The sequence below is a fragment of the Leiobunum rupestre genome, chromosome 6, assembly GCF_980474605.1.
Source record: "Leiobunum rupestre chromosome 6, qqLeiRupe1.1.hap1, whole genome shotgun sequence".
In the NCBI taxonomy this organism is placed as follows: domain Eukaryota; kingdom Metazoa; phylum Arthropoda; class Arachnida; order Opiliones; family Sclerosomatidae; genus Leiobunum; species Leiobunum rupestre.
The window spans coordinates 36,036,179-36,106,245 of record NC_143389.1 but is presented as its reverse complement, the minus strand read 5'-3'; the positions used below and the strand labels follow the sequence as shown (position 1 = coordinate 36,106,245).

At 38.8% G+C, this 70,067-nt stretch overlaps 6 protein-coding genes and 2 long non-coding RNA genes across 17 annotated transcripts in view; 3 read left to right on the top strand and 5 right to left on the bottom strand.

Moving 5' to 3' along the window:
* Positions 1-18,170: 18,170 nt before the first annotated feature.
* On the bottom strand, positions 18,171-21,063 carry LOC149940773 (uncharacterized). Its single transcript, XM_090179362.1, has 2 exons — positions 20,261-21,063; positions 18,171-19,089 (listed from the first exon to the last, which is right to left on the bottom strand). The coding sequence occupies exons 1-2, from the start codon at positions 21,061-21,063 to the stop codon at positions 18,171-18,173; spliced, it is 1,722 nt and encodes a 573-aa protein (XP_090035488.1).
* Positions 21,064-23,915: 2,852 nt separating this feature from the next.
* On the bottom strand, positions 23,916-27,114 carry IntS14 (integrator complex subunit 14). 3 transcript variants are annotated; one of them, XM_090178228.1, is made up of 8 exons: positions 26,872-27,100; positions 26,618-26,788; positions 26,062-26,560; positions 25,837-25,984; positions 25,531-25,780; positions 25,397-25,462; positions 25,109-25,341; positions 23,916-24,033 (listed from the first exon to the last, which is right to left on the bottom strand). In XM_090178228.1, exons 1-7 carry the CDS (start codon positions 27,031-27,033, stop codon positions 25,117-25,119), a joined length of 1,521 nt encoding a protein of 506 aa, XP_090034354.1. In that variant the 5' UTR covers positions 27,034-27,100; the 3' UTR covers positions 23,916-24,033; positions 25,109-25,116. The 3 variants fall into 3 exon arrangements, with proteins under 3 accessions (XP_090034354.1, XP_090034356.1, XP_090034355.1); XM_090178229.1 differs by lacking the exon at positions 23,916-24,033 and adding an exon at positions 24,325-24,565 and having other exon boundaries at positions 26,872-27,102; XM_090178230.1 differs by lacking the exon at positions 25,397-25,462 and having other exon boundaries at positions 26,872-27,114.
* A 5,727-nt stretch (positions 27,115-32,841) lies between these two features.
* LOC149940771 (uncharacterized) lies at positions 32,842-34,082 on the bottom strand. 2 transcript variants are annotated; one of them, XR_016481349.1, is made up of 4 exons: positions 34,001-34,082; positions 33,776-33,935; positions 33,581-33,686; positions 32,842-33,469 (listed from the first exon to the last, which is right to left on the bottom strand). It is a non-coding gene; the product is annotated as an uncharacterized LOC149940771 (long non-coding RNA). The 2 variants fall into 2 exon arrangements; XR_016481350.1 differs by having other exon boundaries at positions 32,842-33,466.
* A 15,296-nt stretch (positions 34,083-49,378) lies between these two features.
* Positions 49,379-55,554, bottom strand: Dmtn (transmembrane and coiled-coil domain 2 protein Dmtn). Of its 7 annotated transcripts, none has more exons than XM_090178058.1 (14): positions 55,191-55,552; positions 54,628-54,698; positions 54,461-54,570; positions 54,181-54,388; positions 53,888-54,116; positions 53,781-53,825; positions 53,193-53,258; positions 52,273-52,355; positions 52,144-52,201; positions 51,794-52,067; positions 51,659-51,724; positions 50,605-50,760; positions 50,341-50,525; positions 49,379-49,863 (listed from the first exon to the last, which is right to left on the bottom strand). In XM_090178058.1, the coding sequence occupies exons 2-14, from the start codon at positions 54,683-54,685 to the stop codon at positions 49,740-49,742; spliced, it is 1,662 nt and encodes a 553-aa protein (XP_090034184.1). In that variant the 5' UTR covers positions 54,686-54,698; positions 55,191-55,552; the 3' UTR covers positions 49,379-49,739. The 7 variants fall into 7 exon arrangements, with proteins under 7 accessions (XP_090034184.1, XP_090034185.1, XP_090034186.1 ...); XM_090178059.1 differs by lacking the exon at positions 55,191-55,552 and adding an exon at positions 54,936-55,050; XM_090178060.1 differs by lacking the exon at positions 55,191-55,552 and adding an exon at positions 54,782-54,800.
* Positions 55,555-60,142: 4,588 nt separating this feature from the next.
* LOC149940769 (uncharacterized) lies at positions 60,143-62,610 on the top strand. The gene is made up of 8 exons (XM_090179361.1): positions 60,143-60,253; positions 60,322-60,580; positions 60,648-60,887; positions 61,124-61,231; positions 61,303-61,501; positions 61,563-61,696; positions 62,261-62,424; positions 62,485-62,610. The coding sequence occupies exons 1-8, from the start codon at positions 60,143-60,145 to the stop codon at positions 62,608-62,610; spliced, it is 1,341 nt and encodes a 446-aa protein (XP_090035487.1).
* Positions 62,611-64,178: 1,568 nt separating this feature from the next.
* On the top strand, positions 64,179-64,610 carry LOC149940768 (uncharacterized). Its single transcript, XR_016481418.1, has 3 exons — positions 64,179-64,241; positions 64,308-64,498; positions 64,563-64,610. It is a non-coding gene; the product is annotated as an uncharacterized LOC149940768 (long non-coding RNA).
* A 523-nt stretch (positions 64,611-65,133) lies between these two features.
* Positions 65,134-68,272, top strand: LOC149940767 (uncharacterized). Its single transcript, XM_090179359.1, has 3 exons — positions 65,134-65,214; positions 65,477-67,437; positions 68,258-68,272. Exons 1-3 carry the CDS (start codon positions 65,142-65,144, stop codon positions 68,270-68,272), a joined length of 2,049 nt encoding a protein of 682 aa, XP_090035485.1. The 5' UTR covers positions 65,134-65,141.
* Pnn (desmosome associated protein-like protein pinnin) overlaps positions 68,257-70,067 on the bottom strand; it is a 4,596-nt gene continuing 2,785 nt past the window's right edge. Inside the window, exons 5-9 of the mRNA XM_090178917.1 lie at positions 70,023-70,067; positions 69,788-69,863; positions 69,567-69,722; positions 69,357-69,495; positions 68,257-69,295 (exon numbers count right to left, since the gene is read on the bottom strand). The exon at positions 70,023-70,067 is cut by the window's right edge and continues 53 nt beyond it. Of these exons, the coding sequence (XP_090035043.1) occupies positions 68,769-69,295; positions 69,357-69,495; positions 69,567-69,722; positions 69,788-69,863; positions 70,023-70,067 (943 nt within the window). The 3' untranslated portion in view covers positions 68,257-68,768. The remainder of the gene's footprint in view (positions 69,296-69,356; positions 69,496-69,566; positions 69,723-69,787; positions 69,864-70,022) is intronic.

Genomic DNA, 70,067 nt, shown 5'->3' with positions numbered 1-70,067 from the left:
GTGCCCCAGATCCTCATCTCATCCAGAGGGGTTCCCGTTGAGGTATTAAAAGCAATAGCACGACGTCGAGGAGGCCTATAGTTTTTAAGTTTTTGCGTTCAAATGGGATGGTAACGAAACGTATTGTACGGAAGAAATTTGGCTGGCTGGAATGATGGAGCTACGGCTGAAAATTTTTCATTTTCATCCTAACGCTTTCCTTTCTAGCTTCTATACCGCCATCTATGGTTCAAACGTGGAGTTACTATTATATAATTCTTTGAGTACGTAAGACTAGAATATTACAACTACGTATATTAAAAATTATTTAAACCTAACCAATTTTCCACAAACATTGAGAATTTCAAATTTATATATAAATAGCGTGCTGCGCAATTTTTGTTTCAATGAAAGTTCTTGATACACAAAATCCCTCAAGTTAAATTAAATCTCTGGTTTTCTCCCCAATTTGTTGGTCTTTTATAACTTATTCCATGCATGTTGATATAAGAACACAGACTTCAGACCAACGGTTTTGAACTTAACCGGTCAAGAAATTGGCGAATAATGTGATAAGGAATGAAACCTACACTACAAATTAAATTACCCTGTACAGTGGCGCCAAACATTTCTAAAGCCAAAGGCAAGAGCGGCCAGAGCTGCAAACTTTGGTGTTCCACAACAAATACTTGACGTTATATTCCCTTTAACAAAACTTGGTTTTATCTAAACGTTGTTGACCTTTACTGTTGTTACTAGTACACACCCTTAAGACCAAGCTCTTTTAAATTAACAACTCAACAAATTGTCGAATAACGCGATAAGAACTAAAATTATCAAAACTTAGTTGTTTATCCCCAATTGGTTGGTCTTTTTAGGAGGGGTTTTACAATCGCCAAAGAATATAAAGCCCCAGGAATGGAAGGTGTAGCTCCGTCTAGTGGAACTTTTGCACCTCTCATTTTTAAAAAGAGACCGGGTTGCGGTAACCGTTTCCGGTTACTCTGATTTGCTTTGCGGGAGTTTCTAGCGCAGCCAAAACACGTGGACAATAATACCAATCCTTCCATTCCTGGGTCTTTATATTCTTTGCAATCACCGTGCCTGTGGGTCTGTCTGTGGGTGTATCTGTCTGGGCTGCGAACGCGTACGCATTTTCGGGGCAAAGTGTAATCACTGCGTACGCAGTTTTTTTGGGATTAGGGAAAAAGTTTTACCGAGAACCCCTGCTTTCGTCATCGGGCGTAGTATAACATTTCTTTTGCGTATTTTGAACAATCGTGACGTAGAGTGTTTGTGACGGCCCGAGAGCTAACATCTTAGCATCCAAATAGCAGGGTTTCAAATGTTCACGGTATACGTCTTGTTATCAATTTGCGCCGGGCGGTATTCGAACCCGAGTTACCTGCATGACAAACGGGCGTTCTACTGAATATTGAAGTAAAGGAACCATTAAGATAAGGCGAGTGAATTATTAAACGGAAGAATACAAACATCTGTAGATATTTATTTTATTGAGCTTTGTTTTTTAATTTTTGTGAACTTGTTAATTTTGTATTTTCTATTTCTCGTTTTTGTGGCTTTTTTAATTTAATAACGTTTTAGGTCTAAAGTTTATTTTTGTTTTATGGATATTGAAATTTGTTTAAGGCAATTACGCTTGTAATATTTATTTTAATTATAATAAAAAATATTCTACTGGTCGGGATAGGACCGGGATTACATTTTTAGGAGGAATACGGCGGTATATCGTTGAGTGCCGTGTCCAGTAGTTAATACGCCCACGGGCAAACTCTCCCGAGGAGAGGTATATTTTGGCAAGCTTGCCAACTTGTTTGTTGTTAATATTACACGCTTTAGACCAACCCTTTTTAAATTAACTTAAAGGGAATATAACCTCAGGTTTTTTGGTGTGGAACACCACCACTTTGACCATTTCACGCTCCCTCCAATGGCTTCAGATATTTGTGGCGCTGGTTAGTGATTTCCCGCCTAAATTGTTAACATAAAAAACATTAAAAAACCCTAAAAAAGACTTGAGGTTATATTCCCTTTAAGAAATTGGCGAATAAGAAACCAAAAATAACGTGTGTTCAACGCGCACCAAAACAAGAATCTAATTATTTATATATAGAGAGAATGACTGTGTTAATACAATTTTTAGCTCACAATCCGCCTCACGCTCAAACAGTAACACCAAATTTCCTGACTATTTCCTGTTTTCCTTGACCACTTTAAGAGATTTTCCCTGACTTTTTAGGGCAAAAGTTTTTGTAATATTTTACTTTTATCAGCAGTTAGTAAATTTAAATGGACATATTTCAGTAACAAGGTTATTGAAATGTTGAAAAAATTAAAAAAAAAGTTTCCAAGGAAATAGAACTCGTCATAGATCTAGAGTAAAATTACCTTCAAAAAGTATCAATAGAAAATTGAATTCCCTGAATTTTTACAAATTCTTAAAGTTCCCTGACTTCCGGACTTTTCCCTGAATTTTTACAAATTCTTAAAATTCCCTGACTTTTCCCTGAATTTTTACAAATTCTTAAAATTCCCTGACTTCTCCCTGCATTTTTACAAATTCTTAAAATTCCCGGACTTTTTAGGTTCATTTTTAAATTCCCTGAGTAAGCTCCTTCCTTCTAAAAACATCAAATCATAAATGAGATTCATCGGTTCACTAAAACCGACGTCTACCGACGCGATTAAAGCACCAACCGGTGACGTTTTTCCTCCCCCCTCTCTCGTACTAGGAATAAATTAGACCATGATTCCCGAGGATAGTCTTAAGATAATTATTATCCTTAAACATAATTAAATACATAATTGTTTATTTATTTATATATATGTACAAAAACAAAGACCACTAAGCCACAGTAGGCTTATACGCGGTCCGTAAAATGTCGAACAAAGCATGGGTAACTATTTAAAAAAAAAATATTTGACAAACAATTTAAGCGAATGAATATTAATTTTGGAACTACAATTATTAGATTGACAGATTCACGCTAAAACGAGTTTTCTGAAAACTGTCTTAGAAGGAGATTGCAGGACCTCAGTGGTAGAGCGTTACAATCATTGATTACTCTCAGGGCCGGATTAAGACCTTGTGGGGCCCTAGGCCCTAGCTAATTTTAGTGCCCCCTATCAGTGGCGAGCGAAGCGAGCTAGGGGTTCCCGAAATTTTTAATTGACAAAGGGATGGAAAATACAATATCAATGCAAACTTCGCGATTTTTTTAGGGATGTTAATAAATGATTGCTTTAATTGGTATCGAAAAATATGGACGCATTTACTAAAATTAATCCGGAAAAATATTTGTTAAAAGTAGATGATAAAATTTTTGTACTTTTAATTTTTTCGAAACATATTGGTGCCCTAGGCCAGGGCCTAGTCGGCTTGTTGGGTAGTTACTCTGCATGCGAAATGGCGTTGTCGCACCTGACCCCTTGTACGTGTTAAAACGCGCAATTTAACAGAAAATGTAAAATTAATATTTCAAAAAACCAATTTTATAAAATGGCCTTAAGCAGTCTTGTTTCTTCTCTGTAAATACTCTGTAAGAAGGAAAAGAAGCCGACGGCCGTTTTCGTTTATCGAATACCGTTGCCCCGCCATCTATACAGCCCGTGCTTTTGCAATCCGAAAACATTATTATAGATCACTATCCGCTCTTCTTCGCGATGGAGGCCGGAGTCAGTTAAAGTCTTTTGCCTGACTCTCGGAGAGCGGCACGCTTTTAGATCCAATAAAGAATCTCTTTTCACAGGCGTGTACGTGTACAACTAGAAAGAAAAGATCCGTGTCTCGGACTTATTTATTTCGGGGGGGGGGGGGGGCAACTACTTTACTACCCTCCTCTCTTCCTTTTTACAAAATAAAAAGTGAATCTCCGATCGTCAGCTCACAAAATACATTTTATATAGTTTATTCTATTATGTTCCATGGGCAACAAAAAAAAAGAACGGCGTTAAGTCTATCTTCAGGTCTATAAAGAATTTAATAAATGTAATCATGAACGTATTTAAGTTACTGAGAACATCTCGAACGAAACCTAAAATTTTACTAACTGTAAAGCGCCATCTACTATACGTTGGAAATAGCGTTTCCTTTTTCTTTCGAAAAAAGTGTATAAGTAGTGCTGGAAAATTTAACTATTCTTTAGATCATGCAACTTTAATAAAAATTAATTTAAATTAAATGATTTAATCGAATAATTTATAAATAGCAAAATGGTTGGTAGATAATTATTTATTTATTAATTATTGTGGCTTTACTCCTTGCTTCTTGCAAATGGGTCAACTTGTAGGTTCTCAGTAACCTTAAGAGGCTATAAGTAATATTTTAAGTAATATTTTTCACATTTTTTATTACTCGTTTAAACTCTTAAGTATCTCCAAACTTCAACTGTTTGATGGTTACGAAGAACGCATTTAAGAATAGGTGCTACCAGAAGTTTATAATATATATGTGAGAATAATCGATCTAGGCCATTAAAATTAAAAAAACAACGGAGATTCTGTTGGGCGCGAATATGTACTTAAAATTTACTGAGTCTACTACTTTGGCTTAAGAAAATAAAATCGTATTATAAAATCCATATTTTGAGAATTTCACACGTACTGTCACCTAAGCCCCGACTAAGCCTCTCGTAGTGATCGTTGAACAGAATTCTTGAGGCGCTTCAAAGCGGCTGACGTACTTCAGTAATCCTTCCGATTTAGGCCACGCCTATATACCGTTTCAAAATATCGGGTACAGTGAGTCCCCTTATATTCTTGGTCCATGCATGGGCGATACATTGATACGAACACTTCGTAAGATATATAGATTATATACTTCTGGTGCTACTTAAAATACGCGAGAATAAAAAGAACGGTTTACACTAACTTCCCACTACAAACACTACATTATCAAACAAAAATATTTGAAAAAAACTTAATTTTTAGCAAACAAAAAAATATCTTTATCTTGGCCCTCCACCCTCCATCCCGAAAGGGTTTGTTGTATTTAAAAAAAAATAAAGAAAATGGGGGATGCTGGTAGGGGGCAAATTGGGGTTCTCGATAATCGATTTCTGTTTCCCTCGACGGAGCAGCCGGCAGGGAACGAATGAAATTCGTTATTATTAAATTTGGCGCAATTCTATTGGAAAAATACGAGAAAGAAATTGAAAATTTTCTCTGGAGACCAATTGGAGGGGGCGGGAATCGAAAATATCGGGTCTGAATAATGAATGACGACACTCCCTAGAAGTTGCCAAACATGGAAGTATTTCGAAACTAAGTCTTCGACAATTGACAAAATCTATTAAGACTGTATCTAAGGTTTTGGAATTGTTCAAAATATGCAAAATGCTAAAAACAATTAATTACTAATAGCAAGAGTGAATGATTGGGGGGAATGACCATTTGGCATTTTGAGAAGGTTATTCGCTTCCTCCCAATTCCCCTCAGGCTCGAAGAGGGAGACGCCGCATAACGTGGAATGGAACAATGTGGAAAATATTGAATCACTGGAATAACGTAGGGCTGGAACGTTGTTCCGGTTCTACGTTATTCCAATTTTAACATATTCCACGTTATTCCAGTTTTAATATTTTCCACGTTATTCCGGTTTCACATTATTTCACGTTATTCCGGTTCCACGTTATTCCAGTTTTAACTTTTTTTCACGTTATTCCGGTTCCACGTTATTCCAGTTTTAACATTTTTCACGTTATTCCGGTTCCACGTTATTCCAGTTTTAACATTTCCAACGTTATTCCGGTTCCACGTTATTCCAGTTTTAACATTTTTCACGGAATTCCGGTTCCACGTTATTCCAGTTTTAACGTTCTCCACGTTATTCCAGTTTCAACATTCTCCACCTTATTCCAGTTTCAACATTTTCCACGTTATTCCAGTTTTAACATACTCCACATTATTCCAGTTTCAACATTATCCACGTTATTCCAGTTAAAACATTTTTCACGTTATTCCAGTTTTAATATTATCCACGTTATTCCAGTTTCAACATTATCCACGTTATTCCAGTTTCAACATTATCCACGTTATTCCAGTTTCAACATTCTACACATTATTCCAGTAATAAAATTCTCTACGTTATTCCAGTTTCAACATTTTCCACGTTATTCCAGTTTCAACATTTTTCACGTTATTCCAATATTAACATTCTCCACGTTATTCCAGTTTCAACATTCTCCACGTTATTCCAGTTTCAACATTTTCCACGTTATTCCAGTTTCAACATTCTCCGAGTTATTCCAGTTTCAACATTCTCCGAGTTATTCCAGTTTCAACATTCTCCGAGTTATTCCAGTTTCAACATTCTACACATTATTCCAGTTAAAACATTTTTCACGTTATTCCAGTTTTAATATTATCCACGTTATTCCAGTTTCAACATTATCCACCTTATTCCAGTTTCAACATTTTCCACGTTATTCCAGTTTTAACATTCTCCACATTATTCCAGTTTCAACATTATCCACATTATTCCAGTAATAAAATTCTCCACGTTATTCCAGTTTCAACATTCTCCGAGTTATTCCAGTTTCAACATTCTACACATTATTCCAGTTAAAACATTTTTCACGTTATTCCAGTTTTAATATTATCTACGTTATTCCAGTTTCAACATTGTCCACGTTATTCCAGTTTCAACATTATCCACGTTATTCCAGTTTCAACATTCTACACGTTATTCCAGTTTCAACATTTTTCACGTTATTCCAGTAATAAAATTATCCACGTTATTCCAGTTTCAACATTCTACACGTTATTCCAGTTTCAACATTTTACACGTTATTCCAGTTTCAACATTCTCCGAGTTATTCCAGTTTCAACATTCTCCGAGTTATTCCAGTTTCAACATTCTACACATTATTCCAGTTAAAACATTTTTCACGTTATTCCAGTTTTAATATTATCCACGTTATTCCAGTTTCAACATTATCCACCTTATTCCAGTTTCAACATTTTCCACGTTATTCCAGTTTTAACATTCTCCACATTATTCCAGTTTCAACATTATCCACATTATTCCAGTAATAAAATTCTCCACGTTATTCCAGTTTCAACATTCTCCGAGTTATTCCAGTTTCAACATTCTACACATTATTCCAGTTAAAACATTTTTCACGTTATTCCAGTTTTAATATTATCCACGTTATTCCAGTTTCAACATTGTCCACGTTATTCCAGTTTCAACATTATCCACGTTATTCCAGTTTCAACATTCTACACGTTATTCCAGTTTCAACATTTTTCACGTTATTCCAGTAATAAAATTATCCACGTTATTCCAGTTTCAACATTCTACACGTTATTCCAGTTTCAACATTTTACACGTTATTCCAGTATTAACATTCTCCACGTTATTCCAATATTAACATTCTCCGCGTTATTCCAGTTTCAACATTTTTCACGTTATTCCAGTAATAAAATTCTCCACGTTATTCCAGTTTCAACATTCTACACGTTATTCCAGTTTCAACATTTTACACGTTATTCCAGTATTAACATTCTCCACGTTATTCCAGTATTAAAATTCTCCGCGTTATTCCAGTTTCAACATTCTACACATTATTCCAGTAATAAAATTCTCCGCGTTATTCCAGTTTCAACATTCTCCACGTTATTCCAGTTTCAACATTTTCCACGTTATTCCAGTTTCAACATTCTCCGAGTTATTCCAGTTTCAACATTCTACACATTATTCCTGTTTCAACATTCTACACATTATTCCAGTTTCAACATTTTCCACGTTATTCCAGTTTCAACATTTTTCACGTTATTCCAATATTAACATTCTCCGCGTTATTCCAGTTTCAACATTTTTCACGTTATTCCAGTAATAAAATTCTCCGCGTTATTCCAGTTTCAACATTTTCCACGGTATTCCAGTTTCAACATTCTCCACGTTATTCCAGTGGCCCTATCTTTCCACATTATTCAGGCGATCCATCGAAGAGTAAGCTCCTTCCTCCTAAAAGTCAATCAAATCAGTTGGGTATCTCATTGGTTCCCTAAAACTGACGTCTTCCGTCACGATTGAAATTAGACTATAACACCCGAGTCATTCTCCAAAAGTACAACTAATTAAAATCTTGATTCAAGATTTTTAAGATTTCTTGGAACCGGAAGTAAGAACGAATGACGTCATAGTCTTCGTAAGATTACTTTGGAGGTAGTTTAAGATGCCAACGCCCTTAAACCATTCTCATTGAAAATTTGAAATTACAATTTAAAATACAAGATAATGAATTGCTCCTCTGGGTAAGATTAACATAATTTATACTAAGCAGAGGAATTATTTATTCAAATTAGCTGTATTTTTATCAAATAAAGTCGTTTAAAAATATCAAAGGCTTACCGTTTCAGATTATGAATGGATATGTTTTCCCGAAGTTTAAATAGATACATTATTGCTAGCTACTCTAATTAAATTCTAAAAATAGTTAATAAAATTTATTATTTTTAAGCTAAGACTTTACTACTCATTTTTGGTCTAATTAGTCCTGTTTATACACACATTCAGTATATTCTGCGACTAATGTACTAGATAAGGCATGGTTAGAACTGTGCCTAAAAACCTAGAGCTTTTTGTAAACGGAAACTAAGCTGACAAAATCACGTGGAATAAAATTTTCAATAGCAGTGATTTATTTTGCACCAGGGCTATTGATTTTTTGTTTTGTTTTTAAATAATATATTTATTTGATTTCAATCAGATTTTTTATTTTATTATATTTTAAATTAATTTATTTAATTTTTTAATATCTATCGGCTTCAAAAATAATTAATAGGATGGTACTTTTCAGTTTTCACCACAAAGGGAAGCCTAAACTGACGTCATAGGTATTCCTTTTTCATTTTGAATTAAATGAGACGCCGCGTGCATTGAATATTAAAACTAAAAAATAAATTTTTTTAATTAAATTTAATAACTATTTAGAATTCGGTTTGTTTTAAATTGGAATTGCAACGAAAATTATTCATTATTGTTTTCCTAAATATATTGTAGTAAAATAGGTGATTTAAACGACTGATTTCAATAAACTTAATTCAAACGTTCCTGATTTGCGTCAATAATGAAATTGTTATATCCCTCTGGTAACTACGGTAGTTCCTTAAGATACATTTTTAGCAAACTTAGATTAGAAGTAACTAAGAACTATGTACGACAACATTGACCACTGATGCCTTGATCTTAACTATGGGTTCTTGTAATTGTAGAACTTTTGCCAAAACGCGATAGTATTGTTTCGCGTCATCTCAAGTGTATTTTAGGTCGAACGTGATCCCCTATAGCTAGTTATTAAAAAAAACTAATTATATAATTATAGAAAAATATCGTGTAAGGGCTCATTTTGAAGCTTGTGCCCACCCAAATCAAAGCGAATTAAAGTCTCTAATTAATTTTGTAATATGACTTAATTTTCTTGATGATTAAACAATTTGAACTTTGACCTCGCCTAGATACCTCAATCGTAGTTCACAAATTCTGTCATTTTGGGAATCCTCACTATCAACTACATAGGAATCACTGAAAATCTCAAAGTTTATATTTAGAGGTATAGAGATATACCTTTTTGAACTTTACATTGGTCAAAAATCCTCTCCAGACGACGAATGATAATTTATTATAGTAAACTAACCTAACTTAATCTAATCTTAAAATAAAGTAGTTTAATTAGAAAAGGTCTAACAATAAATTCGCGGAAAAGAATGACTGAATTATTTGATCCTAATAACGTTAATTCGAACTACCAATGAACTGGAATACAAAGAATTCTAAATTCTTCTAGGGTTTAGCTTTTTTGCCCCTTATATGTTGCATTTTTTTACCTTTTTTGTTATTTTTTAGTATCCAGGTGGTAGGCCAACGTGTCGTGTTGTGCGGTTGGCCTACCACCAGGATATTTGCGCGGCGGGAAGTAAACTTAAAGGAAAACAGGCAGAAGAAAACCTAGGCCTTTAACTGACAAATCGATATTTAAATAGATTATAAATACTCCGTGTCTAGTTGAAATTATTTCAGTTCAATTCCATGTAACTATCTAGATAATAATAATAAATAATAATAATCCGCTTGGCTAATACCCAAGGCACCACCATAGGCGCAAGTCATCTATCGACTTGTAATGCCTTTAAACAGGTGGCCGGGTTACAATGCGTAGGAGGGTGGTGGCAAGCCCATCATGCCACACGAGCCAACAGCTCCCTACACTAACTGTTAGCGTTATCAGAAGTTTGGTCTGATAATTCAACCTCTAGGTAAACATCTCGCCCTGGGTATATGGTAAAAAAATGTATTTCTTTATGTAAGAATGCCATTGGAGAATGACAATGTTGAGACAATTTTTTTGCGTTGCTTCCAATAAGCCTTTCTATAAAGTAACATTGGCCTTCTGGTTTTGATGATTATGCCGCGTCACGGGTGACGTATCGATGACGTTTGACTACGAAAAGCGTTAGACATAACAGTAAATTCGACGAGGCACCCTGTTTTTAAGCATAAACTGAACGGAACTTCTACGATTTCGTGACGAATGCGCTACATAAAAACAAGTTCGGCAACCGTAGCTTATTTTATAGAAAGGCCTATCCCCTTCATGCTCAAAGAGTAAGCTACACCCCCTAAAATCAAATCAACCCGCCATCTCACTGGTTTCCTAAAACGTACGTCTTCCGCATCTCGTAGTATAATAAATACATTCTTGTGGTAACTTAAATTTTAAATTAAATTCAAAATTCCAAAAGTAAGTACTAGAATTTGACCTTTTCCAAGATTGCAATTGAGTATTTAAATAACGCCGCGGAAGTAAAGAAATGTGGATAGAAGTTCACCGCGTGTACTTGTAAGCGTAAGCTCGGAGGTCAACCACCGTTTCAAGTTCACCGCGTGTACTTGTAAGCGTAAGCTCGGAGGTCAACCACCGTTTCAAGTTCACCGCGTGTACTTGTAAGCGTAAGCTCGGAGGTCAACCTCCGTTTAAAGTTCACCGCGTGTACTTGTAAGCGTAAGCTCGGAGGTCAACCACCGTTTAATCACCAATAAATAACGCAAAAGCGGGAAGTGATAGGCAGACGGGCGTATCTCGCTTCATTCTCCATTGAATAAATGTTGCTCCGAGACAACGAAGGGCCAACTGGGCCCGTAAAAAGAGCCCAGAATGTTTCAGCTTTTTAAAGAATAATTAATTTCTATCGGTATGCGGCTTGGAGGAAAACTGCGGGGCGGGCCAACTGATGAGAGGGACGAGTCTCCCCCGTTGAGGATACGGGAACACCCTCGCAGCGGGGTCTGAGCCCCGAGGATCGTGCCTGCGGTGGACGTTGCGTTATTAACGCGGGGATCAATGAAGGCCCAGGGAGAGAGGGTCTGGCCGCGAACCCGGGATTTAATTAAAAGGCTATCACCCCTTCTACCAGATAAAAGCTAAGCGGAAGGACTTTACACGCGGATTAAAGGGGACGCGCACCCCACCCTGCCGATCCCATTCTTAGGCCCCCTCCCCCAATTCCGTCCTGCCGCATTAGCTCATGGACAGATACATATATTATTATTTTCCGTTTAAAAGTCGCGCGGCCCGACACTTCTTCTCGGTTCTTCCGCCGATCAATTTTCCCCGAGTAACGAGCGACCTCCCCAGATAACGACGCTTTTCGAAAACGATTTTAATAAATAAATTACCCGCGAAATTTTTGGCGTACGAAACGCGCTAGCTCCTTGGATTTTAGGTGTTGAAAAACCCCCTACGGATATTAAACCAATAGAGTTAGCTAGGGACCGAGAATACTAAAATATAACAAAAAAGGTAAAACACTTGTGCAAAAAAGCTAGACCCTAGAAGAATTTAGAATTCTTTGTATTCCAGTTCATTGGTAGTTTGAATTAACGTTATTAGGATCAAAGAATTAAGTCATTCTTTTCCGCGAATTTATTGTTGGACCTTTTTTAATTAAACTACTTTATTTTAAGATTATATTACGTTAGGTTAGTTTACTATAATACTAAGGCATTATCGTTCGTCTTTTCGTTTGAGAGGATTTTTGACCAATGTAAAGTTCAAAAAGGTATATCTCGATACCTCTAAATATTAACTTTGAGATTTTCAGTGATTCCTATGTAGTTGATAGTGAGGTTTCCAAAAATGACAGAATTTGTGACCTACGATCGAGGTATCTAGGCGAGGTCAAAGGTCAAATTGTTTAATCATCAAGAAAATAATGTAAATAAAGTCATATTACAAAATTAATTAGAGACTTTTATTCGTTTTTATTTGGGTGGGCACAAGCTTCAATTTTTCTATAGTTATGTAATTAGTTTTTTTTTAAACTAGCTAGGGGTTCACGGTTGACTTTTGAAAATATAGGTATCCTGTATCTCGTAAACCGCTTTTCCAATCACAATGAAAATCGCAGAATCGTCGTTTCTGACCAAAAAAAACATATACGCAAGTTTTGAGCGTTGGATTTGTCGTGGAATGACGCAACCGTTGATACGTTTGGCCACATGTCACTCAGAATAGCACGTATACTTATAAGGGAAATGATAGGATAGCGGTGGAATCCCCCAAAAGGTTTTTTCGGTCCGTGATTGAGCGATAAACCGATCCCGCCGATATCAGTATGTTTCCGATAATGACCGCATACTGACAATTGAATAGATAAATAAAGTAAAATTGTAGCTGTCCAAAACTTGTTACTTGAAAACTTAATTTCAATTATTATCTTATTAATTTCATCCAGAACTAAATATCGCTAAAACCCTAATCGCCACCTTAGTTACAAAACCAGGTAACTCGAATTAAACGTATGTGCTTTTTGAGGTTTTTCGAAAGAGCTAGCATTTCAACTTCCATTTATTGTAAAGATATGAAGAATAGAAGCAATATAATTTCAAAGTTGATCATTTTTAAAAACCATTGCTTTTTGCTTAGTACATTTTTTAAACTTAGAATAGGTTTCTTAATGAAATATCATCTTTTTGAACTAACCCGAGGTGTTTCTCCCCGATTTTTGTCAAACTCGGGGGTTAAGTAGCCCTTCACGTACCTTGAAAGCACCTAAAGGGAAAATGGCCATTAATTTTGACATGGCAACCAAAAATGTTTTTAACAAATGAAGTTTAAACTTTCTCTATACGTAAAATAGTATGGCAAAATAACGGATTGACATTTTTCAAAAATTAAAAAACTAAAATTTTGGCAAAACAATTGGGTAAAATTGATCAAATTGGGTAAAATCGATAAAAATGGGCAATATCAATAAAATTTCGGTCAAATCGTAAGGGTTTACAATCCATGATTTTGCCATGCTATTTTACGTAGAGAAAGTTTAAAACTTCAGTTGTGAAAAACATTTTTGGTTGCAATGGCAAAACGAATGGCCATTGAACCTTTTCCCTTTAGGAGCTTTCAAGGTACGTGAAGGGCTACTTAATCACCGAGTTTGACAAAAATCGGGGAGAAACACTTCGGGATGTCTCCTTGTAAGTTAGCGTAATATCGTCAGCGAATGGTGAAACCCTAGAAATAATTAGTCGATATGAATATACATTCTTCATAGACCTAGTTTAGCAAATGCTATTTTTATTTTAATAAGAGAAAACTAAGAGAAGTTAGAAAGAAATTATATTCAACGTGTAATTTAGGGAAGCCAAAGACTGTACATTAGAAATACTTGATAGCCGGGGTACGTATGCTTCTATTATCAGGAAGCGGTTGAATAAGGGTCACGGGGCTGCCTTCCGGCTCCCGAAAAAGCGCATCATTAGAAGCGACTACAGGGCGAGCGTTTTTTTAATGAAAGCCGAAATATTCCTTAATTTTAGAAAGAAAAAATGTTCGCCGAAAAGAGAAATAATTGCGTCGAATATGGTTTCCGGACTGCGCCGACTTTGGCTCGTTTCTCCGCTCGCTTTTACATGGCGTATAGAGGAGGTCTGCCTCCGAGTAATTATCGGGTTCAAAGGCTTCGGTGGCTTTTCTTATAGCGGAAGCCAAAAAAAAGGAAGAAACAAGAGACCGTCTCAGAACGGAAATATACGGAACGCACACTACACCACGAGGCTCGTGGTTTCACAATCACATTGGACGTCGGTGGAAAATTTAATAACAAACAATTTTCAGTTCGGTGTTATGGTTCTGTCATATTTTCCGTCGGGTGCGAAACCAGCTAACAGTAACTATTGTTTAGCCGAACACAGTGAGCTTTTATTATTCTTCAGTGCCGAAAAATTTAATTAAAAAAAAACAAACATCGAAAATTACAGACAACTCGGCTAAACTTTACGTTTTAAGTTTATCTGCCATTTTCCAAGATGGCGTCGAATTAAAAAAAAATTATATATTTAGGTCATATCCGATCTTCGGACAAATCGGTTAGATATTATGACAATTATCGTATCAAGAACGTTTTGAGTTTATCGGTCATTCCCCAAGTTGGCATCGCATTAAAGCAAAAAAAAAGGTTTTATCTGATACGCGGGTTATGACCAATCAAACCGAAATTTTCAGCCAAATCGGCTAGACATTGGCAGTTATCGCGTCTAAAACGTTTAGATTATTATATCAACATCATAGGTCAAAAACTGGTAAAAGTCAATGTTAGAGACGACAGAGCAAATACAGACTTTACAACACTTAAAGGGAATATAACCTCAGGCATTTGGTGTGGAACACCAACGTTTGCAGCTCTGGCCGCTCTTGCCTTTGGCTTTAAAAATGTTTGGCGCCACTGTACTGGGAAATTCGAAAAATTGAAGGGGTCTTTCATAAAGATTGCTTTGCAGGTTATATTCCATTTAAAGGTCCACATAATCATTTCAAAATTAACGCCTAACTTCAGGTAGCTCAAATTTCCAACGATTCCGCGTGACCCTTTAAGTACCATGTCCCCTCCACATGATTGTTTAAATACCGGGAATTTCAACAAATTATCCAACATCAGCGAGAACAATGTCGATTATATCAACTTCCCAAAAACGATAAAGGCTAGCCGCCGAAAGTAGCGGCTAATAAGAATAATAACGTTGCTAAGAGGACGTTAAAAGAAAAACAGCTCGACGGAGTGGGGTAAAAGAGGGGACACAAAGGAAAGAAGCGAAAGAAAAAACGGGGAGGGGGCTTAATTATTTTAGTCGAGAATTCGCCTTTAATACGCGTAACGGAGCCCCGATGAATGAGTCCAATTAAAGTACATATTCCCTGCCACACTAGAGAAAAGAAGATGACGCTCGACTCAACGACGTCCAGTCCTCGACGCGACGTATCAACAATGATAAAGAAATGTCATAACAGAACTGCCAGTTCGCGAATCGAAAGACCGGAGAACAGAGCGAGCCGAGATCTTCGTTAAACGAGAAGAAAAAAAAAGTGATAATAACTAACGAGTGCTTTTTCTCCCTATTAGTCTCTTTCTCGACGTTAATTTTTTATTCGACTTGGTTTCTTTGTCCGTTGAACCGAACTCGCGAAAGAAACTTGAAACGCGGAAGGAACCAATCTCATTAACAATGGCTGAGCGATTGCCAGCAGCCTTCGTTACCAAACAAAGCGGAAAGCGACTGATTACCAACCCAAAGAAACAAAAGTGGCGAATTAAATATCCAGTGGCGCCCCCTTTAACCGCGTTTGACCAAGAAATAGACGAGTATAACGGAAAAAGTCAGAACACGAAAACCACCCATACTAATTAGAACGAACGCTCGGATAATTTCGAGACTCTTAGACGCAAATATTAGTCTCTTGTCGCCTTTATCAAAACGCGTTCAAATTTACGGATACAATTTGCCTTTCGCTAATTTAAAACGTCGCTTGAAATTGATTTATCCTGGAAATTCTGTAGATTCGTTGGTGTCAGCTTCAATGGTTACGAAAGCGAGGTAATTGGGTGGTTCGCATTTTGGACAAACAAACTAGACTCGAATGTAGTTTTCGCACTCGGTTCTTTCAGAGCAGTACGGCTTGTAGGGCCACGAGGTCTGATATTTGAAAGATACTGAACTGCCGCGCAATATAAACGAACGATTTTAGGCCTAATATCTGATCATCTAACGTTTTTAAGCACGCTTTTTGCAGTTGGGTGGAAATGTTTCGCGATTCTCTCGATACGAGCGCTGGTGGCCGATGCAATTTGAAGAATGGTGTTTTTGCTTATGATTCGGGTCCAGTAAATTATTCGTCCAAGGTTTCGTGAATGAATCTAGCATACGGCGTCTTTCCTTGGCGTTTCAATTGACCTACTGTCACTGTAGGATTGGTACAAATGCCGGCCATGTTTTATAAGGGTGGATGAAAATGGATTACCGACTACGCTTAGAGGCGAGTCGAGCCAGCGACTATCATAGCGGAGCTCTTAAAACAAACTAAATTGACGTAGAATGTAATTAAAAGTAATGACGACGAATTCCTTTATTAGTGTGGGGGGTAGAGAGGGCCTCTTTCCCCGACACGGCGACATTAACTAATTGGGAGTGTCTAATTTCCGACAAAATGATCATTCCTTTTCCGAGAGAAGCGTCGGATGGATGGGCCTTAAAATTAAAGTGCCATATAATAACGTCTTCCCCTCGCATCGGCCGGAAATGTATTTCGATTTTGGTCTTCTCCGCCGCCCCTTGATAAGTCTCGTGACAAACAAGGGCCCGACACTTTTCCCTAGTATGTGTGACAAAACCATTTAAAGATTACGGTGGCAAAAGCCCCGGAATTCGCGCGTTAAGCCTCAGTAACCCCGTTGTAGATAAATCGGATTAAAAGAATGAAGGAGAAGAGGAAGAATGGAAGTTTCGAGGGATGTGTGTATTGTTTAGCGCTAGTGGCAGTAATAGAAAAGGCCGAAAGATGACAACGGAAAGCAATTTCGCGCCCACTAGAGCAAAAAATTATCTAGCGAACTCTCCCTTCCTTCTCGCCGTCTTTGAGCTCTAAATAATAAAGGCCTAGACTCCATCTAGCCATCTCAATCCACGGAGGGACAGACACGGGAAATGACTAAAGATCCAATAAAGCTAATCATATGAATATAAATCAATTATAATTTCTCATTTCTTTTTAAAGCTTTCTGGCGAGATTATTTGAAAGGAATATTAAGATTACGATAATTCCCCAAAGATTTTAACGAGGAATAATTTTGTTTTTTACATTGGTGAAGAAGAGCTCTATGAATAACGCTAGAGCTGCGCGGAAATGGTATTTTCCGTTTACTGTAATAACCACAGCACTACCACGGTAATGAGTGGTTCTTAAGTTCTTTTATTGCAAAACAAAAGGTCGAAGACCCATCACGTTAAGACAGCGGAGAAAAATATATACAGTGGTAAAATATATACAGAAGTAGAGGAACTTTATACCACGGAGGGTAAAGGCAATACACATTAATTAATTATAGAGTCCTAGGAACACGGTAAGTTCCTTGCGGAACTGTTTGGGGTTCGGCAGTGACTTTAGAAAGTCCGGGAGGGAGGTCCAGTCACGTATTGAAGAAGGGAGGAAGGAGTGCCGTCGAACACAGAGATGCGGAAACCAGGGAGGATGAGGGCCGCGGATTTAGTACCTCGTGGTTTACGACGCCAAGACGAAATGGCAGACGTAAGAGGAGTGAGGGCGCTATTTGAGCGGTGAACAATACTGTTGACTAGTATGAGGCACTTGACGCGGCGGCGATTGCAGAGAGAGTCCCACCGGAAGTTTTTCATGACACGAGTCATGCTGGTACTCCAGGAAAAGCCGATGCTGGCAACAAAACGGACGGATTTTCGTTGAATGGTTTCAATGGAGTGCATGCCACTGGCGGTGTGAGGGGACCAGACCGCGGAGCAGTATTCCAAAATGGGGAGGACATATGTTTTGATAGCTAGGGTTTTTGTTTGGAAGGAGCAATGGGAGAGATGACGTCGGACGAAGTCGAGGGCGCGCGCGGCCCTGGAGGTGACAGTCGAGATGTGAGGTTTACAATCGAAGGTGCAAGTTAAGGTTACCCCAAGATATTTTTAAGCTCAGTATCGCCCAGAGTATAGCTGGGAGAGTGGGCTTGTTGGCCCGATCGATGGAGGGAGAGGATAGAGCATTTGGCGGTATTTAGGGGCAGTCTGTTTGTGTCACTCCAACATTTGATACGATTGAGATCATCTTATAGGGTGCTGACATCTATGGAGGTGTAGATGGTCCGAGAGAGTGCTACATCGTCGGTGAATATAGACACGGCTGGGAAATGATGTTATCCCCTATGTCGTTGATGAAAATGACGAACAAGAGGGGGCCAAGAACGGAGCCCTGGGGGACACCGGAGGCCGCTGGAAGCCAATCAGACGCAGTCCCTGGAATTACCACTTGAAAACGGCTATTTTCCAGGTAGGCGGACAGCCAAAGCAGGGTGTTGCCGCGGATTCCATAGGAGTGGAGCTTGGTTTTTAGAAGTTCATGGGAGACAGAGTCGAAGGCTTTACGGAAATCCAGGAAGATAATGTCGACTCGGCCAGTCTGTTCAAGACCGACGGACCAAGCCTCAATGCAGCAGAGAAGTTGAGTTTCCGTACTAAAGCCGCTACGAAAGCCGTGTTGGTACGGTTGTAGGATGTCATGGGCTGTAAGGTGGGAGGTTATAGCAGAGGCTACGATGTGTTCATCGGTCTTGAGCACTAGGGAGAGTAGCGCAATCGGGCGATATTCGGATGTATCAGTTTTATCTCCCCCTTTGGGAACTGGGGTCACATTAGCGGATCGCCAATCGTCCGAGATACTCCCCGAGTCATAAGAGAGTTGGAAGAGCTGCGTCAGGCGAGCAGCCAGAGCCACGGCACAGTTTTTCAAAACGTTGGCCGGAATATCATCAGGGCCCGCAGCTTTAGAGGGTTTGCCTTTCTGCAGCAGACTAATTAGCACGCCCAGTATCGTGTAAATAATTGGAGGCATCACCGGGGCTTGGGAGGGCATAAGAGGAACCGTTTTAAAGGTGTGAACTGGGAATGTGCGCTGGAATGTATTGGCCAGCAGCGTTGCTTTAGCCCCAGCGCCGGTGAGGACACCCTCCGGTCCATTTAGATCGGGGATACCAGGTGACTTGTTTTTCTGGGAGACAAGCTGGTAAAACTGTCGTCTGTTGGTCCGATGACAATGGAACGGTGACGGGAGAAGTTTTGCTGGTTACTTACGGACGGATATTTTCTAGAGTTCTTAAATTACCGTAATTTAGGAAATCAGTAAATTACTTGGTAATTTACCGTGTTGCGGTAAATTACCGTAATTTTCTTTTAAAAAAAAAAGGTTTCTTTTACGATTAAAACAAGGAATACAAAGAAGAAACGCTTAAGTTGGGTATTATACATTTTATAAATTACCACAATAGGTTATAAATGCCCAAAAATGTTCAATTATCTTCATTTTGAGATGCATTATCAGTATCATCATATGTAACATAATCACTCATAAGTATGCCATAAAAGCATTTTAGTTAATGAAACCTTGTTCACGGGATATGACGTAAATTACGTCACTTACAACTCCGTGACGAAATATGCGTCATCAACTTTACTGATGGGAAACGGACGTTAATGAGAATTCCTCGCGCGTTTCTGGCTTTGCCCATGTCAAGTTGAGCTCGTGCCTCGCGATCACATGATTTCATTTCCATGGTAACCTTTTCAATAGCGCAAGGATTATAAGCATTTTTGCTTTTTAGGGTCCGCTCAATGTATGTTCCGCGTGAAACAAGGTCTCATTGAATTTTTTTCAATGGAAATATTATACAGAGGCATACTTATGAGTAATTATGTTACATATGGTATCATCATATTCCTCGAGGTTCTCACTATCGTTTTCATCCTCGTCAGATTCATCGATAGTTAATTGAACCGGCATAAACAGGGCTAGACATAAGTATTCTTCCTATTAAACGTATCAAACTATTCTAACACGACCTTCGACTCCTTGGAAATTCGCAACTAAAACGAATCTAGGTGGCGCAGCGGTGCCTAGCTCTTCGAGTTAGTGCGTTACGCGGTTTACGCCTATGATCTATTGTTTGCTGGAGTGAAATTACATTATTAAACGATGCAAAAATACACTAAACCGCGAATAACGTTAGGTTTTGAGTTTTGTAATCTTGTGCGACGTATTTTACGTACATTTTAGCCCGAAAGATCAAAGAAAATTGAGAAACAGTGAAACACGAGTACGATGGTAAATTACCATTTTCGTAATTTACCTGAGAAAATTGTAAATTACTGTTACCAGGGTAATTTACCGCGTAAATTACCAGGGTAAATTACCGATTCGTATCTCTAATATTTTCGCGCCCTTTGTAGCGACGTTTCGTTAGACGCAAGAGTCGCCGGAGAGACTGACCGACCCACGGCAGGTTTCGCCGAGAGGACAGTTGTTTCGTGGGAACGTGAGCGAGGATCGCATTGTTTATGGCGGTCTTGATAGTGTCCCAGGCATCATGGACAGAGGAGGCTCGAGTCATAGACACTAGGGATATGTCTGCAGAGATGGCAGGGTAATCGGCCTTATTGAAGTTGTGAACAAGGCGCGGGGGCTTGCTTGGGGGCGCGCTCACATTACGAACAGTAAATGAAAGGAAATCATGATCGGCAATACCAGGGAGATGCTCAATGTGATCAATGAGATTTGCATCAGAGACCAGCACAAGGTCTAGGAGGTTACCTACCGAGGCATTTTCCCTGGTTGGTTCCTTGACAATCTGGGCGAGGTTAGCAGAGAGAGCGGTGAGGATTAAACTGGTAGCTTCAGAGGAGGAGCTCGTGAGGGTGCTCCGATTAATTGAAGGGAAGTTAAAATCGCCGATAAGCAGGATATTGAAGGAGATGGTGGCCAAACGGGTGACTAGATCGTTAAGGCGTTTCGTGTAGGTAGGTTTAGCAGATGGAGGGCGGTAGATGCAGCAAATGCAGAGGCAGGACGAGCCAATATTGATTCTCACTGCCTCGGCTTCCACTGCAGTCTCGAGATCCATGGGGTACGATTTGTAGGCTGAACTGACAGCAAGGCAGACACCCCCACCATGCCTGTTCCTGTCTTTTCGGTAGATAGTAAAATACGGGCCGAACATTTCTAAAGAGGAGATGGAGTCATCAGCCTTGGTTTCTGTAACTGCAAGCCTGGTTGCGCCTACGATCTAGCGTCTGCTACAAACGAATTAAAAAGTTATAAGAACGTTTTTTCTTAAAAATTATATTAAAAATACAATGCAAGTATAATTATTTTAATAAAAATAATAATAATCAGCTAGGCGACTTTTGAAGCCATTAATTCAGGTGGCCGGGTTACAATGCGTAGGAGGGTGGTGGCAAGCCTGCATGCCACGCGAGCCAACAGCCCCCTACACTAACTATTACAGTTAACCTTAACAAGTTTTTATGGAAGGGGAATCCGAAGAGCTCGGGGGAAAACCCCTTAAACCAGTGGGGAGAGAACTTGTAGACTCAACGCAGAAGGAGTTGTTCCGAGTTTTCACCCAGTGCCACAAGCTGGGATCGAACCTGGCTCCTCTTGCTGCGAGGCGTAAGTGCTAACCACTCCGCCACCCCACCAAATCCAATTTACGGATAACGATGAGGAAAAACTATTTTCTATCTAGGTTTCAATGGCGAACAAAAGGGGGCGTAGCGATAGTTTTCGATCACGAATAAAGGGACTTCATTAAGTCGCTATTTGTTTCGGAGAAAACCTGGTTTTATTTTTAGTTTAATTTTGAAATTTCCGGAACGTACGCTTGAGTTAGCGCCGTTTTAAAAACTGGTTAGTTTTTACCTATTTTCATAAGGAAATAGTTGGAAGGGGAAAACATCTGTCAAATAGAAGTAATAAAACAAACAAGTGGCGGCTTTACTGGGAATGGGAAACAATGTTAAATGGAAAGAAGAATGCTTGGGAATGGGAAACAATGTCAAATGGAAAGAAGAATGCTTGGGAATGGGAAACAATGTTAAATGGAAAGAAGAATGCTTGGGAATGGGAAACAATGTTAAATGGAAAGAAGAATGCTTGGGAATGGGAAAGAATGTTAAATGGAAAGAAGAATGCTTGGGAATGGGAAACAATGTTAAATGGAAAGAAGAATGCTTGGGAATGGGAAACAATGTTAAATGGAAAGAAGAATGCTTGGGAATGGGAAACAATGTTAAATGGAAAAAAGAATGCTTGGGAATGGGAAACAATGTTAAATGGAAAGAAGAATGCTTGGGAATGGGAAACAATGTTAAATGGAAAGAAGAATGCTTGGGAATGGGAAACAATGTTAAATGGAAAGAAGAATGCTTGGGAATGGGAAACAATGTTAAATGGAAAGAAGAATGCTTGGGAATGGGAAACAATGTTAAATGGAAAGAAGAATGCTTGGGAATGGGAAACAATGTTAAATGGAAAGAAGAATGCTTGGGAATGGGAAACAATGTTAAATGGAAAGAAGAATGCTTGGGAATGGGAAACAATGTTAAATGGAAAGAAGAATGCTTGGGAATGGGAAACAATGTTAAATGGAAAGAAGAATGCTTGGGAATGGGAAACAATGTTAAATGGAAAGAAGAATGCTTGGGAATGGGAAACAATGTTAAATGGAAAGAAGAATGCTTGGGAATGGGAAACAATGTTAAATGGAAAGAAGAATGCTTGGGAATGGGAAACAATGTTAAATGGAAAGAAGAATGCTTGGGAATGGGAAACATGTCAAATGGAAAATATCCAGACAAGGCAACTATCCAAGTAATTACCTCCTCAATTTAAGGATGGTCAATCGGTTTCACCGATATAATTGGTTTCCAGGGCTGCATTCAAATTAGATATGTAGGCAAAATTTCAAGGCGAATAATACTATAGCGTTTTGAAAATTTCAGTTTGTATATTTTCGGTTTTGGTGAAAGTAAATAGAGATATATTCAAAGACAGGGGTTAAAGATATGCAAAATAATTGAAGAAAATATAAAAGTAATCCACATTTTATTACAAATTTCCAAAACTGTTCTAAGTTATCACACATAGAAAAAGTGAAAAAAAAAATGTAGTTGGTGCCAATATACAAATATTACAAAACAACTGACTAAGTGTACTTTTGAAAGAACTATTTTCCAGAGATGTTTTACATTTGGTAATAGACTTTGAAACTAATATCTTGGCAACAGAGCAAGTATTTTGCACTATCATTATAAAACTTTCCTAAATATTTTCTAATTGTATTCGGTATTAGTAGAGATGGAAAAAACCATAACAAATGTTCACCATAAAATATTTCACAGTTTGGACCCTTTTTCCTTCACTTCCTTAAGAATGTCGTGAAAGCGGATGCAGCGTGACTATAACCAATAATTGTTACAGCCGCACCAAGCATCGTTGTCCCCAAACCAACCATTCCCATTAGGATGTTTGAAACTGGCTTTACAGATTGTGATTTAATAGACTTCTGTAAAGCAAAACAAAACATTAAAATCTTGCCAAAAGAAGAAGCAATGTGTAAAAGCACCCTTACCCATCCTCCTTGTTCTTCAATCCACGCACCAGCGTAATCCTCAATGGCATCACCAATAATAACCCCAAAGTTGTCTAGAAACTCAGGGCATGATGACTTTGGAAGAATGGATTTTGCCATCATCACTCCGAAGGCAAATAAAATGCCTATCCTTGTCCACGTTATGTCTTTGTTGTCACCATGTAGAACATCCATGGCAATGGTGGAGAAAGCATCCCCGATAGACAATTCACTATATTCCATTTCCCGAATTAGCTTTTCGAAGTGTGGAAGATTTGCGTCCAATAGGTTATTCACCAGCTCTAAAAGGGCTTGCGAGGCTTCAGTCTCTGTAGCATTATAAAATTTTCGGTGGTTGGCGCTGCTACTATCTCTCAGAAGTTTAAAATACAACACAAATTTCGCTAGCCTGACATTAAAAGTTTCTAACATATCACTTTCAACAAATGTAGTTTCATCTTTTCTGTTAGGTATTAGTTCTCCAGCATTGAATTTGACATTTTCATTACAAGTTGCACTGAGACCATGATTAATATCTGGACTCATTATCACCAGACCCTTATTGAATAAAAAGTGACTTAGTTCCTCTATTAAAAGCTTGACAAGCTTATAAAACCCCAACATCAACAATAACCAATAAAGCACCGAGTGGAAAGTTTGCAGTTTTGACATATATGGAAATCAAGATACCAATCGGAAATAAGACTTATCTTTTCAATTTCCCTCCCCTTAATTACGCAATATTTGTTCTGAGTAATAAGTGTAGAGGTAGTATTTAGGCTTAACACGAAACGAACAAACGGTCGAGTTTCGTTTTAAAATTTAAAAAAGAAATTAAATTTACCTTTAATTGAGGTTGAATTAAAGGCGAACTATTAAATTAAGTTTAGGTTCTAACAAAATGTAATTAAACGCCGACGACTAAACACGCGAAAAGTTTCAATAGAACCTTAAAAATTTCCCACTACGCGACCTTCCCAAGAATCCCAAGTCCGTTTCGCTGCTTGCAACGTCAACAAACGACGAGATAACATCTTTCTGGCGGAAAATATGCGAACTAGGATAACGCCCTCCAAGAATATGTATTTAACTAAAATGAATCGTAAAAATTCCTATTAATAATTGGACTTTCCCATAATGATATTTAAAATTATTTAATATAAGTATTTAATCATTTGAAACCCATTCCTGCACAAAAAAAACAATTTGATTTATGGATACAGTTAGGAAACCACGCATTCTCTGCAATAGTGAGCAAATACTTGTCTATTTCACGAATTTCCTAGAAATTTCTCTAACAAGTTTTATGACTCACAACAATAACAACGTCTTTAAGGGGGAACTGACACAATTTTTGGCCCCATACTTAATACCTCGTAAATTTTAGGACAAACACAAAAAAATACCATGTTTTTTTTAAATTAAAAAAACACTATCAGGGTTGAAAAATAAAACCCTTACAAAGTCATCACCATATATATACAGTATCATTTTGATAAGATAACGCATTTTTGCATGTTTATTCACAGTTTCAGAATGATGCAATTCTTTGTGAAAATTAATTTCATAGAAAAGATCACGTTGAAAGCTGATAAAATTATCAAAAATCATGGGAAACATCACCTATACCAACCAAATTAACTAATCATCATTGGTGAACTTTGTCCGTAATGGCAAAATCGGAGTGTTGTACTCTTTGGCAGTTGGATTTCTCAAAGCAGTTGCTGCGTGCGTTAATTGAAGAGCTGCATCGGGATGGGCGGTTCCTGGCAACAATGTGCACTCCCGTTCTAAAATTGTCGACATTCCACCAAGTAGGTCCAAAAAACCAAATGACAATGCAGCTCGCCTTAATCTATTAAGTTCCTAAATAAATAAAAAATATTAGATATAGACGTTAAAAAATTCAGATTATTAATACTTTATAGAAATGTTGAGTTTTTTCTGGTAATTTGCGAGCATGTCGAAGAATTTTTTGTATATCAGCCTATATAATAAATTAATAATGCATTTCTTTAGTAACAGTATTTTAAAATAATAAAGGTCAAAATATACCTGCAATCCAGATTGCCTTATCCAAACAACACAGTTTTGAGAATAACTGTGTTTCTCAGAAACTTTGATTGGAAATGTGTAAGTTGCCTCATGAGGAAGACCAAATTTAGCTAATAAATTAACGGGTCCCAAGTTATTAAACTTTCCCAACCATGGTATTGTATCAAATCCAGGCTCAAAAGTAGAAAGCATTAAATTGGACTTCTTTTTGCTGTCAGCCCACGAATATAGCATGCCGTACCATTCAGATCTAAAAAATAAAATACATTTAAAAATCACCAATATTTTTGATTTTTATGGACATACGTGAGTTGGCAGAGCGCAACCATTCCTTCAACTTTTAAACTACCATGTAGTAATACGCAGAAAGAAGGTTGCTTTCCTTCCTCAATTGGGCCACCATTTTCTTCGATTACATCTATTTCTGGTTTAACTACTGGATCTTTAGATTCATCTGAAATATTATTTTTTTCAAATAAAGAGTAAAATAAATAAATAAATAATTTAATCAGAAAAGTTGGGTTTTTATACCTTTTGAGGGTAATATTGGTAAAACTAAATGCCTTGACAGCGATGGTGGGCTTGAAACATCATTAATATCCAAAAACCCGCAAATACTGATATCATTCACTAGTTCAACTCTGAGAGTTTCAAAGTCACGCACTGAAATGTGAGATTCCGGCGGTGGTGAAAGCGACACATGCGACATCAGTTTCCCACAACGTAAAACCGCACGAAAAGATTTGTAGTGAGTCTCAGCGAGTTTCAAAAACATTTGTTGAGTGCTTTTCAAGTTCAAAGGCCCCTCAGGTAAAAATATTTGACCACCACCACCATTCAGATCAATTAGTTTTTGGAAAACAGGAATATTTTGACTGATCCCGGGATCAGAAGGGTTTCCCAGTATCATTACGTGTATTTTGCTCTGGAAAGGATAAGGAATGGCTAACGAGCCTTCTGGAGCTTTATTCAGGATATTCTTCAAAGATGTAGGTCCCATACCAATACTACCATCCGTAATCATTATAACCTACAAAAGATGTCATTATAAATAACATTATACAAATGAGTTTTACTTTGTTTTTACTTGGCAAGGCATGCCTGCGCCCCATTCCTCTAGGACAATATTTTTGACACCTTCCAAAGCTGGAAGAGGGCAAGTCTTGTCATAACATTCTAATTTTAACAAAGCGGCTTTCACACTTTCATAGTCTCTAGTAAATGAAACGACCGGTTCCCAAAGAGATGAAAACACAATCTAGAAAGTAGAAACGCATTTCAATACAGCTAAATGTGAACATTTAAAATGTAACTATTTTATTTTCCATCAAAACTTCTTACCAAATTGCAAAACTCCAATTTGCAGCTTGCATTCATATAATCTAAAAGTGTATTTATACCATGCACTGCTAAGTTCTTTATTTGAAACAATTCCGTTGTTTCTGGCATTGACACAGCCCGACACATTGACAGAGATACATCAAGTAATAAAATTGTCGGCATTTTAAAAATTAAAAGTTGCAGAACGAGATTGAGGACAGTATTTTAGTCGAATATTTTATGTCTAAAACTCTAAATCTTCCTAAAATATCATGCCACAGGGGGGATGTAACTAACTTTACATAGCCACGGCCAACTTTGACACTCGTGACATTATAGCAAAATAAGCAAACTCGAAACGAGCCGATAATTCCTCGACGACTCCGGACTAAATCTGGCTAGCACGGGACCATTTTCATTCAACAAGGAGAATTTATCAACTTTATTGTTCTAACGTGGCGGCATCTGTCTCTAGTGGTGGCAACTATATTGCAATTGAATTTTTTCGCGAATCTGATGCGAAATTGAAATGTATGATTACTCGTAACAAACAAACCTTTGAATTTGTTAAAAAATAATTTTATTCTGTCAACACGATCCTTTTTAACTCAAGTTACGGTAAGTTAGCTAATAATTATTTAATTTTAGCCATATAACTTTACAAAATATAGATGGCGCTACCACCTAATTATAAAGATGAATTTCGTAGTCTTATCAGAACAGGTCCCGCGTAACCATGGCAACCGAAATCGTAATTGTAATTCTAGCAGTATTATTCCCAATTCAATGCTCCGGACTCGTTTTGTGACTTTCGTCCTATGGCAAAGCGCGTTTTAGCGGGAGGCGTGACATTATGTTCCCTATCATCCATTGTTTCATCATGCTCAAGCCTACGCTCTCTCTCTCTGTACGTGTTTTGGCGGGGAAACATTGATGTTTGAATTAAGAAAAATTTAACAAGTTCGCCAAGAAGGCGATAATATTATTTCGGTGCCCATGTTATATTGAAACAGGGAACATCAAATGATCAATCAATAATGAGAACCATTTAATAGTCGGCCGCGTTTCTGATAGAGAAACGAATCGGTAATTGACCTTAGTAATTTACGCGGAAAATTACCCTGCTAACAGTATTTTATAATTTTTCCAGGTAAATTACGAAAATAGTAATTACCTTCATATTCGTGTATCACTGTTTCTTAAACCGTAACCGACGCAATATTTAGAAACACCAAACTGATTCTTTCTAAATTACCTTCAGGTTTTAAAATATTAAAAAACGAACACCTTTTGATAAATAAAATTCTAAATAATTAGTGAAATAAAAAAATTTATTGACCAGTTGAAAAGGTACTTTAGGTTTCCATTAGCGTTGGTCTCAATGTATTTTATTTTACGGTCGAAAAAAAATGCACTTGTCAAAGTTAGTGTAAACTTGGATTAATCAGCAAGTGATTAATCCAAGGTGTAAACCTAGCTTAACGGTAAATTACGTGGATAGTTACCGCGTAATTGACTGGTTTCCAAAGTTACGGTAATTTAAGAACTCTTAAGTTACTGAGCTATTAATAGGCTGTAGGTGCCACTCGTATCCCTTTCTATCTCCATAAGTTAATGATAAGGTATCATTAACTTATGCTATCTCTTATGAAAACTTTTTGTAGACCCGGAGAACATTTTGGCGTGTTCCTTTCTTCAGCATATATGGAGATGGAAAGGTTTTTGATTGGGTATAGACCTCTTTCAAAATAGAAACTTCCCAAGTATCGATAGATTCTCGAGCGAGAATAGAATTCCGTTGAGATAAATGTGTTTTTAAATAATAATTACGCTTCGTTCAACTTTTACAACGCAATTAAGCCGATATTTGGTCAAGCTTGGCGCTTCCCCTTTAATATCGAAGCAGTACGCGTCACATTTAACTTGTGACCAGAAGTAACAAATAAGTGTGACACTTTAGGAAATACCCAAGGTTCGTAAAAGAAAAGCACTATATGGGAAATACCAACCATTTTTTGGTTGGTATTTCCTAAAGTGGCGTAGAGAGGGTAGAGCAGGGGGGAAAGCCGCCACTGACGCCACTCAGTAGGGGGCGGAAAAACTGTTTGATGACCTTTCTGACAATGAACTAAGTTGTATTTTAGATATTTTTTAACGCAAAAAGGGCGCCAATCAAGAAATCTGTCCCGGGCGCCACAAACCCTCCCTACACCCAGTGGCGTACCTAGGCCCTTTAACGCCCGTGGCGGATCACGAGTTTTTCGCATCTTCAAATTTCCAAAAGAGACGAAACGCAATGTTAAGTATATAAATACATAAACTAATTTGGATAAATTATAACCCATTCATTCTGTCGAAATGAACGAAAAGCTAGTAAGAAAGGTCTCACTACGAGAAAGACAAAACGTTCACCATTACTAAAAACACGCAATTGTTTTCTTGAATGGAAAATGCCGTCCGGGGCAGACTACCCTAGATACGCCACTGCCTACACCACAGTACCATAAAATCTTCGACGCTTGGGACGGACCGAGAGCTGAGGTTTACGGTAAACGTCTCAACGTCCAAATGGCAAGGTTTCCACCAAATGTTCACGGTATACGACTTATCATCAATTAGCGATAGTATTGGGCGGAAATTGAACCCGAGCCCTCCTGCATGACATTCGAGTGTTCTACCACAGAACTACCGATACACGTTACGGTCCGTTGAAAATTATAAGCTGAGCTTAAGCGGAAAAGTATATTGATAGTTTTTAAAGTCTATATTTTTTACGTATGAAATTTTAAAGGTCAAATCTTGTTTTAGCACAGTCAGCAGAGATAAGATGGTTAAAGGGTAGAACCTATGGGTGGTCCGCTTAGTTAGTTTTTTGTATTTTATTTACCGGTTTTCTTATCGACTTAGATATAATTGTATTAATGTGGTGGCGTTGGTTTAACGTTTATTGATATACGAGCTGTCGTTTAGTCAAGTGGCTTTCTGTGCTTTGTTAATGGTAAGCTTTTTGCTTCTTGTTAATATATTTGGTGTGGATATTTGGATATCTATGATTCCAAATGCAGTCATTGATTTCCTGGGTGTGCGAGTCATTATATGGTATTGGAAATTGGACGGCATTGTTCTTTTTTACGCGGTATGTGTCACAACGTCAACAGGAAGTCTACGAGTCGTCCACTACCAGATGTCGAATATAGCTAGTCTACGGTATCTTCATCAAGGGCGAGTGTTGAAATAACATGAGCGTTAAAGATGCGGCAAGTATTTCGTAAGCGAGAAAAATACAAATACCCTCTGTAGATATTTCTTTCATTAAAATTTGCTTCGGATTATATTTAACTGATAAACTTGTGCATTGTTTTAGTACGTCTAAATCACTGTTGTAACTACTTAATTTCTAATATTCTGAATAAATTAAACTCGGTTGTTTCGACTCATTTATTTTAATTATAATTAAAATTTTATACCGAGCGGGATTGAACCGGGATTACGTTTTTAGTAAATATCTCTGAATTGCGGAGATATATCTTTAAGGATCATCTCGATAAATTAATACCACTATATAGGGACGATTCTTCCGAGGAGAGGTATATTTTGGCTTGCCAACTTGTTACTGAAGTGAAGAGGACGACCGATATAATACGGGAGAAAAAGGTCACCATCTATCTTCGTTAAATTAAATATAAATGGTTTTTAATTTGTCTTCATCTTAGCGGAAGTCAACCAAGTTGAAAATTCCTAAAATTTGCATAGCGAATGCACAGATTATATTTCAATCTAAATAAAATTTATCAAAGCGGAATAAAAATATGGTGTTTTTTTTTCTTAAAAACGTGTTTTTCATGAAAATAATGTTTGTTTTGTTTTTGGGTCTTAACACCCCGATATCACAAACATATGGCACATCACATGAAAGCTTAGGCTTATGGCTATCACTATATAGAGGAAACATTAAAATCAATTGGTTACTTCCTCACAAAAGATGCTTGTCACGAACAGACTTTGAAGATATTGCTTCATGATTGCGTAACTCACCTAAAACGTATTGGCCTTATTGTCAAAGCTGTAGTCTGTGACCAAGGAACAGGCAATCAAAATTTGTTCAAAAGTATGGGGATATCAGTGGAAAAGCCATTCATTGAAATTGATCCTCCACATCTCTTGAACAGTGTGAGGAACAATTTCAAACGGTATCCCATAATAGTGGAAGGCAATCTATTTTCTTGGGCAGTCCTAGAACATTTTTTCAAAATAGACCAAGAAATTGGTAAGTTTCAAAGCACACATATGCTGAAACGTAAACATATCAAGTTACCAGCATTTTCTAACATGAAAGTCAGTTTAGCTGCCCAAATTTGCAGTCAAAGTGTTTCTAATTCAAATGGCCTGTTCAATGGGATTAGGAGAGTTTTAACAATTGAAAGCACATACACAGCAGAGTTCCTCTTACACATGAACGGCCTTTTTGATTGCTGCAATAGCAGGACAGTAAACAATAAAACACACTGTAAGAGAGCAATGACTGATCAATCCATCCACATACCAAAGCTGAAAGAAAAATTGGAAAGGTTTAATACATGGTAGCTTCAGAACTGTAGGTATAAAACCTTACCTTGTATTGAAGGGTGGAAACTATCAATTCAGTCTTTGCTACTCCTATGGAATGATATAAAGGATAATTTTGCTTTTAAGTTCTTAGTAACTGGAAGAATTAGTCAAGATTTTTAGAAAACTACTTTGGTTCCATTCGCCAATAAGGAGACAATTGAGATCATCCAAATCCTCAACAATACCAGGCAGCGTACAGAGCTGCATCAGTCAATAGCCTCTTAAAACCATCAGATTCATATTGAATTGACAATTTGGATGACTTTACATTTTGCAGCCACTGCAGAACTATTAAGTTTTAAGAAATGTTAATGCTTATTAAATTAAAACGCGTATTCACCGGTCTTTATCCCTTGGAAACTTGAAAAAAAAAAGACAGACGCGTGGTTACCTTTTTATTCGATTTACAATTTTTAGCCGAACAAGACATTTCAAAATAAATTAAACTCGCAAAAATACCTAAAACACTTCCTTTTTTGCGTCTTCTCAAACTCTAATCAAAGATAATTTAAACTCGTACCCTAGATTCGAATACTGAGAGCTTTCACATTGACGATTTTGTTACGAAGCGTTTACCCTTTTCCGGCACGTGACCTCAGAAAAATCGGGCTCCATCGGTTGCAGCACGGCCAACTTCGATCACGCGCTATATAGCGCGGTAGCGCGTGATTGAAGTTGGCCGTGGTTGCGGTAAGCCGCAAACCATGGAGCGAATTTTTTCTGAGTTCCGGCGGGAAGTGGGTAAACGCTATCGGCAACGCGCGAGAGAGTGGTTTCGAATCTAGGGTACGAGTTTAAATTATCTTTGCTCTAATCTAGCGCGCGCCGGAGATACTACTAGCGCCATCAAACGCCCGGGAATTGTGGACATTCTCGGCGAATAAAATCGTACCAGAGAGGGTAAAGTCGCTTCGCTACTGAGAGGCGTCTCTCGTTCAAAAATCCGTATTTATTTTTTTCGGCGAAAATGCCCATAGGAATGCAAGCGTATCCGGAAGTCCTAGCGCGCGATTCAATATTCAGTTTAGTACGACGCAAAAATTGATTCGTTTTTAATTTACATTTTAAGTAGTTTTTAAATGTTTTAAATGTGCCTGGACCATTGTGTTCCGCCGTAAATTGTTCTAATACGAAAAATAAGAATTATCGATTATCATGTTTCAAGTTTCCAAGGGAAAAAGAACGGTGAATACGCGTTTTTTACATAGGTTTATTTTTACTTTAGTTCCCTATCATAGTTGGATAATGTAAAAAACGAGAATCTGACAAATAAAACAACGGAATACCTACACTTTAACCATAGGTTTTGCTCTAATCATTTCACTGACGAGTTTTATGAATATTAAAACTAAAAATAGTCTAATACCATCACGCTGTGCCAACAATATTTTATTAACACTACTCATTTTCCAGTACAGTTAGTGAAGTATAAAGAAAAACATCTAAGGGTTCTTAATGTGGTTTAAAAAATTTACTGACAATTAATATACTAAAATGTATAGCATATCCATACGCGACATATGAACATGGGTTGGAAGAAAGCGCGTTGGTCACAAACGCATCACAACCAATTTCAGAGGAAAACACATTGAATGTTCTAGATAATTACACTTTGTCCAGCAGTATTTCATGCGAAAATTCAGAAAATGGTAATTGAAATTTGAAACTGTCTATCTCAATAATAAATAATTTTAATAAATTACATTACTTTAGTTGTTAATCACAATGGTAAAAGAACTTTAGATTTAAACACGCAATTGTCATCATCTTCTAAACACATTCGAACAGAGCATATGCAATTCAATTGAGAGTCGAAATCTACTTAAACAAAATGTCCTTAGCTATATATCAGGATATCTAATCCATCGCTGTTTTTCCAACCACCAATGCTCCTCTTGCCTCAGCCAACTCAAAAAGAACAATCCAATTATTGATCCTACAAATGTGCTCTCCTTCTTCAAGTTTTTCAAAACAACAAAGAACTCTTCTTTTGTTAGCCTTATAGTACCTACTGACAATTTTTTAAAGTTTATTACAGAAACAAATGAGGTATTTGATACTATAGCTTTAAACTACTATCTCACATGCCAAATGTCAAAGAGCGTATGGAAAAATTTATTACACGTCGAATTGACAAGACTTGGTTTCAAGCATCAATAGATTCAACATGTCCGATTGTATTTCAAAACATGATAAGTTTCTTCGTTGAGTTTTGCATGCACAGTGCCCTGAAAAAACAAGATCTCGATCATGATTACAAAAAGACACAGAAAAGACTGGACAGGAAATTTATGAAGATACAGCACTAAACTCATACCTCATATTCGTCTTTTTTGAACTACTTCGAAGCTTTATCTTATATATTTATTTCTTATTTATTTTCATTAAGTTATTTGATCTTATTTCATTTCCAATATATTAATTTCTATTGTTATTGTTGTTAGGCCTTGGCTATTTATGTTTCCCATTATTTTAGGCTGTTAAAAAGAATTGACACTTCAATATTCAAATATAATATTTAAAAATAATTAGTTGTACTTACTTGCGTCATAAATTCACATGAAACAACCATTTCACATTTTATTTAAATTTTTTAGTATCAGAAATAAGAAAATAATCGGTGCCATATTGCGGATGTAACAAAAATCTTCTAAAAAAATTTAACCAAGCACCCTGGTAGTGGGATCCTGAACTTCATTTGTAATTTCTTCTATTCGCGCGTGCGTCAAAAACTGGTAACGAAATTTTAACATTGCGGGAATAGGAAGAGACGCCTCTCAGTAGCGAAGCGACTTTACCCTCTCTGATCGTACCACGGATTTTTTAAAGAGAGGCGCCTCTCTGTAGCGAAGCGACTTTACACTCTCTGCTACTAGGTTGGGAGATCTGGCAGGTTTGCCAGATAATCCTTTTCTGAGGCGCCCTGGTTCATGTAAAATTGGGCCAAACCTTCTGCCTCTATACACAAAAGTAAATAATCACATAATTAGTATTTTATAGAATGGTCTATTTTGCGCGTGCTTCCTAAAAAGCTACCTTTTTTTTCAAAACCACAAGAGTTACGTGATTTTGGAAATAAGGGAGTGTAAAATTAAAACTACAACGAAACTAAGCAAAAATCATTAACTATAGATTATAATAAACTCTCCTCCGTGGGAAATATCTAACTTCACGTTTTCCTCGCAACATCTTTTTAACTACCGAAACAAATGTTTAAATATAGCGCGTCGATCAGTATTAAATTTCTACCGACTAGGAAGCTATAGAGCGATCAATGTTTCCAAGACTAGCGAAGACTAAGGTCTGCGCGTTAGTTAATGCAATAATTTCACTTTGTACCTTTGGGCATGGCTGCCATTATGGGCTCATTTTTTACCTAGACGGTAAATCTCGACCAACATCGCTGTGGTTTTACTCTATCCGTTCTCGTGAAGAATTTCTTAAAGGGATGTTTAACATTTATTAATATAGGCGGAATAGGGAGTTACATACTTTGCCCCGAAGGAGGTTTACTATTAGCAGGGTTGTAGTAGTATTGAGGTGCAGCCTAATTTATAGGAGACAGCGGGAAATTGAAATTTTACAAGCCAACTGGGATCGCTTTAATTTCTGTTTCGTTTTTACACGTGTGAATTTTAAGAAAATATATTTTTTTATATTTATAATTAGCGAACATTAAATTTCAGTTTCTCAGATATTTATTTGAACTGAAATACAAATTTTGTACTAAAATTAATAAAGGAACAACACTGACCGTAGCGCTTTCAAGTGAACGCACTATCCCGCCACTAGAGGACGCAGTGCTTAAAATTGAGCAGGTTAGCGTTCCACGCGTCGATTGGATTATCTCTGAACAATCACTGATTGAGCGAACTAATCGGATTATCTTTTTCGCTGAACAATTCAATTTATTGCTCGTTTAGAGTTAATTTTCAAAAAAGAGCGCTCACAATTTTTCCCACCTCTGGTTGGTCGTTGACTCGATCCACAAAACGCTTAAAAGGATTTCGCGATTTATCCGGCGAAAGAAATCGACTCGTGATTAATAGAAAAATACCCGCACTTTTAAAAAAAATAATTGCTAATTATAAATAAAGGAATTTTTTATTCATATTTTTACCTATTTTCGTTCAATCAAAATGATGTTTGTTAGAAATAGAAACTATATTTCGCGCTAAGCCTTGGCATTGAAACCTAATCAAGCTTCAAAATGACAAAGCGTTGCCCTCAATATAATTTTTGAGCGGTGGCGCGTGACCAACGTGATGATAACTAAGCCCCTCCCATCCTAGCAACTGAGGCTACCTAATGCAGTTCGATTTTCATGGTTGAAATTAATACATTCATGGTATAATCTTTTAAACCAAAAGTTCTTACGACCGATACTAAATGGAGTTATACAATTGAAAAAAATTAGAGTTTCCGTTGCTAGTTTATCATGCAAGCAGGCACACTCGTTCTTTGTAACCTAAATAGGTTATTGATACTACATACAGGGTGTTTCAAAAGGTTATGCAAAAGGTTGCCGGTTTTTTCCCATTTTCCCACGATGAGTTTAAAGAGCGCCAGAGAGCTTCAAAGTGTGGACTACTAGCCCTGAAAGTAGGCTGCAACAAGCGCAAAACCAATGCGAACATTATGGTTTGGGTTAGTGTCATAGAAAAAAAAGGACTTTTTAAACAAATCGAGGTAACCAGCGTAAAAAAGTAAACTTAAACAGTATTTAATGTCCCTGGTCTTGGTTTGCGCTTGTTGCAGCCTACTTCCAGGGGCTAGTAGGCCACACTTTCTTAGTCTATGCTTTGAAGCTCTCTGGCGCTCTTTTAACTCATCGTAGGAAAATGGGGAAAAACAGGCATACTTCTCAACTCACCCCCTACAACTCAATAAAATTTTTGCATAACCGTTTGAAACAACACGTATATAATTAAAAACTTTCTTTAATCTCTCATTAATTAAATACGGTATTCCATTCATAATTTTGGCTCTCTAAATAGCTTTCAATATAACTTCCTTATTCCATTATTGCCCACTAGATGAAGATAAAAGACGGTTCTCACTCCACGCGAACATACGACACTAAAATTGTCGTAAAGAATCCTCTCTCCCCTCCCACCTCACTAAGCTCCGCCTAGTAAAATTAGCCCCTCCCAATATAGTTTCATAGTCCCCCTACCTACCTTGCTACGCCACTGATGCTCACCGACCATTAGCATAATGTTGGTAATCTATGATTGACCATTAGCATAATGTTGGTAATCTATCATTTACCAAATATCTTGGGATAACTACAAAATTGCCACATTAGAGATAACACAAAGATGATGCAACCTTGAATAGAGAATTAGATGCAGTTCGTACTTCATGGACCATATAACATAATTTCCCGCACAAGGCAAAGGCGCGTAAGGTTACAAGGTCTTGTTGGAAAAAATCTTACAGCGTATCATCAAAGTTGGCCGTGGTCTTACCTATACTTGTTATCATGGTAACTATGGAGTTATTTTGTTCGGAGTTCCGGTATTAAATGGGTATACGCTCGAGACAGTTATTTCGAATCTAGGGTACGAGGTTGATATTATCTTTGCTTAATTGGATCCTCAGTCACTATGTTTTTACCTCTCCGAGGGGACAAAGTCCCCTAGGAGGGGTTATACAACCACCGTGTCTGTCTGTGGGTCTGTGGGTCTGTAGGTCTGTAGGTCTGTAGGTCTGTAGGTCTGTAGGTCTGTAGGTCTGTAGGTCTGTAGGTCTGTAGGTCTGTAGGTCTGTAGGTCTGTAGGTCTGTAGGTCTGTAGGTCTGTAGGTCTGTAGGTCTGTAGGTCTGTAGGTCTGTAGGTCTGTAGGTCTGTAGGTCTGTAGGTCTGTAGGTCTGTAGGTCTGTAGGTCTGTAGGTCTGTAGGTCTGTAGGTCTGTAGGTCTGTAGGTCTGTAGGTCTGTAGGTCTGTAGGTCTGTAGGTCTGTAGGTCTGTAGGTCTGTAGGTCTGTAGGTCTGTAGGTCTGTAGGTCTGTAGGTCTGTAGGTCTGTAGGTCTGTAGGTCTGTAGGTCTGTAGGTCTGTAGGTCTGTAGGTCTGTAGGTCTGTAGGTCTGTAGGTCTGTAGGTCTGTAGGTCTGTAGGTCTGTAGGTCTGTAGGTCTGTAGGTCTGTAGGTCTGTAGGTCTGTAGGTCTGTAGGTCTGTAGGTCTGTAGGTCTGTGGGTCTGTGGGTCTGTGGGTCTGTGGGTCTGTCAGGCCTGCGAACGCGTTCGCATTTTCGGTGCAAAGTGTAATCACTGCGTACGCAGTTTCTCAAAGGGTTGGCAAAACCACCGTGTGACGGTGAGCGTTAACGGATGCATTTGCGGTTTGGTTTGGATGGTGTTTTTTCGCTCACCGTCGTGACGGTTTGGTGTATTACGTTTTTGTAATGTTTATGAGTAGGTTGTGAGTGTTGAATTTGTTGTGTTTGTGTTCTGATGGTTGTGCATGTTGAGTCTGTTGTGTTTATATGGGCGTTTTCTCTCCAACTTCTTCTTAATGACTTTGGGACGGACCGAGTGCTGAGTGTAATGCTACCTCTCAACGTCCAATGGCAGGGTTTCCACCAGTTGTACACGGTATTCGTCTTAGTATCAATTTGAACCCAAGACCTCCTGATTGACAGGCGGACGTTCTACCACAGAACCACCGACACTTGTTACGCCTTATTGAAAATTAGACCTTCAGCTTTATCGGAAGCGTATTTAATAGAGTACGAAATTTTGGTTTAATTGAAATAGAATTGAAATTGAAATTATTGCATCGAAGATATTCTAATTTAGCGTTTCTCTATTGATTAAAAACAAATGCGCCACCCAGGTTTCGAACCCAGACCATTTGGCTTGGCAGTCGAGCGCTCTACCACAGAACCACCGACAGCTGCTTAGATTCATTGAAATTAAGACAGGCATCGTAAGCATAATAGGTAATAAGGTCTTTTTTTATTAATGAATTTATGAAGGCCTAATCTGGTTTTTTTTAAAGGTTAAATCTTGTTTTAGCGCAGTCAGCCGAGATAAGAGGGTTAAAGGGTAGACCCTGTGGGTGGTCCACTTTGTTAGTTTTTTTTGTTATTTATTTACGGGTATTCTTAACGACCTATATATAGTTGTGTTAATTCAAAGACGATAATTTAACGTTAATTGCTTTAAGAGCTGGCGGTTAGTCAAGTGGCTCTCTGTGCTTTGTTGATGGTAAGGTTTTTGCTTCTTGTAAATATATTTGGTGTGGATATTTGGATATCTACGATTTCTAACGCAGTCAATGATTTCTTGGGTGTGCGAGTCATTATATGATATTGGAAATTGGACGGCATTGGTCTTTTTCATGCGGTATGTGTCACAACGTCAACTGGAAGTTGAAATAAAATGAGCGTTAAAGATGCGGCAAGTATTTCGTAAGCGAGAAAAATACAAATACCATCTGTAGATGTTTCTTTCATTAAAATTTGCTTAGTATTATATTCAACTGATAAACATGTACTGTAAAAATAGTTAAATTCAATTGCGCATTGTTTTAGTGAATCTAACTCGCTGTTGTAACTACTTAATTTATAATATTCTGAATAAATTAAACTCGATTGTTTCGTCTCAATTATTTAAATTAAAATTAAAATTTTATACCGGGCAGGGTTTGAACCGAGAATACGTTTTTCGTAAATAACTCTGAATTGCGGAGATATCTTTGGGGGTCGTGTCGAGAAATTAATACCACTAGGGACCATACTTCCGAGGAGAGGTATATTTTGGCTTGCCAACTTGTTTAGGATACTACAGGACACTTATCCAACAAGTTGGCAAGCCAAAATATACCTCTCCTCGGAAGAGTTTCTAATTTTCAGTGACGTGTACAATGTATCCGTGGTTCTGTGGTAGAATGCTCACCTGACGTGCAGGAGGGCTCAGGTTCGAATCCCGCAAATTGAAAAATATTAATACTACACCCAATGACAACAAAAAACGGGCCCTTTTGGAAAAAACTTTTCCCTAATTCTAAGAAACTGCGTACCCGAAAATGCGAACGCGTTCGCAGGCCTGACAGACAGATCCACAGACAGACAGACAGACACGGTGGTTGTATAACCCCTCCTAGGGTACAAAGTCCCCTCGGAGAGTTAAAAAATCCCATCACATGACCCGAATCTGATAGGATTGTAGTTCGTCATGTTGGAAAAGGGCCGTCGTTTTGTTATCTCGTGTAAATCGGAAACTACCTAATTGAATTTTACAAATGATGATTCATCCATCTGCTTCTACGTATAAAACCGATCTCCAGAAACTCTTAGATCTATGTTATTGTAAAAAAAGGACTTGATAAAATACAAGAATATCACCACGTAAAATGGATAATAAATATTTTTTCAATCGTTTCCTCATTAATTGTAAAATACCAGAAAACAGTAATCTTTATACTGATTTATACGCAATCGAAATAGTTTTAAAAAAAATTATTTATTTACTTAAACATGAAATATTTAGTATGGAAACGAATTCCTAGGGTCAAAGAAATAATTTAATTATCGAATTTTTATAGAAAATACATGCTTCTTGCCTTTTGTACATCATATTTAACTTGAGCATAGAAATCTCCCAAGGGGGGGGGGAGACGAACGCAGGTTCTCACTGTGTGGCTAAGAGTAACAAACGCAAAGAGAACGCAGCTAGCCTTTAAACACACTAACGCAGTGTTTAAAACAAATTTCATTGGAACGTTTTACGGGCAGGTTGTGGAAGACAATTTCCGAATTTTCCCCTTCCGACGGCAGCAGGCGCTAAAGGGCCTATCCAATGAAAAATGTACGCAAGAAAATGCACGACCTTTGACATGTTGCGTTCTCCTTGTGTGGGGTGCTGTGTTTGTTGCTCTTAGCTGTGTGGAGGCTACATATTCTTAGGCAAAAATTAACAGTTATTTAAAGTGGGGGGTATCACCTCTCGCGGTATTGGCGATGGGATAAGCTTTCTCCCACACTCGACAAAGGCATTGGTTTACAGACTGACCTTTTTATTCGTCAGGTAATACCCACTTATAACCAATAAGCTAATTAACTATGAAACGGAAAGCAACGAAACTTGATATTTGGGTATTTTAAACGTACGCGCTTCGTTTAATAACAAATTTAAGGCGGTAACGAATAATTTGCAACTTACTCTTTATTAAGAAAGATAGCTATCCGTACCCCTAAACAAGTTGGAAAGCTTGCCAAAATATACCTCTCCTCGGAAGAGTTTTTAATTTTCAGTGAAGCGTAACTGTGTCCGTGGTTCTGCGGTAGAACGCTCACCTGTCGTTCAAGAGGACTCGGGTTCGAATCCCGGCCGATTAAAAAATTATACTACACCCAATGACAAAAAGAGGGCGCTTTTGGAAAAACCTTTTCCCTGATTCTAAAAAACTGGGTACGCAGTGATTACCCTTTGCCCCGAAAATGCGAACGCAGGCCTGACAGACAGACCCACCCACAGACAGACACGGTGGTTGTATAACCCCTCTTAGGGTACAAAGTCCCCTCGGAGAGGTAAGAATATTAAACTAGTCAATTCTGCTAGTGTTTAAAGAGTTTAAAGGGCCACAAAATCGTTTGAATTTTGGAAATAGGGCTTGAAATATGCCAAATTATCATTCGTTCGATCAGCTATCATGAGGTACGGAAGGGAGGAGGCCAAATTTTAAAATGATTCTGTGGCCCTTTAAAAGGGCATTCATATTTGAACCCAAGATGAAATATAAAATTTCATGGTATAATGAACGTTTATGAATACTTCTTATCCATAAGCTTTTCTAGCAAATTGGGAGTTATTTGAATAACGAGAATAATGTAAGTCAAAGCCACGCCCATGTATGATAAAAAGAAGCTCTTAGTAATCAGAAAACATCCGCCCACGGTCATGCCTTTCGGGTTAGAATTCAACTGGTGCAGCAAAATGTTCAGTTCTCCAAATACGTTGCACGAGATATCAACGTAATGCATCGTTAGTTCTTCGACGAAGAGTTGGCTAACCGCAATTTTCTCGGGGATTTTTGACGATGAGAAAGAGACGACCGAAATCCAAATAAACGTCTGCCCGTAAATGACGAAATACATGGCGACTTTTAGAGGACCGATGTTAGCGCCGTCGTTGATAATTTCCGTCGTTCCTTGGCACAGCGCGATGAGAGAGACACCGTACCACATGAAGAACACCGAGGAGTATATTTGATCGCACATTCCGATTATGTGTTTGGCCGATTTGAATAGTTTTCGAACGTAAACGATGTCTTTTCTATTGAGATTGTGATCTAGGTGATTGGGATCGCGCGTCTCGGCAGTCTTAACCTTCTCTTCCACCATCTTGGCGGCTTTGTCCAGATAACAAGTGAAAGTTTCGCAATGAAAGACGTAAATGAGCGGAATTAAAGTACCACTTCCGACGGTTCCAGCGGTGTAGAACAGAGAATCCCATACGATCATTTTCCGTTTAAAAGTTTCACTGAGCAGAGACGCGTTTAATATTCCCAGTGACAAGGATTCCACCCAAGCATCATCAAATGATTCGTAGCGGTGGCTTTCAAATTCAGAAGTCAGGTAGATAATTAACACGGAGAAGATCAGGAAGCCGAATGAATAGAGGACGTACAAAGACGCCTTGGGCAATCCTTTTTTCCGATCTTCGTTGTCGTGAAACGTTTTTATATGATTTTTGAGGGCCTTATTTAGTCCATCCGAAATGCGCCTTTTGAAAAACCACAAAAAATAGGTTACGCAGGCCGAAAGGCAAGAAGCGTACTTTGTCGAGAATCTCAAGTCAATTTCCCGTATCCTGAAGAAGTGGTACGTCATTAGTGCCACGTAAAATGGTTGGTACGCGTAGCAGAACGTAGCCATCACCGATCCCATAATAAAATAGATGGCACGAGCTATTGCGTTGTTCGATAGTTGGTTAATAAAATAATACTTTCCGCCCGTTAAATAATTAAATCTCAACGGGCTGCGAATCATAGTTGCGCTGATTTTTAGTTACTTGCTGATAAACGATAGATAAACGTCCAAAGCGAATTGAAAATACAAATCGAATGGGACATTTTAATGGCCTGAAATACTTTTATAATCCGGAATCTAATATTTACACGGTGATAAAGTGTTGAAATTAACCTCTTGAATTGGATAATGCGGTAGCCTTTATATTTCTGCAGGTTTCGAGAGTTTGATACGAAACCATATGGTGTTTAGTAAAACAGGTTAAGCCACCCCTCGTAAAGGACAACTTAAAGGAGTATAGATTGTACGTTTTCTACTGCTGGTTTTCTCGGTTTTAATCAATCTACTAGTTTTCTACTTAAAAATTGAAACTATATCGAAATTGTTGTGTCAATTTGCGTACGTCATAGATTTCCAAACATTAAAGCTAAATTAGCCTTTACGAGGTATATCCGAGTCACGTGACGGACGTGCATGATATTCCTACTATGGTTTTCCCTGGAAGGTTGCGAATGGTGAGATCAAATGCTTGCAAACGTGCATTCTAAGCGCAAATTTACCAGTGGGATCGGGCACTTTATACAGTCAACGAATAGCGCTGTTGTCGCTATAAAGTTAACAAGATGGCACAGGCCATAATAGCAGCTTCACTTCTGCCCTTTATTATCGTAATTGTGGCCTCGGTGGTCGCTGAGAAATCAATGGCCCGAAGTTATGGACGCCCAAGGGCCCAAACGGGTTTTTCATACCCCATACAGGGACGTATCGTTCATATTTACCGGCTCAGTGGTCGCTGACAAATAAATTGAGTGTTTCGCTGGGACCTTTGCGTAAAATATTTATTCGGGGGCGAAAAAACCACTTTAATCAACAACAAAGGTTCGGTACCGGTATAATTAGATAGAGGAAACTAATACCGATCGAACACCGAAGAGAATTGACCGTTTCGCGGGGACTTTTACGCCAGTTTAATTCGGGGGGCCAAAAAACCCCCTTTTATCCATTAATTTTTCATCGAGTGCCGTTGATGAGCAATCGACTTTTCACGAAGTCTCTTTCGGAGCTAGCGTCGCTTTGTATTCACCACCACCAACACCAACGATAACGTCAAGAGTGAAAATAACAACCTCAATCCCTCTGGGTGGAATTTTTATACGCAGATACGTCACCTAAGCACTCGCACTCGAGCTCGATGCCCGAATACTTCTTTTCAGCGTCAGACAAAGATCGACTCGCGTACTTGATGACTTTTGTCTCGTTACCTATAAGCTGAGACATGACAGCTCCTAAGCCTAGGCTCGATGCGTCGCAATGTACAACAAATTTTATTTTTGTAATTTAATGTAATCGGGGGTACCTAAGATATGTGAGAGAGAACAAAGCATCTTTAAGCGCGTTAAACGCAATTTCTTGTTCGGGAGCCCATTTCATGTTCTGAAAAAGCGCAGTAAGTGTTACCGCAATCTTGGCAAAGACGTACTTTGATGAAACGTCTGTAATGTGACGCCATGCCCTGAACACGCCTTGGCTCTTTCACATTTTCAGGTTAGAGCAAGAATTTATTTATACTTAGGGAAAATGACTATGTTGAGTCGAATTTTAGCGTTTTCACCACTATCCACCACATAAGCTCCTCCCCTTAAGAGTCAATTAAATCGGTGCGATATCTCATTGGTTTTTAAAAACCTACGTCTTCTGACGTAGAAATGAATATAACGTAAATAAAACCGTCTCCTTGCCCCTTCCACACGTGCTGGGGGAAATCTAGAGTTTTTAGACTATGGTGTCCACAGATTGTCATTATCCTCTAGTAAAAATAAATACATTGTTGGTTAGGATAATTGGTATGCAATTGGTAACGATATGGCCTAAAATACGGTATTCGTGCGTGCAAAACTGCGTTTTTGACGCTTTAGCAGCAAGTCCAGCTTTCATTAGCCGATTGAAAACATCTTCTAAAGACTGTCGAGTGTTAGCGTCAGAGATTCGGCGTCGTGGTCTAGTTCTCCTTAATTAAATTATTAGGCGTATTTAAAGTGATAACTGTTTATTACGGTTAAATAAGTAAAGTATAAAGTACAATAAGGTTTCATAGGTTAACGCGGCGGCCGGCGTGGCCGTTCGTTACGGGAGTCGGGCGAGAGAGAGAGAGAGAGAGAGAGAGAGAGAGAGAGAGAGAGAGAGAGAGAGAGAGAGAGAGAGAGAGAGAGAGAGAGAGAGAGAGAGAGAGAGAGAGAGAGAGAGAGAGAGAGAGAGAGAGAGAGAGAGAGAGAGAGAGAGAGAGAGAGAGAGAGAGAGGTGAAGGGGTCGCGATCCCACAAAAAAGGGAAATTCATACAATGTCTACACATGCGCTATTGCCAACTCGTGGGGAGGAAAATTAAAGAGTAATATTTAAGGGGGTGCTAAACGTGGTTGCTTTCACGAGGCAACAATCAACTTAAATCAAGGACGTGAATATACTCTTTTCGCGGTATGTGATAGGCGTCTCGACGCGTCATACCGTTCATTTTACGATAATCTATTACTAAACGACGGGTTCTGTCCTTTTGGCGAACGAGTTGAGTTAGAGTAGCACGGGCACCACTGGAGGGTACTATGAGATATTGCGCTATATTGTGGAAGTCGGTTTTAAGTTCTACCCAAAGCGACGCAAGACCGAAAAAGCAGCGTTGTCAGGCCCCAAAACTGAAACTATGGTATAGAAGCTAAAAATTATTGAAATTTCTAGAAAACTATATTACACAAGTACGGACAACTTTTATCCATCGCAAGGCTGACCGAAGGGCTTCAAGCAGAATGCAATGTGGGATGGAATCAAATACTTCAGAAAAGTCTAGCATGACAACGCGAATATTAGACCGCAATTCTGTTAAAAACAAAAATTATATTTGTTTCGGTTTTGTTATTCTTTATAAAGGGTGTTTCTGAGACGTCTGGCACAAATTTACAAGCGTGTTCTTTGGGTAACAAGGAGTGAAAAAGGTCCTAAGAAACGTTTTCCGAAATTGAATCATATCCGAGTAATTGGCCTTCAAAAATCGGCTTCCAAAACGTCGAAAAACGCGCAAATGTGCAGCTTCTATTATTCCTTTCACTAAGCATTGGTTTCTTATCTTTTTCGATAAAAAACAAAACTAGTATCAAAAGTGCGTTATTAAATTGAAAGAAGTAAGCTACGTGTAGAAATACGTTTTAACAATAACAAGGTGTCTCTGTGTTTTTTCCCCGAATGCTAGTACAATGAATGTTGTTGGCTTGTGTAAAAAAATATTTTTTAGTCTACAACACATGTTTTAATAGTTTTTTGGACGGGTTCGAGGCTCGAATTTGCAATAAATTGTGGCGCCTCAATAATTAAATTCACATTTCGTATCTTAAACCTGCTATGCTATACCGTACTTCACGAATGCAGAATATGTCGATATGCATCTAATGTATGAACTCGCTCATGGAAATACGATGGAAGCGCGGCGCTTGTATCAGGAGCACTTTCCTCAAAGACAGCTTCCTAATCGACAAACGTTCACTGTGGTTGACAGACGTTTGAGTGAAACTGGAAAAATACAACCCACGGGACCTGCTACTGCAGAAGGAGACGTTCCAGAAGACGTGGAGGAACAAGTACTTACTATCTTCGAGGATGATCCTACAACAAGTACGAGGCAAGTTGGACGTCAATTGCGAGTCGACCATGTACTTGTCTGGCGTATCCTTCGAGGATTCCAGTACCACCCATTCCATTTACAAAAGGTTAAATCTTTAAATGAGGCAGATTATCACTGTCGAATTTTGTCCGGGGTTTCAGAGCAGACTAACGACGTCATGTGGTTAAGTACGCTCCTAGTTTCTGAAGAGGTTAATTTTTCCCTTGACAGAATCTTCAATTTACATAATCGTCATGAGTGGTAGCTAGGAGCAACAAACGCAATGATACCGCATCTAGCCTTTAAACACGTTAACGCAGGGATGTGTAAAAATTCCATTGGACGAACCTTTACATTTACAATTTCCGAATTTTACCCTTCGGATGACAGCAGGCGCTAAAGCGTCTAACCAATGAAAACTGTATACAACGAAATACACGACTTTTGACGGGTTGCGTTCTCCTTGTGTGGGGTGCTGTGTTTGTTGCTCTTTGGTGGCAGCAAGAAAATCCGCACGCGACTACCGTTAGGTCACATCAAATGCAGTTTAGTCTCAACGTCTGGCGCGGAATTGTTGGCGACCATTTAATTGGACCTTATTTTCTACCACCAAGACTAACTGGTGAGTGGTACTTAACCTTTCTACAAGACACTTTACCAGAGCTACTTGAAGACGTACCGCTAGCAGTAAGAATGTGGTTTATGCATGACGGAGCACCCCCTAATTTTAGCCGTTGGGTTAGAGCTCATCTTAATGCCGAGTTTCCTCAGAGGGGGATGGGTTGAGGCGGAACTGTTGCATGGCCAGCCAGGTCCCCTGATTTGCAACCATGTGATTTCTATCTTTGGGGCCATATCAAGGACTTGGTATACAAGACTGAAGTTCGAGACGTTGAAGACCTACGTCAACGCATGATTAACACAATCCAAAACACCCCCGAAATCTTTCGTCGTGTTCGAGAATCTTTTCAAAGACGCGTCCAAGCTTGCCGCAACGCCAATGTAAATACAATGATCAATGTAATGTTGTTAGGTAGAGGTCGGCGGAACGAATAAATTAACCGGCAAAATTTCGATTAACAATAAAAGGTTTGGTTAACTGTTTTTATGAACATTTTATACGAATAAACAACGATTTAACATGCAAAAATATCCGGTTTTTTCGTATATTTTTCGGATAATTTGCGGTTATGAATAAAAATAAATAATTGGATAATTTATTATTCAAACACCGATCTCTATTGTTAGGTAACCTCTGAGAAACCATAAAGCGAAGAAATGAATTGATCGCTGTGAAACTATTCGCGACCGAAACGGGTCTAGATGACGCAACAGTGCCGAACCGTATAAGGGGTCTAATTACGTCGAGCGTCTGCTTAAGTTTCCACCTTGCTAGCTTCCACAGTGGATTAAGTTTGACCTCTAACCATAGTTTCGCTCGACGACACTTTCGTAAACCAGATAGTTCTAGGAACCAAACAAGGCGACCCAAAACCAGCTTTTCATAGATCTTCGCAAGGTTTGGCATGAGCGATATCTCTGTAGGAATTGGCTTCTGTGGGGGATTGCGTGTTTCAGCACGTGGACATGATGCCCGACTCCCAGGGACTGTTATAAAGCTTCAATAGTGCTTTGCGAAACGTTGGCGTGGTGTTTTTTAATTATAAAATTTGAAACATTGCTCACACCGTGTTGTGGAGGTCAAAAGCACAACGCGAAGTTTTTCCTCCGAAAAGGGCACGTTGCACCGGGATGTAGGTCTCGCTAGTACGGGTCCAAGCACCGGAAATGGATGAAAGTCGGTGCCAGCGGAAAATTCCAAAGACTCTGCCACTTCTTACTGGACTGTGATCACTTGGGCTTCATATCAAAGTGTGATGAACCACCTGACCTGAGACCAAACCTGTGTTAGCCTGTCGCGATAGGCCATCCAACATTCCCTTTTCGTATCGATGGATCAACTTTTTATATATAGCCCTTTCCTTCTTATACACAACATGATCTAATGAAAGCTGGGCCTTGAGAAACACCAGCCTTACGAGTCGAGTGTCTCCGAATAAGATTGGGAGCTGGTCGCTAGTTCAACTGTTAAGACTGTCCAAGGAAGTTTTAGAGCCACGTCCGAACTAGCGTAAGTCAGGTCAATCTCGTCAAATGAATCTCCAGTCGGGCGGAGAGTAGTGTTCCCAGAGTTGAAAAGAACCATTGGGTCAGAAATTTATATACCGGTGCTCTAAGCGAATCAAAAAGCCTACTACACCGGTGGTCTCATAATAATTCCCTACGCCAGCGTCTACAGGCCCGGACAGGTGACAAAAACAGTCATAGATAGCAGAAGCCTACTACTGACGGTCGAACCATCGACGCAAGCCACTCATACCGACAAAAGACGCAGCAATGGGGCGACCAGTTCCCACTTCGCGCACAGTCGACACCCTACCTACGTAGGTAGAGAGTCACACAGTTCAGAAAGAGCTCCTAAAGGGGAACGACGGGCACACAGCGGTCCACGTAACCCGGCACAGCTGGCACCGGATATCCCGGTGTGCCCCAAGAAAAACATGGGAAACAGGACCACTGCGCCTCATACGGAGACCCGCCACCCCACAGCACGCTACCCAATCCTCCGAGGCGACCAGTTTGACTGAGCCGAAACTCAAGTCTCCAGGTGGAGATAGGACCATTTGATCAGAGCAAACGGGGCTCTCTGGTAAAGCCACAAGTTATTGCACACTCCGACCCGTTAAGGGCCAGTTGAAAAGAACCAACTGGTCTTGGATTTGCAGCTATGTCTGGATGATTCGACCTTGTGAGTTGGTGCGCTGGCTACCCCAAAGGGAGTTGTGAGCGTTGCCTAGGATAATGACTGAAGTGTCTACACCCAAAGATTGTTGAAACATTCCCTAGGGGCAGCCTGTCAAGGATCGTAGATGTTAAAAAAAGTAATCCATCCAGTAGGGAGGTGTAATTTCAAGATCAAGGATTCTACACCCACACACACCAGGGAAGGGAGGCAAATCTTTGGGATTTCAATCTGCTCTAAAAACTTCAAAAAAGCCCAAGTGTAAATAGATTATGTCTGTTGGGAGTTCCAGACTTGCCTAAAAAATCAATCAGTAGAGGCATCTGTGCTCAGTGGACCCTCATGTGTGCGTTGGGCTTTATTTTAAAAAGCAGAGCAAGAAGGTTAAGTTCTTGCAAGATTTCTTGACACACCCAATGCAACATCTATTGGAGGGGAGCACCAATTTTAAACAAATGACAATTTGAAATTTTGGAAATATTTTATTAATATTTTTCGTCTTTTTTGCAGTGACGTTGACATTATTTTTTATGTACAAATCGTTTTAGATGATGCACACTGGAATGTAAACAAACAGAACAAAATTCTGCCATCGAATATTTAAATACGTAGTTGAAGGCGCATTATCTAAATAATACTTATATGCAAAAAAACTTGGTCAAAGAATAGGGGGGTTCCTATAAAACTTGTGTATACTACAATCTAAAACTGTTTTATTTCTCATTGTAGTAACGACTTAGCATGTTGAGTGATAGTTTCTGGCTTTTGGGAATTAATACATTGCACACGCACACAATGAACTTTCAATGGCTAAATTTCCGACTGTTCTCCAACCAGCACCATTTAGAAAATACGTTTATTTAGTTCGTATTGGTAAATAGCGGTCTATCAATTGACTACCCCACGAAAAAACCTCCGGCCACTGACGACATACTATCACTATGATTGCAATTAACAATGAAGTAGTTAATATTCGAACCCTAGAAAAAATATATTTGTGCATATAAACAAGATTTAATCGTTACAGTTTGTTAGTGTAAAATCAAAGGGATAAATTTGAATTACCCAAGAATATAATTATTAAAAGGTGCGAGTCTTTAAACAATGCCTAGAAATTATTGAAAGTGAACTAGAGTTTAGAGATGAAGGTTTTCTTGATGGAGTTAAACCGAATATTTTTGAAGTTGGCTATTAAATTAAGTTTAAAATAATTTAAAAATTAGTTTAACTAATTATTTAGTAATTAGTCAAAAAATGAAACTGATTTTCTTTATTCAAATAGCTTAGGGAAAAAATTAGAATTCGAATAAGACCAAGTTAATTTTACAAGACTTGAGACTTGAATGAGACCAATTTTCAAGGACTCGCACACCCCTAATTATTAACCTACACCACAACTCCCGACTGCTAGTTTTTACATTGGGTCTGCTTAAATAATCTTTAATTGTATTACATACCTGCTTTGTAAAAAAGGCATTGCGATATTAGCCAAAGTGGCAACCAATAACAGCAGTAACTGAAGTACCATCAAAACTACGTTGATTAGTTTCAGAAGCAAAGCTCTGGCATGAGAATTATCCAGCGAATCTAGAGTAACAAGTTGTTGAAAATGCTGATGTTGCTGGTGTTCCATCCGAGAAACCTATAACGGAAAAATAAGCCTTGAAGCATTATTTAAATGAAATATGAGAAGTTATTTTGGAAAGAAATATAACACAAACCCTAGTCTGACAGCTTTCCAACACCTCTTGAACGTCTCTAAGACGTTCTTCACTTTGATATTGCACTTTTTCTTCCATATCGGAAATGCCTTGCTTTAAATTTTCTATTTCATTCTGATGCAATTCTATTAAATCGTTCATTTGCTCCTCCAATCTCTGCGAAAAAGTTAGTTCAAATTTAACCAAATAGAAATAAACCAAATCTTTGAAAAAAAATTTGCAAAATATCAACACACCAACGCATGTCCGATTTTTATTATTATTTTTGGATACTTAAGACGATACTGAACATTTCTGTGGCCAAATTATTTTGCGGAAATAAAAAATCGCGGAGATATTAATTTTGTAAAATTAACTATTTTTAGCGTTACCTTTAGCCAAAATTCAGCTCGCTTCATTGTTGAAGGTGAAGTGAGATACGCGATGGGCTTAAAAGAAATAAATATGCAATAAAAGTAAAGCATTGTCCAATTTTTATTTGCGGAAAATTTTAAACTAGTGTAAATTAAATGTTAGTAAAACTTTTTATATGGCCACGCCCATCTGAAAAATTTGATTAAACTGCCCGCATGCCCTCTGCAAATTTTGGTAAAGCACCTATCTCCGAACACAAGACGAGTGTAAAAAAGTATCATGGAAAATACCAAAATATAATCATAAACTTAGTATTGGGGACTGACATTCACTACGCTCTAAAGCTGGGGGCGCGCTGCATCACCCCAACCCCATTCTTGCTCATCATGATGGACCGTCTAGCCTCGCGACCTAGAGGACATAGTACCAAGAAAAAATAGAAATTACTTTGTCCCCGCCCAACATTGCACAAAACGGAAAATTTTGCGTACCCTACTATACCACAAACGGAAAACTAACGCTAGAAAATGTAAATTTTGGTTTCATTTTCAAAAATTAATATCTCCGCGAATTTTCATTTCCGCAAAATAATTTTCCACAGAAATGTTCAGTATCGTCTAAAGTACAAAAAAAAAAATTATAATAAAAAAATAGGACATGCGTTGGTGTGTTGATATTCACCCAAAAGATCTTATATTACCTCATACCTATACCTCTCTTCTTGTAAAGCTTGATTAAAATAGGAATACTCTTGTTGAATTTGGGTCTGGAATAATAAAAACAGCAAAAATTATAAAAATTTTTAGGAATAAAATTTATTCTAGTCAAATAATACCTTCACCGAATCTAATTCATCGGACAACCTGTGACACTCGTCCTTCAGCTCCTGTATGACTGGCTCCAAATCAAGCCACATTGTAGGACAATTTGGAGGGATTGAAGCTTCAGAAGCGGTTCCTGTGCTGGTTACTACCTGATTTCCAGTTGGTTGGTGGTGTCTAGGACTCGTTGTATGACCAACTGTAGCTGCAGCGCCAGCTATTTCTCGAGATCCTGAAGTAATACTCGAACTTTCATCTTCCGAGCCATATTTTGCATTTTGAAAGAGACTAAAGGATTAATTTAATTTCAAATTAACATTCATAAATAAATAAATAAATAAATAAATAAATGTATTTTGCCTACTTGTGGGTAAAAGTAGCACTTCCGTGTAAATTTCTTTCTCCCTCTTCATTCCCCTCTTCTGAAACAATTCATTAGTTTGGTACGCAAAATTACCCTTTTTAAATATTTTTTACAATAAAACGCACTCACTTCCAACACAACTAATGTTATCAGCACTGCCAAAACGATTTTTGATCAAGTGAGCGAATTCCCTAGGTTTGGACATCACAGTTCTACAAAAAAAATACAGCTTTCAAGCCCATGTAATTTAATTTAGCACATAAGAAACAATTTAAGTTTTCCCACCCACAAACAGAAACCAACTGCAAACATTACGCAACATTTACGTAATTGTACATTAAATAACTACAGTGATACAGTGAATTTAGTGTAACAAACTCCGTAAAACAAGTTAGTATTAGAATCATTAAAAAACTTTATCAATTTACCTATTTTCCTCATGCAGACTAATGCAATAACAAATTGTAAAATTACAATTAACATACAATTTAGAAATTGCTAATTTTGCGGATAATTCAATTCATGCGTATAAATCTAACTGTGCGGCATTACCAAAATAACACTAAACGAATGAAAGTACAACAATGAATAGGTTTCTAAATGAAATATCATAAACGCTATAGATTTTTTTTTGGCCAGAGTAAAGGTAAAAAAAGACTTAACAATTCGGAACTCAGCTTTTTGAAGGAAATGTATTACAATATAAACTTAATTTTTGAATTGAAGGACTGAGAACTAGCACTAAAATCCAAACGTCATGATGACTTGCGTTTTAGCCTCTTCATTAACAAAAATACCTCCTCTATGTATTTTATACCTTATGTAACGTTAAAATTTACTTAGCAACGTAAGTTACGTATTTCCTGTTTCCACAAATATAATAATGAGCTTAATTTCAAATTATTTCCCGGTGAAGCGTCTCGTTTTAAGTTTTTTAACAGGGTGACAGACATTTATACTCAATGACATACAGTGCACTTGTACAGAAAATAAAAGTAAAAACCACATTTACAAGCCTTTTTTCTTTTTATCTATTTTTCATAACTTACTCCGCAGCAGTATGCGTAGCTGCAGACAAGCCTGATAACCCTCCTTTAAGATTGCCTACCACACCGCTGCAATAGAATTATAGGACCAAAAAATATCTACTTTAAAATGGAATGATTCATAGCTTATTTTTCACTTTTATGTTTACGTTTAAACAAACCCTCGATAATTAATTTTTAAGCTATTATAATTTTTTTTTTCAGTTTCAGAGAAAGTCAGAAAAATGTACAAATCAATATAAAGCATTGCTATACCATCAGGTATGGTTATTTTAAGGTATACGATTGAAATACAAGATTTTGTGAGACTCATAAGCAGTCTCTAAAAGAATCCCTTTAGAAATTTTGTTAGAAAAAATTGACACATAAAAAATAAGAAATTATCGAGAGTTGTTAAAACAGTATGAACTAAAATTGACACTTTCGTTCCAGCCAATCGACTTAAGTATGAAATGTTAGTTTTTGAACTATTTTAAGGAGTAACTATGACTAAAAATACATTACATAAACAAGATCTAATTTGGGAAAATGTATTAGATAAAAGCACACAATCTTTAAACTAAGCACAACCAGAGAAAAAATGTTACTTACCCAGAAAGTCCACTAATACCTTCTTTAATATTGGTACCCACACCCCTATTAAATTAAAATTTTAGAATCCTATCTCTTAATGAATAGTAAATTAAGAATGAACCAACTTGAGTCCTTGTCCGACATCTCGGAGAACTCCTCTAGGTTGCCAATGACTGCTACTAACTCCATGCGTCTCTAAATCTCTAATACGTTTGTGGTAGTTGTCTAGCTTCTTTTGTAGTTGCGAAATTAACTGCGCAGATTTTTGGTTTTTCTTTTCAAAGACGCTTTTGATTCTTTGAACTTGTTGTTTGTCAGCATTCGATGCTAATTTCAAATACTCGTTTACATTTTCTGCAAAATAAAAACAAGTATACAGTTTTTGGAAATAAACTAATAATGCTATAGTGATAGGTACCATCTCGCAAGTTTTGTTCATCTTTAATTAGTTCTTTAGTTCTGTGTATTTTCTCTTGAATGTGCTCGATGGCTAATCTGGTTCTATGAGCTTCATTGGACATGTTGAAATCAACCTCATCACCTGACTCTTTGAGAGGCACATGAGAGTAAGAATGGTGTCCTTCTGCCGTGCTGCCATTCGAGAGAAAACTTGCCCCAACGCCATCCTAAAATATAGAAAATATTGAACATAAAAAATATCAGTTAAAATTACCAACTGCGATTAGTACTATACTAACCCAGTCAGTTAATTCTTCACTGCTAAAATACTCTTCTGCTGGGATTGAAACATTAGCGTGACTTTGAAGCACTGGTGTACCGGAAGAGGTTACCACTGAAGTGTTGGGTACTACAAGTAAAGAAGAACTTGAGGTCGGAGGTGTGGTCTGTTTAGGTGTTCTACTACCATCACTTCCAGAACCACCACTTTTCCGCAGAAGCAAAGGGCTTTTCTTTCGTTTCATGTTAAGTTTAGATCTACAATAAATGAAAAGAAAAAAATACTACTTGAAAAGAATGCTAAATAAAGGAATTCCGCCCTTCAATTCAAGTACCCTTACCAAAAAAGATACTATTATCTGCCTAAAAACAGTCATTAGTTTTAAAGGTTAAAACATTGGATAATTGCCAAACTTCATATATTGGCCTTAATTATTGTCTAACATTCTTTTAGAAGTCGGTTATTCACAGAAAAAAATATTAAAAAAATTATACCCAAGGGGCTATTTTATAATTTGACCAACACGGAAAAATGAGCAAATATTCTTGATTAACGACAGCGGGTTTTCTTAGTTTTTAAACCCTTTCAGAAGAGTGACAAGGCTTAAAACGAGCTGTACGTATGGGTTAAATAGAAGTGAAAGTTGGTACCGCGCATATACGTGTTTCTTTGGTATGGTACGAAATTAATATAAAAAAAAAACAGAAAATTCATGAAATCAAGGTGTAAAATAAAAAAAGTGTACTTACAAAATTGCAAAGAAGAAACATTATTAAATTGTGACGCAAATGAGTCAAACTCTAACAAAAACTACTACAGCAGACGAGAAAAAGTCATTTTTCAAAATTGAAAATGACATCATCCACCTGCATCAGTTCACTTGACTTTTATCTAATCGAACGATCCCCTAAGTTTATCAAAGCACGTGTCATTATGTTATAATAAAACGATACCTCAAATTTGGTTTTAATTGAATTTTCTTTCCACATAATTTAGGCTAGATCTCCTCAAACCTCCCCATAACAACAGATGCTCGTTCGATTCTTCGAAGTGAAGAATAGTATACGCAAGCCACTAGGGACGTTGCTGTAGCGAAAAGAGCCGTTTGCGCTGGTTTGCGCGACCTTGCGCTGCTGCCGGAGGCAAAAGTAAATTTCATTTCAGAACCAACATAGAACATTTAAAAATGAAGCAGCTCCAAATAAAAACCCTGATGACAATAATGGGAATAATCGTTTGTAGTCTTTATAGTGGAGCCGAAATGTTCCTCTCGTCAATTAGTCCAAGGTCCTTGATAATGGAATTGTGTCTTTGAGCATACTTTGAGTTAGATATATTTTCCTTCGCAATTGGGCCCGATCATTGTTTATACTTTATAGTTAGGGCTACTTTCAATATTATCACTTTTACATGTAGTATGCTTCTAAAATAGGAAATTTAAGGTTTTTTCAATTTGAAATTACGTTCACTATAAGCAAAAGTTAATTAATTGGATGGAAAAAATTTATTTGACGATGTTCAAAGAAAGAAAGAGAGGGCTAGAGTGAAATTTAAGTTTGTGGAAAAATAGGCCAGTGGAATACTGGAACAACTATTCTGGGAATTTAGGTTCCTTCTATATTTCATTCGCGGAGCCGATGACAGGAAAGAAAATACAATAAGAAGGAGGGATTAATTTCCGTGACGTTATAACGAGGAATAAAACTTGATTCGACCAAAGTTTAGCGACCCAATATCACCATGGAAACGAAACAAAGCGCTCCTACCAAAAGAGCGTGACGGAAAAATCCGACACTTTCATACCATAAACGGCGAGAAAGAGCGCCTGTAAAGAAACCTCCGAAACCGGAGACAGTTGTATCCAAGCCACGGTTCCCACCAGCTTGGATCATGTTAAGACGCTGAAGACATTGCAGCTAAACCCGAAAGGAAGAAAACCTGGCTAACCGAAAATATTCTGAGACAAAGATATCCCCGTTTGATGATTATCATTACCAGGTAAGAGAGCTTTTCCAATTACTAAAAGAGACCCTAACATTGTTTACTTTAAAAAGTACATTTTACATAATGTCACTTAATTATCGACTATAAGAGGTCTCAAAGAAGATGATAAACAATACGACTATTATAGAATCACTGTCCGATTGTTATTCGTTCTCTCTTTGCCGTGAGCGCGTTCAGTCACCCTACTAACAACACGAAAAAGGCTGGAAAAATTTCATGTAATAACGCTAATATATATCAATCTACATTAATGCACTGTCTCTATCAAAAATGGCCTTTACAATAGCCGGAAGCCACGCGTGTTATTGTGGTTGTCAGCGTAAACAATTCCCTAGAAATTCAACCTTCTAGAAGAATTCAACACGCTTTGCAGCCAAGTGTAACGCGTAGACAACTTCCAGGATTTCAAAAATATTGTCGAAATTTCTGTTATCTATTGTTAAGACTCGGAATTACCTAAAAAAATCGTAATATACGTAATGGATTGAATACCTCTAGCTAAATTGCAGGTTAATATGGCAAAAACCTAATTATATTTTATATGGGTATCACGACCCCTTTTCTTTTAATTTAGTTGGAATAGCGTTTTTATTTCTGCATGGCTAATCTAGCACGCGTGTCAAACGAAAATAAAAGCGATTTTTGGAAAACAACGCTCAAAAATCAACACGCAATATGTCATATACGGGACATTATACATCAGAAATTAGGTCATCGGAAATTCTGTATGTATAAGAACCATTAAAGTCTACTCGAGCCATTGCTTACTTTTTTACCATTAGATATTTTAAATCATCATCAAAGCCATCCGACGGCCAACATTTAAAACTCTTCTAGCTATGTAGCGTATTACGATCATGTTTTATCACAAATGTACAAGACCAAACCCCACCAGGAATAAGAATATAAAATCTTAGCCGGCAGATGGCTCTGACATCAGGGGCGTACTGAGCAGGATGACAAAATACCACAGGATCGCGACCTACTAAGAGATTGGTGGTTTTGTATAGTTGTGTCGGGGCCGCTAGCTAACAAATGGCCACCGGATTAAAACGTTGCCAGTCCGCCCCTGTCTGATGTCAGTTGAGAACGTGCATTTTTTAGCTTATGAGGTTTTTTTTGCGAATATAGAATACCCCACAGCGGTGGCTAAAGGGTGTCAGTTTGTCAAATCTTGAATGTAACCCCAAATGTATCCCCAACTATGGAGAGGGTTGGCGACCTCAGGCAATTGGGAGAGGAGTTCCCACTATACCGTAATTAGTCTCGTCGGCCTGATCTTTTTATACGCCTTCCCTTATCTTGTTCGCCATGCCAGCCAGCAGAGAGCGTACACTCCTTTGTCATTACGGGCAGGTCCCTATGCGGGTTTCGTCCTAGCGATAAACAATAAGCAAAAACACGCTACCTAATTTCCGGGATCGCTAAATTAAGCTACGCGATGTACAGGCTTAGAGCGATTCGGAAAAAGCTTTATATTACAAATAAAAAATGCTTCGGTTTTTAATTGTTTTCTTTGGCATAATAATGCAACATTAACATGGTTAAATAACGTACCTAACTACACCTTGCACTTTAAAAAATTGTTTGTGGGATAAATGAAAAGCTATTTAGAGAAAATAGGTCGAAAACGTTTTGTAAAAACCAACAATTAAACAAACATTTTGAGCTAAGCAGTTTTGTACCCAAAACGATTAGTTTGATTAACTAGTTGGATAGAAAATAATCTTCTGGAATACGTGTTGTTATTTACTTATGATACTAAATTCGCCGCAATATTGCAAAGCTTTCAATATGTTTCAATAGAAAAAAATGCATTTTGAAATATACAATATAAATTTAATATATTTTTGGCCTAAAAACGCCTGTAGAAGTGTTCTAGTAGCAATACACTGATGTCCAGGGAGAAGCTAATATTTAGTAAATATTTGAAATGCCGGTAGAATTAGCCACAACCAAAGTGGCTGTAAAACCACGAGTATCAATTATCAAAATGCCAAGTTGACATCGATATTTATACACATCGATAAAAGGAGGAAGGGCGCTAAATTCCTATTAAATAGGGAGGAGGGCCCGAAAATGTCTTAAAGAAAGTGGCCGAAACAATGACGAAACAAAGACTCGCCATTCGCGCTGCGTTCCCGTTTCTGTATACCGGAAAATCGATGAAATGTAAAGCTACCTATATAAAGAATAATATCATGAAGCCAGGGAGTGAAACAACGCGTCAGGTCCTTTGTTTCCCGCCTCCTCGCGACAGAATTCCGTACCAGGAAAACCAGCGTAAACTACGTAACGTACTCGAGAAAAGGCGAAAGAGAGGAGGGCTCCCCAATCACAATAAGTCGAGCTCCATCGATTTTTAAGCGTTGACTGGCGGCCCGCGCTTTCATTTATACCAATTGACCCGCTTTTTTAAAGTTAACCGAGAAATCCGACGCTCATAAGTTCTCACTTAATTAACATTCGGTACCACGTCCCAACCCTCCTTCGCGGAAACCAGTTTCGATCTAAAAGTAAACCAAGAAACACATTGACTGAAACAGGCGGCGGAGTCCAGGGGAGGGAGAGAATCGAATGGTACCGGCCTACGAGGCTATTTATCAAAAGACAATTTTTGCATTAGTGCACTGTTTACTTGGTCGATAAATAACAGCATCGCGCGTGCAACCGAAACGGGTGAAGGTCGTTCTGCATCGGAGGAAGGGTGATTTTATGTACTGAAAGAACGGAAGAGTTGTCTTAATCGAGATTACACCGAAAATGCCTTTGTAATTATATTAAAAGAAGAATAATAATGCCGCTTCTATATACGTGGGAAGGATGTGGGGAAATAACATATGGAGGCGGTAATACCCCCCCCCTTTAAATGTCTTTTTCGGTAATGACTGTTGTCGGGTAGGCCGGATCGGTCTTCTGGGCGTAGGCCCGCCGAGCCTCCAGACGATACAACGACAGACTCCTTAATTTCGGCGAAACCTAATTTTTAAAAACATGGTCCGTTAGCGGGTTTAATTTATTTTGGCACTCGTCGGACCACCCTTCGTTCCACTTTCCACGACTCTACAATCTACACTCAGGAGGCCCCATTTTTCTTTCGTTTTGACTAGGTTTTCCTCGACTATCATTACGTAAATCCTCGAGATTTGACGAAGAGCGTCCGCCGAAATTTTACTCGTTTATGGGTTGAAGGAAAAAAATTATCCGATGGAACCTATTTACCGCCTTTTTTCCGATGAGGTGTTTAATGATTGACCCATAGGCGTGGGAGATTTTTGGGGTTAATGGGGCCCTTTCGCTTTTGTATGTGTTGTGGTCGATATTAGGGAGAAGCCGAGACGCCATTTCCTTTTTTGGTCAGTTTTCAAGGCGTTGCGTGCGAATCCGCTAAACGGAACACACGCTTTGGAAATGACCACGCAGTCGGACCCATACCTGGACGCACGGACGGCGTCTCCTCTCTTAAAACGAGCAACGCGCCGGAAAATAAACTGCGGGGAACATAAGCGTTTTAATTTGAATTTGGTGGGATTGCCGGGAATTCGAATAAAATATCTCTAAACAGCGGAGGTCGTTAAATATTCTTACGAATCTATTAGAAGCGGCCCGTTGGCAATAACGTTGAATTAATAATGGCGCTTCCTCCTACGTAGATATGGAAGAACCATAAATGAAACTTACGAGCGACTCGGAAATCATGAACACTGAAGAAACCAACCAACGACCTTCATCACCTGGGGTCAACCAATTGATGGTGGGGTGCCAACAGGCCAACGAAATTGATGTTGGAAAAATATTGGCCAAAAAGGTTGGTGTTTTATAACGAAAGATAACCGAATCGAAGGAAGCTAATAAGGATGGTTCGTTTACGCGCAGCCCGAACTGGTAAACCAGAAAGACAAAACGGGAAAATGCGCTCTTCATTATTGCGCCGAGAACAAAATGACGACTTGCGCCTCCGCCTTATTGGAACTAAGCCCCGAACTAATCGCGTGTCAGGACGAAGAAGGGTACTCCACCCTTCACTTGGCCGTCATCAGTGGAAACAAAAAGATGGCCAAGTTCCTGCTGGCCCAAGGAGCGGATCCCAACTGTAAGGACAGCGAAAACCACAGCTGCGTTCATTGGGCAACCGGTAAGTGACTAGCGACTATAAAACATCTAGAGGCTAGGAAAATAAAACTGAAAACTCTCTCGGATAGTTTGCGGCGAAGTGGACTGCTTGGAAATGCTGCTGAATGGCGGAGCCGATCCTTCGACTCCCGACATCCACGGCGCTTTCCCCATCCATTACGCGGCCCAGATGTGCGGTCCGAATAGCGAAATGGGCAACGACGTTCGTGTTGGTCTCTTCGTCCTCCGCAAGCTCCTCGACAGTGGCGTGGACGTCAACTGTCGAGACCAAGATGGCAGACAGCCCCTCCTCTGGGCGGCGAGCACGGGTAACGTTCTCTCCTCGTTTCAATAATTAGGCACTTGAACCAAATTGCGAAAGGCCCGGATAGTAAATGTTTCTCGTTACCGTATATTCTTGTTTCGTTTGTAAACTCAAGTTGTTGTCAAGAGAAGTCGTATACGGAACGCACCCTCTTCCACGCCAGGCATATATAAGCACGATGTATAGTATACTTGAGGCTTATTCTTGGCTTTATGTGTGTATTTTGCCATCTACTTGAAGAAACGAGGGCTAGTAAAACGTACTGTACTTCAGGGAGCGGGGACGCCATCTTGGCTCTGGTCAACGCGGGAGCCAGCGTTTGTTCCGTAGATAAAGACGGGTTAACAGGTACGCGGTCGCGATAACGAACTTTCGGCATCGTAGCTATATTGATATCTAATTGTCACTCTATTAAAAAGCGTTACATTGCGGTGCGAGTCGAGGTCACGTTGAGTGCCTGGACACGCTGATCACGTTGTGCGGAGCCGAGGTAGACTTCATGGACAACAACGGTTGCACCGCGCTTTTCTATTCGGTGACACTGGGTCACGCCGACTGTTCTACATTGCTGCTGAAGTATGGAGCCAACCCCAATCGACAAGACCGAAAAGGCAGAACGTAAAAACCAAATTCCGTTTCTTTTACCGTAATTCGAAAGATTCTCACGACATCTTTGTAGGCCCGCACATTGTGGCGCCGCCAAAGGTCAATTGGAAACTATCAAAATACTCTCCCAATACGGAGCCAATATTTGGATGAGAAATATCCGAGGCGACTTGCCTTTGCACGAAGCGGTGCAGTCTGGAAGGAGAGGTACGTGCGTATTTTTACAATCCCAAAGTAAATAGCTTTAGCGATGTAGGACACTATTTACTTAAAAGGTACCGCAACCTCTTAACTAAAACGCCATTCGCGATCGAACCGCATTACGCGAGGGAAAATGAGGGGGAGACGATTTCTAACTTATAGGAAAATCGATCGAACGACCGGTTTTTGCAAACTTTGTTCGACAGTGATAAACACGAATATACGACCTAATGCATCCATTTCCTGGATAAAAAGAGTGTCGTCCTCGGAAAACAGGCCTGTCGTACCTATTGTTTCGACCGAGTTCAAAACGATGATAAATTATAGATGGTACTATTTTTCCAAGGAATAATTCCTATAATCAGGGGTACAACTACGCAGGCACGTTCGTTCATTTATAATGACAAAAATGTATCCCAAGCCATTAAAAGATTTTTTCTCGGCGTTCGATAATGTGTATGCGTGGATTCAAAAATACTCCTCTCTTAACGAAATCCTAAAAAAAGCGATCTAGCAATTATCCCAACCGAATGGAACAAGCGGGGACGTTGATATTGACGTGTCTTTTAGATTTGGTTAGATGGTTATTGGAGCAGCTTCCCGTAGCGGTGAACGCCGGTAACAGCAATGGTAGGACCGCTTTGCACATCGCGGCGGTAAACAACAACGTTGAAATGTGCAAAATATTGATGGACGTATCGGCCAATGTGAATCCTTTAATGCGGAATAGCAAGGTGAAGAATCGTATTCGTTCGGTTTTATGTTCTTGGAGTTAATAATTGTATACGATATAGAGTCAATTGATGTCACCGTTGGACGCGGCGTTGCAACGAGGCAACCAAGGTTGTGCCAAGTACCTTCAACTCCACGGAGCGCTTCCAGCTACTAAACTTTTGGAAAAACACGGAATTAATAGGTAAGAAAAATAGAGATAATAATTACGTTATTGACTTTCTAACGGTACTTTTTCTTGTTGGGGACGCAGAGCCTTCTTAGCCAGCGTAGAAACCAGAAACAGAATGCCGGTTCCCGAGATGAAAATCCGGTCTCCTTTCGATCACCACGACGGACTACGGAATAACGGCGTTACCCCGTACTCCGCGCAGCCCAACCGACACATCGAGAGCTCCGCCCAAACGGATCAACACAGGTACTCGCAAATTGACCAGGAAATCCAGGCCAATCAATCGGATTTCCCTCATCAATCAACGGGAGCGAGGTCTCCACCGACGCACCAAAACGTCGTCTCGGTCGAAGTGCATCGCAGCGTAGACAACGGCGAAATCACCGAAGCGCGAATCGAAAGGACGACCTACCGTGATCCCAATTTTCGGCAAACCTCTCCTCCTTTCGAAGAGGCCGCCAACGTGCCCAGACGGAACGAGACAGTCTCCGAGTCAGGTCGAGATCGAGGCTTGGCCACCGACTTGGACGGTCAGGATGACGCCCTGCTGGGAGACGAAAGGAAACGCGGACCCTTCCCGCTCAAACACAGCGCTCAGCAAACCAGTTTTATAAATATAAACGCGGAAATTGAGAAAGCGATGCCCGGAAAGACCAAAAGAAATGGGGCGCGTCATAAAGTCGAATTCGAGAGCGTCAAAGGAGACGGGAACGAGAGCGAAGGCGACATGCCCAACGACTCCTTAACCGACCACAACGAAGCGGACGGGATGTACCACAGAATGTCCGTCAGTGGCCACCAAAGAGGCAGACGAGCCAAAAGCGAGAACGCTCTGCGCCGAAGGGTCAACCGAGAACTAAGGCAATTCGGTCGAGAATATAAGCAGAGATCCTACAGCGAGCCCCGTTCCAAAGTTAACTACGTAAGAATAGGCAGTAACGGAGAAACCGAGCCGTACTACTTGAAAGACGATAGAGTCCTAACCATCGAAATTAACGAGAACGAAATGCCGCCAATCGTTCCCAACGTCACCCGACAGAAAAACCACAATCAGAATCAAATAGCAAAGCTCAAGAGTGGAAACATATCGGGTGCCGAAATGTCCATCATATCGCCCAACTCGAGCGTACGTAGCACCGAATCAAACACCACAGTCCAAAAAGATTCGGGATTCAGCGATTACATGGAAATGATTCGATCGGCTAGGCAAATTAAAGGCGGCGAAGCCTCTTCCGAAGGTTCCACCGAAACTCTGGTGCCTCAAAACCACGAACGCTTTTGGACCAGCGACAGCGCGGCCGACGTCGTCGACTTCTCCAGAAGACGAAGAACGAAGCGACGTCCTTTCAAATCGGAAGACCCTCTGGATCCGAAAAGCAAACTGAACGAAATCAACTCCGACATCGTCACCGAGTACAAGAACGCGGGACCCAGAGTGGCCGAAAGGCTGCAAAAGGAAAGAATTGGCGTCGCCAATTTGAACAACGTCAAGTCGAAAATCGACACTGGTTTCTACGGTCGAAGGGCCACTACCATCCCGAACCGCGAGAGAGCACGAGTTATTAAAGTTATTCGACCAGCTTCCGAGAGTCAGAAGTATACGAATACCGAAACTATCGCCCAAGAGGTTCAACAAAGTCTCCGAAAGTAAGATGATCCCGCCCCGATAGTAACTAATTTATTTTCTAATAAATTTCCTATATGTTCACTCAGATTCGAGCTAGAACGAAAGTTATTCCAGGAGCTTCAAGATCTAAAACGGCAACAGATACGGAGCGGCCGCGCTAACGAAACGTTCATGGTGAAACGACTTGTTGATAAATTTCGAAAGGAAGTCCTAGGGCCAGGAATGAAAGATTTCGACCCTCCCTACACATACAGAAACTTCGAAAGATACCTTTACGGTAAGTGAAAACTCTTGAATAGCGTCTCTATAAGAATTTTAAAATATTTTCATTCTCACAACAGATGTACTAAGGCAACTCTCAACATCAAATCACGGAAAGGTTCCCAAACTAAAAGTAAGCACTCCTTCGTGGGAAAAATTCAGAAATAATTAGATTTACGCTAATTAATCGTAAGAGCGCTGTAAATCCGGTTCCTTACTTACGAGCTTTAAAATCAGAAAAATGTACAAATCGCATATAGAGTAAATGAAAAATTCTTTTTGGAAAGATTTGGATAAGAGATGTTGAATATGAACGTAGTCTTCCAACAGTGACGACACAAGTGAATGCTTTGTCGGTATTTCCAGCAGGTTAGTTAAATCAGAAACATTTTTAAATATAAAAAAATTAAAGAGCATTTTGAGCAGAAACATACGCGCTTTGATGTAATTTCGAGCTATCTCGCACGTCAAATACGGCTGTCTTTTTAACAATGCGTCCGTCGAGTGAAACACGCGGTTATTAAACGCTACCTAAAAATGCATACATGTATGTGAAAAAAAGTAGATAGTAAATTAAAAGTCGCGTTTTCCGTTTTTTTTACATGTAGCCAGTGGAAGAGCCCGGTCTGAAGAGCACCTTTATACGAGAAACCGAAGGAATGAGTCCCTCCCAGTGCGTCATCCGCACCTACAAATGCACCCATGCTTCTGAGGCTTACGCCGGATACCCCGGTAGGCCATTCTGAAAAGATCTAAAAACATTCCTCTCTCTCTCGCTACTCTTTTCCATGATGATCTTGGTAGGAAAAATAGTTTTCTTTAGTCGCACGAACCTCGCATGAATCTCAATCCGTGGTACGAAGAATGAAAATTTCGCACGAAACTACTTGCATGAAACCAGAATGCGTAACGACAATTTGTTTTTATATTCGAAGTCCTTAATGGGGTCTACGGATCCATTATAATAATTGCCTCTTCTTTAATACGCGTATAGCGTCGCTCGAATCAGTCTTCCATAACAAACATTACACGAAGCTCCCGGCTATTCCCAACAACTTCAACAGCGACAAAAGCCCGGAGAGTTTGAAGTCGAGCGGGTTACAGTCCGCGCTCTTGACGCCGTCTACTGACTCCCTGAATGAAGGAGTTACGCCGACCAAGACGTCGCCCAGTCGTTTTCCAAAGACGGAACTTCACGAAAAGCGAACAATCGCGTCCTTGCAGAAGATGTCCGCAATTAAGAGCGAAAGGAAACGCGAAGTATTACCCAAGAAGAGGCCGCCTCAACCCTTCAAAGTTAAAAGTAAGGACCCGAAGGCCACCGATTTGGGGAAATCCGAGAAGGAAAAGATAAAGACGAGGTACCCAAAACGCGGGGAAAACGGATGGATTTCCAGTATCAAAGTTTCGCCCAAGTTTTCAAAGCCAAATCGGTTGGCGCAAAAAGGCCCTAAGAATTCTAAAGAGAGTGGCGATTCGGATAACAAAGAGAGTCAAGTTCAAATCAGACGCGATAGACGAGATTCCATATGTGACGAAGCCGAAATGGTCATAGAGAAAGAAACGCAGGTGGTTTTGCAAGAGATAGTAGCAAAGGTGGTTAACGACGTAGGCGCTGGAAGACCCGATTGCTTCAACAAGAAATCTGAATACACTGAGCAACCGATTGTGGCGAAAGATCATGTAGGGTCCCTCAAGAGCAATGTCAGCAAGCAGAATCAAGATTTACCATCCACCAAGTCGGATTTCGATCCTACCAAAAAGGAAAAATCACCATTGCAAGATACTAGCACTACAAAAAAAGAACTATCCAAAATGAAAGACGCTACTTCTCCAAAGAAGGTAGAATTTCGGTCAGATGGTGTTAGCTCGCCAAAGAAGGAACCATCTGAGCCTGATGATTCTAGTTCTCCGAAGAACGAGTCATTTAAGTTGAATAGTTCTAGCTCTCCAAAGAAGGAAACATCTATAGTAAATGATACCAGCTCTCCAAAAAAAGAATCATCTAAGACGAATGATGCTAGCTCCCCAAAGGAGGAGTCATCTAAGGTGAATGGTCAGAGCTCTCCAAATAAGGAGCCATGTAAGTTGAATGGTTCGAGGTCTCCAAAGAAGGATACATCCAACATAAATGATGGCAACTCTCTAAGAATGGAATCACCTAAGCCAAATGACGCTAGCTCCCCAAAAATAAATAAATCCAAAATCAATAAGGCTAACTCTCAAAAGCAAGAACAAACGCCAAAGAAAAATTCCACCAATGAAGAATCAACTAATAAAGATAAGTCTCTATCTCCTGAAACCGAACGTGGTAAGAGCAGCTCCTCTGGTAGGGCCACGAACCAAGAACCCTTCGATGTTGAGGGTGCCCTTACAAGTAACCAAAAGAAATCTCCGAATAAATTGACGACAAATTTGAGTTTCGAACACCCCGTCCTGTCATCTATCACAACCGAGTTTACGTCGCCCATCCGATTTATGAAGAGTTTCGAAACTAAGATTCAGGAAAACGAAACTTCCGAAAAAGAGGAAGTCCTCAAGATAGAAACGCCAATCGACAAATACAAGGAAACTTTAGGTACGCCTCTCTTGACCTCGAGACAAGTGAAAGCGTCGAATCTTCACAGCAAGCTGGAAAATGAAGTTCCAAAGTACGAAACGTGCGGTAAAACCGAAATCCCACGACCCAAATCTTCCAAACTAGGTTACCCGAGCAAACGAAACAATAATCAATCTCGTAGGAATTCGGAAGTATTACCACTTGACAGGATAAAGTTAAACAGGTCCAAAGAACAATACGCTAACTTGGAACTTCCCACAGTGTTCCTGGAAGCAGTCCGCGAAAATTTAAACGAAGATGCGAAACCAGATGACTTGGTAACCGTAGAGGTTTCGTCCGAGGGCCAAGAGTCCACCAAAATGACCAAAACGCTGACGGTTCAGGAACTACTCGAAGTAACCCATAGCAGTAAAATTAAAATTTCCAGTGGTAATGGCGGCAAAAGAACTATCAACGAGCCATTTACTTTTGAAATTAAACATGGGAATGAAAAAAATGTTTATAAATTACCATCGGAAAAACTAATAGGCGATAAAAAATGGCAAGTTACTTTCGTTATAGGGAGACGTGACTATAACAAAAAGCCCACCGTTATTAATTAAAATTAAACCATACCTACTGAAGTTTTTCGTACATGATACCCATTTTACATTTTATACGTAACTTTGCCATACAAATAAATCTGCAATCTATGGGCTTTCGTTAAATGTCGCAGTATATTTATAACTTTTGGACCAAACTTATTCCGTAGATATATTTAAGTGTGATATAATTTTAATTTATCCCAAATAAATTTTAATATTTTCTTAAAAATTGAATGAAAAAGAAAATGAAATTTGGATACGGATATAGGTAGTCTCAATTTGACTACCGCGGTTGAAACGAGTTACGTTATGTACAGTTTAAAGGTTTCTATTATCAATGTTAATTGTTTAGAGCTGTTTACTACACTCGTTAATTAAGGACCTTTCTAAATGCAGTATTTTACTCAAGCACAAAAAAGTCCCTCATTAAAATCTATTAGAAAACCAAAACCGTTCTAATCTAATAATTGTTATTAGATGTTTGCAGAAATTAAATAACTCACGACAGTACCGTTTCGACCTCGCTAACTAGAGTAGTTAGGTAGGTAAAAAAAAGGATGTTTAAAAATATGTCAATCCAATTATATTTCGTTTAATAAAAACAAATATTCAATACTGTTTTTATTTGTAGAATGTTTATTTCTGAGAAAATCTTATTTTTATTAAAAGGCCTCCATACATTCCTATCTAATAAGAGAACCACAGTTTAAGCTGGTCATTCCTTTAGAAAATAATAGTACATGAAACTTCAGGAATTACAAAAAAAGCACCAGTAAATGGTTCTTAAAGCAGTTTTGAAGAAAAAATATTGCCTATTGCTTTAAACAATCCAGCAACAGCCCTAATTTTAAGCTATCGTGAATGGAAGAATAATTTCGTAATTTTTTTGAAACTACATTGATTTAAGGAATAACATTGTGGAATAACGCATATTTGAATTCTACCGTGTAAATTAAAATAACCTTTCTTTACTATAAAGTTAAAGGTTTGACTGATTGAAAATATTTAAATTTACAAGAAGAATTCATAACGTACACATTCCACGATGAATGTGATTGAAATTAGGCCTATTTCCCATTTTGAGTTAAAAATGAAAAATGAATAAGAATCATCCACCCAAAAGAAAATGAAGTAGATAGGAATTAATCATAAATAGGTACAAATTCCTGATCTCCAATAGGGGCGTCCAATGGTTTGTCACTGTCACTAGCCTTAACGGGGTTAACATTTTCTACCACTTCGGTTTTGGTCTCGTTTTTACCAATTTCAGATTCATTTTTCGAAGAATCCACGGAAGTACTTAAAGCGTAAGTATCCTCCGTAGTAGTTGAGTCCCTGGATTGCGGTTTAGCTTCATCTGCCGCAGCGGCTAAAGTAGTCACATCCCCTACCTCAATTTCAGTAACAGGCTTACCCTTCTCACCAGACTCTTCATTGGAACTCATTGTTGCATCAACCTCCGTGGTTGGTTCCGTAGCTCCATCAACTTTTTCACTTACTCCTACCTCAGGAACAGCTTCGTCTGCCTGAGGTCCCAAATTTTCTTTATCATCCTTAACAGGCTCAGCGGTATCCATCTCCTCCTCCTCATTTGCACCCCTTTTGTGATATAATTCATCAATCTCTGCCAACTGAGCAAGAATGGCTTCTTTTTGACTTCGAATATTTTCTGTGTAAAGAAAAATTGAATATCATAAACTTAAAAAAACCTCGCATATAAAATGAATTACCATTAACTCTGTCTTGAGACTCCTTGAGCATTTTCTCTGTCTCAGGGCAGGATTTTTTCGGCTTGAAAGCTACAGAAGGAGCGCATTTTGTCAGGATGAAATTGAGCAGCAAACGCTGACTCTTTTCCCATTCATCATGCTAAAAAGGTAATCCAATTATTATTACATTTGAACAAAAAAAAATAGAAATTATAGTTTTTCAACACACACCAATTGCACAATTTCGAGTTTTTGCTCTATTCTACGCATTTGGGCCTGTTTTTCTCGACGGGTCATAAAAAGACCTTGCCTCTCCTTACGCAACTCTTCCTTTTCCTTGTTGGCAGCTTCTTCTAGTTTCTGCTCAATCTCAACTCGTTTTTGAAACTATAATACAGAAAACTTAGAATTAAATTTACTTTCCTTCCGCTGCAACTGTGAACATAAAATACCTGGTCTTTTCTTTTACTTTCTTCCGATTGGAATTTTTGAAGAGTGCCAAGAATCATACCAAACATTCGACGATTCCTAAAAGAGTTATTTAATGTTAAAAACCTGAAGCCACCAATAGTCAATATACACGAAAAAATGGTTGGAAATCTCAGTATAATATTTTACCTCCATTTTGCCAAAGTAAAGTTACCATCTAATAGTTCTTAACTGAAGAATTAATAAATCTAAATTTACCTCTCCACAACCTTCTTATCACCCTTTTGAGTCTCAATAGTGTCC

Coding starts and splice junctions, on each gene's coding strand:
- LOC149940773 (XM_090179362.1), bottom strand. CDS start 21,063: ATGTTCGGCCCGTATTTTACTATCTACCGAAAAGACAGGAACAGGCAT. Junction 19,090..20,260: donor AATATTAGAGATACGAATCG/GTAATTTACCCT, acceptor TCGGACCAACAG/ACGACAGTTTTACCAGCTTG.
- IntS14 (XM_090178229.1), bottom strand. CDS start 27,033: ATGCCGACAATTTTATTACTTGATGTATCTCTGTCAATGTGTCGGGCT. Junction 26,789..26,871: donor AATTGGAGTTTTGCAATTTG/GTAAGAAGTTTT, acceptor TCTACTTTCTAG/ATTGTGTTTTCATCTCTTTG. Junction 25,463..25,530: donor TAAGGCAATCTGGATTGCAG/GTATATTTTGAC, acceptor TTTATTATATAG/GCTGATATACAAAAAATTCT.
- Dmtn (XM_090178055.1), bottom strand. CDS start 54,685: ATGAAACGAAAGAAAAGCCCTTTGCTTCTGCGGAAAAGTGGTGGTTCT. Junction 53,259..53,780: donor GGTATTAGTGGACTTTCTGG/GTAAGTAACATT, acceptor ATTCTATTGCAG/CGGTGTGGTAGGCAATCTTA. Junction 50,526..50,604: donor TGGAAAGCTGTCAGACTAGG/GTTTGTGTTATA, acceptor TTTCCGTTATAG/GTTTCTCGGATGGAACACCA.
- LOC149940769 (XM_090179361.1), top strand. CDS start 60,143: ATGAACACTGAAGAAACCAACCAACGACCTTCATCACCTGGGGTCAAC. Junction 61,232..61,302: donor AGATAAAGACGGGTTAACAG/GTACGCGGTCGC, acceptor TCTATTAAAAAG/CGTTACATTGCGGTGCGAGT. Junction 61,502..61,562: donor CAAGACCGAAAAGGCAGAAC/GTAAAAACCAAA, acceptor ACATCTTTGTAG/GCCCGCACATTGTGGCGCCG.
- LOC149940767 (XM_090179359.1), top strand. CDS start 65,142: ATGAGTCCCTCCCAGTGCGTCATCCGCACCTACAAATGCACCCATGCT. Junction 65,215..65,476: donor GGCTTACGCCGGATACCCCG/GTAGGCCATTCT, acceptor ATACGCGTATAG/CGTCGCTCGAATCAGTCTTC.